Genomic DNA, 60,948 nt, shown 5'->3' with positions numbered 1-60,948 from the left:
TAGCCGTACAGAATGTACGAAACATTCTATCTATCTACTGCCGTGTCGCGACAAAACGCTGTAACTAGAGTTACATTGTTTTATCGCTATAAGCATTTTTGAATTTCCCGCCACCGATATTAATGTTCACCAGACCCAGCATTGAGCTGAGTCAAATACTTTTGAAAATATACCAAAGAGAATTTCAATGTAAGTAGGAAATTAGCCGGTCTGTGGCGACTTTACGGTTCTTTTTCTCAAAACTGCTCCGCCAAAGTTACAGCGTTTTGTCGCGACAGGGCAGTCTACCTACCCAAATCAGCACCCCTCTCTATACTCTGGCGACGCTATAGCAAACACTTTAAATTCTTCCCCACGGCGAAAAATGAATAACGTCTGGCGCGTGTGATCCGTGAATGAGTACCATCTGCCATCAATTTCCCCATGCATGGCAGGGATGTGGTGACGCTCTTGAGAAAAATCTATGTATTTTAGATCTTTGCTACACACTTGTCGTACTTTTGAATTAAAACCTGAACGAGCAATGCATTTGCATGTATTTAACTTATGCCGCCTGCTGTTAGCTTCTGTATTAAGCAGGGTTGGAAAAAATAGTTAAAAAAAAAAAGTGCTTAAAACACGAAAAAGGTGTTTAAAATGTTTCAAACATGTTTTAAAACACACACGAAAAAGAAGAAAATGTTTTAAACATTTTGAACAGTTTAAAACATGATTTTAAACATATATTTCAAAATCGGGTAACAACTTATTTGTTAAGATTTCTTGCTCTTTACTAGCAATCAGTGATGTTATTCTAATTCCTTAACAACCGATTCTGTATATATACATACATATTATACACACACACACACACACACATATATATATATATATATATATATATATATATATATATATATATATATATATATATATATATAGAGAGAGAGAGAGAGAGAGAGAGAGAGAGTAGATGGATAGGTAGGTAAATAGATATAACTCTCTTAGGAAACAAACCGTACAAGGTAGACAAAAGCAGTTTTTTACTGGATATCACAAATGACAAGAAGAGACCTACACAGCATTCTAATACAAGGTGGTGTGACGAAATCAGATACTACTGCAGATATCTAGGAAACAAATTACCCAACATAGATGGTTGTCAATAAGTATTGGAAAGACTTATTCCAGTAATGGATCGGCAAGTGTTGATAATGTGTATGCGTTTCAAATACACGTAGACCTAAATAACCCTCATCCCTACACTCATGTGATCCCAGTTTTCATTCTTGATATCTGAGCATTTGAGATTACGAAATAAATCGCTTATACTTTGTTTCTCGGAATCATATGTTTAACCCTTTAGCTGTGAGAATTTCTAAAAACAAAGATAGCTAAATTAAAATTTACTGTTCCTGAGTATAACTGGGTAAAAGTTACTGTTATGTCTGGTTATAACAAACGGTTCTGCGAACTCGGAATATTTAACAACCGGTTCTAGCGAATCGATCGGAACCGGCTAAATAGCACCACTGCTTGTAACCGATCTCTTCATTTATTTTATCCCTGTTAAGACTACAATGTGTTGGGTACAGAATATTTCAGTATAGATTAATAATTCTCAACTTTTTTCATATCACGATTTCCTTTTATTACACCCTCTTCCCAGTAACTCTCATAAGTACTTCCTTGGTTAAAATAAGCTTCTTAAGTAGATTTTAAAATCTACCTACTATGGCGAGGTGTTGAAATAAAAGTCCTCACCACCCTCTACACATGGTGAAATAGAAGTCCTCACCACCCTTGTCTGTAGAGAACGGGTTGAGGAAGAATGATGAAACTTGAAAGTGATCTGACACATCAGATGGTGCTATCAAGCATCATGGCGGCCATCTTTGATTGCAATTCGAAATTTCAAAAGCAAAGGGAGTCATTTTACATGTTTTAAGGTTAGAATTTTACCAGAAATACGCTTGTGCGGTTATTTTAGCCCTAAGACAAGTCATTTCAAAGTTACTGTTTCTGCATGTTTCCTATTATGTTTTTAGGGACTAAACTCACGTATGGTGAGGCGGGTGAGATTTTAGTTGCAAAATTTGATTACTATTTCAGAATACTGATGCTAATAAAATTATTTTAAAATAATAAATTTTAGAAAAGTAATATTTGGAGCACATTTCGCGTTGTGTTAACTTTAGAATATTTTCTGCAAGCCTATGTAATTGGTTCCTTTTTTTCAAGCCAATAATTTATTGAAGAAAAGTAATGTTTCGGGCATTCAGAGCACAATGGATCCAAGTCCATTTTCAATAAGGTTCAGTTTTACTCAGGAAATGAATTCTATTTCAAAACGTAATATCTTCACAGTCAAGAGTCCGAAATAAATGTAACTAAAACCACGTAAAATGGCGTAGGATAGTTTCATATGACAGCCGCTAGACAGGGGCATCAGTGGGGCAGGAGGCAGCCGCCTCCAACCCCACCCTGAATCTCAGATTTTGGGGACAGTAAGAGTTTTAGAAACCTTTTGATAAGCAAAGTCTAACAGAACAAGTTTGAGGTCCTTACCAGGGTTACCAACCGTCCCGATTCTGTCGGGACTGTACCAATTTGACTTTATTTGTCCCGACCGGACATTCGTCGGGACGCATATTGTCCCGTTTTATCGATTTTCAAAGTTAATTAATATTTTACTGGGCCATTTTTACAAAGAAATTACATTCTTTTACATGCAGTTTTATGTACAGAATCACTTGTAACAAATGTGTGTTTTAATTTGGCTAATAAAAAAATAGCAGCTCGTCTTTAATTTATAGTTATTCCCTAATTGTTTGAGTTGATAATCCAGCCGATTATGATGATAGTATATTCCATGCAGTACTAAAAATGTTGTTTTTGCAACCTCTTTCAACATTGCTTACGTTAAATAAATTACAGTTACTTTGATTTGAATTTTTTTGCATGATAATAGCCAAAGAATAAGACTTGATTTCAGTAATACTTTTTGTCAAAAATTCCTTAACAATGTTATGCACTCATTTGTGATCAAAAAAATCTATACAGTTTTCTCTCTAAACTTTATTTATATTAAATAAATTACAGTGGTTTTGAATTTGTTACATATATTGCTTATACTTACTGATGAGCAGTGGGTGGGAAAATCAAAAAATAAGGTGACGCATTCATTTAGGCTTGTGTTATTCAGCTGATTATTTACATTGTTTTCAACGACTCGCCGTATGTGGTTTTCTCGGGGGATGGGGGGAAGCGGGTTCCAACACCGATTGTTCCGTCCCGATTTTTTCTTAAGAGAAGTTGGCAACCCTGGTCCTTACACCGAATAAATACGGAGGAAATAATAATGATCAAAACTGGAACGTTGCTTAGGCCCAATTTCCAGAATTTTAAGCAGACCGAAACTCAAAAATAGATCCACCTTTGAAATCCTAGGCCAAAAAGTAAACAAGAGAGCAATTTAGGCCTATAGTTCCTTACGGTCAATAGAAATGATCGGTATTTATTCGGTATAAGGACTTCATTTATTTTTCTGTGGATTTTGCTCAGCAAAGGGTTTCTAAATCTGCATTACTTCTCACAGCATCTGAAATTGAGGCTAGGGGGCGGATGACTTCTAAACGGCTTAAAGTCAAAGGCTTTTTAAGGATACTACATTTTCTTCTAAGCTTAATGAAGTGGAAAGTGAGGCTTGGGAGGCCTTTCGAGAAGTGTGCAGTAACTTTCTAGGGAATCATAAGTCACCTGATTACAAAGACATTATGGGCAGGTTAATTACTTCATTTCGTAACATGGGATGTAATATGTCCCTAAAGTTACACTTCCTGCATTGCCACCTGGACTTCTTCCCTGAAATGTACAGCTTGGGGGAGGTCTCTGACGAACAGGGGAAAACGTTTCACCAGCAAATAGCTACCATGGAGAGGCGCTATAGTGGTAAATGGAGTGTGAATATGTTGACAGACTTCTGTTGCAATGTGACACGCGAGATATCCTGTAGTAATTACAAGAGGAGTAGGAAAACCAAGTGAAACGTAAGTGTTTAACTTTTTATGCAATTTTATCTGCATAATTTATATTGATATTTAAATTATACCGTGCAAATTATTATGGGTGGAGAATAGCATCTTTGGGCGGATATTGAAACACCTCCCCCCTCCTCCCTGAAAACTGGTACGTCCTGGAGAAAAACAGGTTACGGATTCGAACTCAGGAGCTTCAAACCTATAGGAATCACCTATTTTCGTTCGTGGGAGCGAAAAAAAGTTTCATTTTGCCGACCAGTGCTATAGGTATTGACCAAAGTGGTATTCCTGAGATTTGGGTTGAAAGTGAAATATATATAGCGAAAATGTTGTCAAGAGAATGTTAGAAGGGAAACCTGTACGGCGATCAATTCGAGCTCATATACTGACACTTCATGCATTGTTTGGTCAGCAAGTGGAATGGCACTCCAGGCACGAAAAAGACCTTTCCACATGCAACAAATCTATGGGAAGCGTGGCATAAAGGAGACAGTGAAGAAGTATCCTTAAAGAATAATCAATTCAACACTGCCTTGGTTGAAGAAAACACGCTTGAAAAGCTTGATGAATTCTGTGAAAAAGGATGTTCAGGGAATCAACGTCCAACTTTAAAGTTTGTGAAGAACTACATGTGCATGGTACTTACAATGCTGGCTTTTTAAAGAGCAATTCGAAGTCGTGACTGGGATCTAAGGCTAGTGGCTTTGGAGGAGTTCACAGTTTTTTTTTTTTTTTTTTTTTTTTGCCATGAATATGCGAAACTACAGTGCATTATGTGCTTGGCATACGGCTGAAATGAAATTCTTAAAGACGTCAGATAAAAAAAACTAGGTCCAATATTAGGAACGAGTGGGCTGCAAATAAATCTGAAGTCCCATTTTGTAATCTTCCGTCTGATGAAGCTCTTGAACAGGAAATCCGAAAAATGAAGGTAGCAGGTGGAGTAGTAGGCATAACACAAAGGCATAACTTCTTTTTGGTAACATCTGAACTAGCTAAGATTTGTTCAGAATTAACAGAACGTGTTCCAAGTGTTCAGAAGGAAAGAAAGACTCATCATGAGGTAAGCCGATCGAAGTCATCTCGCTACCAAAAGAATTTGACCAAGATGACTCTGACTCTGTGTGCCCAGAATTTTGTAAACCCTTTCAAACATGAAGGTAATGACCTGATCAATCTTGTAACAATGACTGTCGCACCACCTGAGGTTGTCAATGATATCACTTCCATGCCAGTCCAGGGATTAGCACAGCACAAGTCTTTTGCAGAACACCGGATAATGCTACGGACAAGAAATTTTTGGGATACTCTTCCCCAGAAGAAACTTTAACTGTTTAGTTCGATGCGAAAGAAAGTAAAAGTGCAAACTAAAGAGGGGGCAGTGGAGGTTACGGAGGACAGAAAATTGTTTGCTAGACTTGTCCTTTTGTGTCGAGCACGAACAGATTTAAAATTAGATGACTGTATCGGTATGTATGAGCTGAGTGTCGTTCCAAGATCTATTTTTTGCAGTGATGGGTCCATGCATCGTATACAAGTTAAGAGCAAGCTCCTTCATCATTTAGTAGAGCTTCAAGACAAGGAAACATGAGAAAATCCTGATGAATCACAAGTTGCAGCTTCTGACAGTCCAGTAATGTCAGTTGCAATCGTACATGGAATTGCAGAGCTCAATTCTCTGAAGTTGGACAATAATGCAAAGAATGTGGCAAATCAGTTCTGCAGAAAAATCTTTCGGAAATATGGGCATTACTCTGAAGTTCATGTTGTATTTGACACGTATCTCGAAAATTCATTGAAATATGCTTGTCCTGACCATCGTCAACATGGAAAACCACCTGTTCAATATAAAATTGAGGGTCACACCAGCATCAAATCAGTTCCCATTAAGAAACTGCTTTCACATATAAAGACTAAGGCATCCCTGACGGAGTATTTAAGTAAAGAACTAATCAAAAAGGCTAATGATGACAATAAAAACATCATTGTGTCCTACAAGGATACTGCAGAAGCTTCAAAGTTAGTTGTATCAGATTTGAAAACTACTCAAGAAGAGGCTGACACGAAAATTATCTTGCATACCCTACATGCCACTGGAAGAGGTGCAAAAGACATAAATGTGTTCTCCCATGACACTGATGTATTAGTATTGCTCATTAGTTGGTATCCACAGCTCCCAACGAAAACATTATTTTTTCTCATTTGACCTAAACTTCGGAAAGTTGAGGTAGAGAAAATGTATGCGAAACTGGGACCACAGCGAGCAAATGCACTGACTGGAACGCATGCTATATCTGGTACTGACGTCACTGGTCCTTTCTCTGGAAAAACAAAAACTGCTTTTTGGAACCGCTTCATGGAAGCAAATGAATGAGTGCTTCACGCACTTTCATCTCTTGGCAGAACTTTGCATGTTCCAGATGAAATCTACAATGGTTTGGAAGAGTATATTTGTTCAATGTTCTTACAAGACCCGAAGCTTCAAAAGTTAAGTGAAGTAAGATGGTGGTTATTTAAAAAAAAAAAAAAAAAAAAAAAAAAAAAAAAAAAAAAAAAAAAGTTGAAGGGTCCAGTCTTCCTCCAACTTTAGCTTCATTTCGTCCTGCAGTTAGAAGAGCACATTTGCAAGCAATGATTTGGAATACATCAGATATTGATACACCTTGCCTCCCATCTCCATTAGAATGTGGTTGGAAGTTGGAAAATGGTCAGTTTGTTCCAGAGATGATTCAGCTTCCCTGTGGATCTCTAAAAATTCTCTCATCCACACGATGTTCGCGTGTACAATCACGTTGTGCGCCCCCCTGTAAGTGTTTCAAGAATGGAATTCCATGTACAAAGATTGCAGCTGTTCTGGAAATGAACAAAATTGTGACAATCCTTCAAATGAGGAATGTGAACAATTTGATGACAGTGATGAAGAGTTTGACGAAAATGACAATGAGTAAAGGACACAGAAAATGGAAACTATTAGTCTTAAATACTGTATATTATGGTATAATTATTTAGTAGAACAATTAACAATTCATAAATGATTCATTTCAACTTATAACTTAGATATTTTACATATCGTATTGACTCATCAGAATAAAAATTTTTAACGAACACCTGGATTTTTCGAACACAATACAAATTTCCTCATGGATGTACAATTTCTAATTTCACGTTACAGTCAGGTTCATTAACGTGTTCCGTGTGCAGTTTGATGATCAAATATTGCGGGTATTTTCAACTTTTCAAGTACTTCTTGAAGAACACGAAAAGCAATGGTAGAAGTCTGAGGTCCGCGATCTTGATTCCCCGGCATATTAGCCAGTCGCGGACCTCAGACTTCCACCATCGCTTTTCTTATTCTCCAAGAAGTACTTGAAAAGATGAAACCACCCGCAATACTATTTTTTTCTGATAAACAGAAAACAATTTTTTGTTTTAATAAACATAAAACATTTTTTTCAAAAATCGGCTTTTGCGAAATACCTGGAAAACTATTGTATTTAGCGTACAATGTGTAATAACATTAAATATAGCTTTAATATAGACCTACATTTTTTTAAAAAAAGAGCATCAAAATCGGATCAGAGGTAAACGAGATACAGCGGTTCTTAAACTTAGCTTGGTCGCCATCTTGAATTCGCCGCCATATTGGCCAGTCGCGGCCCTCAGACCTTCACCATCGCTTTTCGTGTTCTGCAATATGTGCCCGAAAAGATGAAACCACTCGCAATACTTAACCATCAAACTGCACACGGGACACCATGATTGGCCCCTAAGGAACCTGATTATTTATTATTTTTTAATATCAGTTCTATAAGAAGTCCACGACACTTTCTTGCAAGTTAACTGATAAGCATTTAAACAGCACAACTAACGTTAAAAACACAAGAAAAAAAAAAAAAGAAACAAAAGAAATTGTAGATCACCACACTGACCTGCTGTAGCCACGAGAAATTAAAACATTCACATGGGAAGAAAATAGTCTTTTGAATGAGTAGCACTTTTTGATCATTTTCTTTCTCTGGTAGTTTTTTTTTTTTTTTATAAAAATGAAATAAAATAAAAATAAGTATATGTTTAAAACAAGTCTTAAAAAATACACGTGTTTAAAACAAAATGTTTAAAACGTATATGAAATTTGTTTAAAACAAAATCAATTGTTTAAAGCAAGTTTTAATCATTTGTTTTAAACAAAACAACCCTGGTATTAAGACACTGTATGTTAATTGTATCGAAAAGTTTTTCCTGTAGTCCTCAAATGCCATATTGCTACAGTATTCACCAGCTGTAGGATAATTGACATTATTTATGAAATTAACCTCAATATATATATTACAAATCTAATGAATGACTTTTATATGTTTTTTAAGGTTCCAACTCTTTGCGAATTTTTTATCACAATGTTCACATTTATATGGCCTCTCTCCCGTATGCTTTCTTATGTGAACTTTAAGGTGACTAGCCTCATAAAATGATTTATGACAAGTAACACAAACGAATGGTTTTTCTGCATTGTGACTTTTCATGTGCCTTCTTAAAGCCTTATTTAATGAAAAACCTTTGCTACAAACCAAACAAATAAAATTCTTTTCCTTTCTCTCGGTATGGGTGTCTATATGCACTTTCAAATTTGATGATTTCCTAAATGACTTCTTACATATTTTACAAGCATATGGTCGTTCATCAGTATGGATTTTTCTGTGGGAAATCAAACTAGATAGTACTGAGAACGCCTTTCCGCAGTCTTGACATGAATAAGGCCTTTCTCCTGTATGAATTCTTATGTGGCAAGTAAGTGATTGTCTTTGAATAAAAGTTTTCCCACAATATTGACAAGCAAAGGACCGTTCTCCGTCATGTACCCTCAAGTGTCTCGTGAGGTAATGGAAAACTGAAAATGTCTTCTCACACACGTCGCACTTGTATGCTTTCTCCCCGTGACGTTTCATATGTTTCTTAAGATACTCTAATTGATTGAATGATTTGCCACAATAATCACACACATAAGGATGAACACTTGTGTGTATTCTTAGGTGTGAATTCAGATGTCCTTTTTGGACGAAGCTTTTAATACAGTGAGGACATTTGTGCAGTTCTTGAATTTTGTCTTTCGTCTTCATATTTCTTGATCTTGACCTTTAGAAAATGATAAACACAAATTAGTTTAAATACTTTATTTTGTAGGCAAAAATGCGTACTCTATTAAAAAATAACGTAAGATAACCTTTTACGTTATATGGGCTTTTTCCATTACACTTTCATTAAAATGCGTATACTGGGGGATTCAAATATTTTTCCGCAAGCCTATTCTCCCCGTGCAAAGAACGAGCACCTAATTTTGAATATAATAAAGACAAAAATTATACCAATACTTCATTTTTATTACTACCTCCGTATCTTTTTAAAGCTGGAACAATGTCATAAAGATATGTGGCTTTCTAGAAGCGTTACGCACCTGCATTTAGAAGCCCTTCTTTCGAAGGTGCATCTGAGTATTTAGCTCACGTCTGTGACATAATGAATACAAGTATAAAAGTACTGAAAAATTTTGAACTAGTAATATAATAATCGTGCTAATATATCGTGCATTAAATTTATCTAAGATATTTATCTTTCAGCTGTAACTAAAGAATTTAGTTAGTTTTAACCCTTGAATCACAAACCAAACTCTAAATCGTGTTATATACTTTTCAATAAAGTAAAAAATATGTATTAGTATTACGAAAAGTTTTACTAAGGAAATTACATTACAAATTTTAATATTGATGAAGTTATAAGCGTTTTCATGCTCAATCAGTTATATGCACTAGGTATTGTAACACTAGGTATTGCAACTATGAAATTGCCTATTTTCATATCAATGAAGAAAAGTAACATTCCGCAAAAAGTTAATTAATTAGCTTAACATCAACTACATAAAACTTTTATTTACATTTGCAATTTGTATTTATTTATTTATTTATTTCTAAACACAACAGGCTACATAACCCAATTACAGTGTCCGTTACATGTATTAAGCAACTATAACACATTCATACATTCATATTATAATATACTTATAGTTATAATGTGGTTTTAATATCATTAATGTTCTTTCATCTACAATTATTTCTTATTATATTACAAAGAACTGCCTTGAATTGACTTACGCTGTTATTATTTATATCCAAATCTATTGCATATTTTGTTAACCTATTGTAGGTTGTACTCAATCTCCACACTAGTGACTTCTTGTTTGCGTTCGTGTGCAATCTGTCGCAGTAAAAGAAATTGAAATTTTCAAGACGAGTTACGCTTGTAGGAGTGCGCATTTTAAATTCTTGAGATAAATCGGTGCAGTCGATTTTATTATTAAATAATTTATACAGAAACAACATATTATGCATTATTCGTCGCTGTTCTAGACTTAATGTATTAAAGTTTAAATTTAAAGATTGACTATTGTATGTCTTCGGATATTCTTGTGCCTTCCCATATGTCAAGTACATTAGATATTTATTCTGAACTTTTTCTATATTATTTATATCTGTTTTCTTTGAGGGTTCCATATAGTGGCTGCGTATTCGAGTTTTGTACGAACGTAGTGCTCATATAGCTTTCGGATAGCGGCAATACTACTAAACTCTTCACTGATCTTGATGATGAATTCAAGGTTTCTGTACACCTGGTCAATCATGTGATTTATCTGATTGTTAAATGTGAAATTTCTGTCATACACCACCCCTAAGTCCCTGACAGTATCTGAGGTTGGTAAAGTGATGCTATTCATCTTATACGAAAATTTCTGAGGGGTTTTGCAATTTGTAAAGGACATTACATTGCATTTGCTAGTGTTCACGTTTATGATGTTCTTTTTGGACCATTCCATCAGCTCATTCAAGTCATTTTGAAGCATTTTACAGTAATTTAATATTTCTATTGGCATGAATATTTTAACATCATCTGCAAATATCAGCGTGTGAGAGTTTTGTATACTTCACGGTAGATCATTGATAAATAGTAGAAACAACAATGGCCCTAAATTTGACCCCTGTGGCACCCCTGATAGTTGTACACTCCTGAAACTTACAACCTTTGTACACGGCGAATTGTTTTCTGTTTTCCAAGTAAGATTTAAATAGATCAATATGTTCGGTGCTGAAGCTAAATTGTTTAAGCTTGCTGAGCAATCTATTATGATTTACGCTGTCGAACGCTTTCGCGAAATCTATGTATATTACATCTACTTGTTCTCCCAAGTCTAGTGTTTTACTTATAAAGGTAGATATTAGACTAAAATTTGTGCCCGTTGACCTGCCTGTAAAAAAGCCATGTTGTGATTCTGATATAGACGGCCGCACGTGTGCTATTATCCGCTGGTATAAGAGAGAGCAAAGGTACTTACGATTGAGATGGGCCTCTAGTTTTTAATTTCTCTCTTATTATTATTCGATTTCGGGGTAGGTGAAACTCTCGTTGTTTTCCACTTACTAGGAAATTTTCCAGATTTAATTGACAGGTTAAATATGATTTTCAACGGTGTTAGGAAGTGATCTACACAACCCTTTACAATATAGCTTGCGATTCCATCGGGACCTGCCGCTCTTTGGAATTTCATCTTTTTTATTATATTAGCTATTTCCTGCATTTCTATTGATGATATACGCAGTGTATTTAGACCATAATCTACCCACACTGACTGTTCCGTTGTATTGTCTTTACTTTTGTTGTATACAGACTGAAAGTATTCCGTCAACAAACTCCTTACCAATTTCGTCATCGTAGTTTATTTCTTTACTATTATTAGATAAGAATTCAGCATTTAAATGCCGTGTCTTACTGTTTACAAAGTTTCATAATTCGGATGGATGTTGTTCTAAGGCTGCCTTGGACATTAATACATGTACAAAATTCTTATACGCATTCCATACCTCATTTTTAATTTCTCTCTGTAATCTGTTCAACTCTTGTAGATGGAAACTTTTATTCCCCTCCCTCTTTTTTATTTTCCTATGATAATATGTTTTCGATTTAATTTTCTTAATTATATCCAAAGTGAACCACGTTGGATAGTTCTGCGGGCGATTTGTTTTCGTTGGAACACAGTGATCAAACATGCTATATATAGTGTCGTAAAAGCATTAACAGCTTCGTCTACATCACTGCATCCTGTAAAGTAGTCCCAGTTTACCCGTCCAAGTTTTTTTGAAATCTTTCTAAAATTATATCCCGTCACATTTCGCTTAGATTTTGCTTGTTTTAAACGACTCAATTTTATTTCAACGTTCAAAATTGGGTGATGTTCATCATCTTTTATAAAGGGATAATGTTCTTTGCTGACTTTTACGTGGTCTAAATTACTTAGAACTAGGTCAGGAGTTTTACCGAACTTATTATTGCATTATTAAATGACTGTAAATTGTTGAATGACATGAAATTTTTAATGCATTGTAGTTTGGCCGGAATTTTGAGATGACTATTGTAGTCATTGAAATTTCCGTCTGATAAATTGAAATCACAAAGTATGAGAAGGGTACAACCTAATGGACATTTTGAATCAATTAGGTCGAACATTTCCTCATATTTTTGAATAGGTGACTCAGGTATAAAGTATACAAACATAATATATATAGCTACTTTTTCGCATAGCATTTTAACCAAGAGAGATTCTACATATTCATTTGATAAGCAATCAATCATTACTACTTTATACTTTTTAAGACCGCTAACAGTAATTCCCCTCCCTCGGTTTTTCTTGTTCTTTTGTTATCTTTATCAGTTCTATATACAGTAGAGCGTCGATTATCCGAAGTAATTGGGGAACATGGGTGTTCGGAAAACTGGTTTGTTCGGATAATCGAACTGTACATGTGTATTTGCCAAAAAGAAGTACTGTACAGTAAATTTATTCATAAAAACAGGTATCTCTTTAAGTATTACAAAGTACTGCGCGGAGCGGAACGCCTCAACTCTAAGCTGGCGCAGCTGTTGCTGTGAACAGCTTTGATACTGCCGCTACTTCTACAGCCAGTGCCAAACCGACAGAAGTGAGCTGATTGTTGAAACACAGCGACTGGCGGCTTAGCCGGTCAGCAGCGCCTTATGAAGGCTCCATTAGAAGCAATGTTCCGCCAGCGGTGGCTCAGTGCGGCGACTACTGTGGGAAACTTGGTTTGGGAGTGAGGGGGATGATGGGCGGTAGGGTGGGAGAGTAACAGGTGCGAGCGAGTACACAGTTCGGTTTAAGTGGTCGTTCGGTTACCGACGTTCGGATAATCGACGCTCTACTGTACATAATAGCGATCGTCAAGAATCATTGAATCATAGTGTTCTTTTTGAAGCCAAGTTTCACAGATTGCAATTAGGTCAAAGTTGAACGATAACACATTACAAAGGAAGGATGACATTTTTGTCCTTAAACCTCTGCAATTTTCCACATAAATGTTTATGCGGGTACACTTCTCCTTCTGTCTGTTATTTCTAAGAACGCTGTCTTTAACACATTAGAAGTTTCAGGAATAGGCAAAATGATTGATCCCCGCCTACATTTAGAAACTGCAGTTAAGAAGTTCCCCCTCTCGTCTGTGGTGTATTCTTTGCAGTTCATTGATTCCAATATTTCACTTGTTAGTAACTTACCTAAAGAGCCAGCTGGCCATCAGATGGTTCTTTCTCTGCCGCGAGGGTGACTGGAGCCAGCACCCCTTTATCCTCTTGTCCGCTGCCCTGGTTCACTTGCCGGAAACTGCTGCAGTGTTGCTATATCACTTTCTTCTTGGTTGTTCGGTGTCCAAAAGGTAACACCTGAAGACGTTTCAGTTTCCATTGCTTGTAAATCACCTAAGGTATATCCTTTGTTGTCAGTGTACAGTTTGTCAAATTGTAGCTTTACTCGTTTGCCACGGGATCTTTCTTCCTTCATATACACTACGAGTTCTTTACGTATCATTCTAACAGCCGGTGAAAAGTCCTTGTGTATTATAACAGGACAACCCCGACATCGATGTGCATTCTTCAGTATTGATGAAACCCATAAGCTAAAAGAGCTCTCACCAGACATGAGCAGTCCTAACGTGATTTAACCCATTTACTCCTTCAAAACTACACTTCACGCACTCGTGGGCACGTTCCCCTAGGAACACATCTCAAATATATTTCAATGAAGAAATACCACGTTCCCAACGAGACGATATTTATTCTGCGGAAATTTTATCGTTGATATACCGATGTCTTAATGCCCACTTTTACTTTTAATTTTACTGCTGCCTTCTGTCACGGAAGAAGAGTGAAATATTTTAAAAATATTTGATATTTTATTCGGGAGTTACTTTTCGGTGTTGAAGCAAATAAAAGTGATATACAAAGATAAGAGCTGAAGTTTTCTTGATGTCGTAAGGAATATAATTGTTGTCGGGTTAACAAGTTATAATCAAAGTATAAAGATATTAGCGCTCCGAAACTGACATAACTTCTCCAGTACGTTGATACTTACCAATGAAGCCAAGTAACCTAAAAATTAGTGCTAATTCTTCAGGATCAATTTCCAGAATCCCTAGAAGTTAAGTAAGTGTTCACTCTTCTATTGCATAAAATATTACTGTAAAAACTTTTGGAATTTACGACGATATACATAGGCACATTGATATTATGTACGTATTTAGTACTACTAAAATCACTGAATACGAATTTAGTAATTTATTAATATTCAAGACCAGTGGATGTTGACATAATATAAGCTTTCTAATTTTGTAAGAAAAAGAAAATAAAATAACAGCCAGAAATAAATAAACAGTAAGGGGGCGCGGTGGCTCAGTGGAAGAGCGTTTACCTCCTGTGCTTGAAGTCCTTGGTTCGATCCCAGCTCCGCCGTGTGGACTTTGTGATGAACAAACACTGTGCTTGTGGATTTTCTCGGGATTCTCCCGTTTCCTCCCATTTTCTTCATTCCACCATTTTCACTCATCTCTCATCATCACCGTCTCCTTTAGCCTAACCGGCATAACCGTGGGATGTAAAACTCAAAGATTTCATTTTCATTTTAGATAAACAGTAATCTAAGAACAGTCCTGATTAGAAACAAAATATCGCAGTCTTTCTTAATGATCATGGAACATGAAAAGTACCCATTAGTCATTCCGTGTTGTAAATAAAAGCGACCTAACAACTTATGAAGTCATCAGTAACCCCTTGGAGTTCTAGTAACTATTTTTAGGTACTAAAGTACTATCTTCATTATTCGATTAAAAAAGAACCAATAAAGCTTTTTACTTATTGTTTTTTTCAAGTCTAGAGGCATTGTAAAACACGTTACGTATAGTTTCACGCCTTTTTGCGCCGAGACATAGGTGATGACGTCATAACGTTAAATTTTTTTTTTTTGTTAGGTCTATTTTTATTATTTTTTGGCGGGCTTACTTTTACACCTAGAAGATTGAAATTTTGCACAAACATTCAGTCCAGCGAGTAGTATTTATCAGATTTTTTTTCACGCCTTTGCGTTAACACAGAGGGGCAAAAAGGTAAAATAAAGAATAATTTTTATAAAAAAATCCCTTTTTTCATGATTTTCACGCCTCAGAAACATGACGGAGACATGTGAATGGTACCGTTTGAAAGGCAGTTCTATTCTGAAGGAAATGATGACCGTACCATGGATAAATAGGATGTCTCAGGATTATTATTATTATTTTACCTGAGATCAGGGTCTTTGCGGTTATCTGGGGCATTGTAGGGATTATTGATAAATATTTTTCCCGCCCTTACTTTTCAAGATAGAAGCTTGAAATTTTGTACACACATTTAATACATCCTTTAGTATTTCTCAGTTGATTTTCATGTCTCTGCTTTAACATGAGGGGGGGGGGGGGGTTAGGGGCTCAAAACTAAAAAAAATCAAAGAAAAATTCTGATTTCTTTCAAAACTTCCCGCCTCGTTGACATGATAGGGAAATGTGAATGGTACCATTAGAAAGGTTGCTCCATTATGAAAAAAACGAAGTATGAACCATGATCCTACCATAAATAGGAATGGTGCTGTAGCCGCTTAACTGAAAGTCTTTAATTTAACTTAAAAAAAGGCGGAATCTAAAAGGGGTAAAATTACCTACCTTCTCTTACTTAATGGCATTTCAGTAAGTTCGGAACAATTTTCTTGGAGATACGGAAGATGTCATTCGTTCTCACTGAAATTGTGCTCGACTACTAAATTGTGCAAACTGGTTTATTTCTAATAAAGCCATAAAATAATTTGTTTAGTAAATGAAACAAGGAAAGAACTTTTCCTTTAAAAAATTCTACCTCTACCTCCGTACAATAAAGGATTTATAAATATATACAAACCTTTCAGTTTGTTCTATGCTGACTTCACGATTTACAGGTGATGTATCTGTCCTCTCTCCTTCACACAGGTTCACACTATGATTAGAAGCCACATCTTGTTCCTCCCCATTTTTTGCAATATAATCCTCACAGTCAACTAATTCAGTTTCTAGTATAAGATGATCATATTTCAATGCAATGTTTTGCACTTCCAAATGGGACATTTCTTCGTAAATCACATCTTCAGGAGGCCCTTCTTTCTTAATATCTTGGTTGTTCGTTATTAATTTTGAAGAATCCATATTGAATTAAGCTGCATTCCCTAACCAATTTGAGTTTAAATAAACCAAATATTTAGATCTTTGAAGGAAGCGTATCTGCAAATTAAAAATTGGTTCTTTAATACAACTTAACAATATTACACTTCTAAATTATTACCAGAACATGATGTAGAATGCACGATAGTATATTAAGCGTTAGTTTTCGTTCTTTCCTTTATCTCTAACTGAAAAGTAGACACTGAAGTTCATTACACGTGTTCTTCCAATTCAATTTTGTAATGCAAAGTAAAGTCTTGAATGTGAACACTCCTCTTGTTGCTTTTCGTTGTAGCTGAGGAACCTCTTGCATAGATCATTACCAAAGACGAACTCTACTACATTGGACATAGTATATTTTAAATGCCCTTCGAAAGAACCATAGGTTCTGATTTAAGAGGGTTTTTCTGCATTATGTTTTTATAAAATTCTATTTTTATGTAATACTTTTTCTGGGAATTTAAATATATGGGACTTCATTAAATTATTATTTTATCAATATTCTTTAACACCAAAATTAATGAGTAATATTTGCCCACGCACACAATATATCAAGAATTTATTGTTCCATCTTGTATACAAAGTACTTGCGTCTGAGTATTCCAGACAAAAGGTTGTTAATTTCTTAATATTGTATAGTAACTGAAGCAAATGAGTATCCCAGGTCATGCAAATTCTCTTCCTGTGAGATTTCTTGCTATTAAAATAAAAGAATAAAGAACAATCATCGTGAGTTTCCTATTCGATTGGTAGGTCTTTCAGCTAACTTCCACTAGAGTCAGAGTTTAATCTTAGTAATTATTTTTATATAGGTTACTCTACTTACTTGCTGAAACCTTCAGATTTTCTTTCTTTAAAGCATAATTTCATCCTACATCAAAATCAAGATGATTAATACGCATCTAGATCTGGCATTATAAATACATTCCTCTGTATGATAGACGTTTATATTCCACCTGAATAATATGGTTTATCAGAATATTATAATTTGTAGTTATATTGATATAAGAGCTGAAGGAGTAGAGTGAACAGAACCCCAATGGCGAAATACTAGAAGCCAAGTTCGAAATGAAAATGAAATGAAATCTTTGAGTTTTACGTCCCAAGGTTATGCCGGCTAGGCTAAAGGAGACGGTGATGATGAGAAATGAATGAAATGGTGGAATGAAGAAAGTGGGAGGAAACGGGAGAACCCCGAGGAAACCCACGCACACGGTGTTTAGCCAAGTTCGAGTACGAACCTCGTCATCCATTTTCACTCATTGCAATCCTATGTAATTTAGACAAATAGTGAATAAAAAAAGAATTAGGAAATACATATAATTGAACGTTGAATTATGCATTCAAAATTATACAGTTTATCAGAGCACAATCTAGGTTTAATGTAGTGGTGTATAGTACAACCCACATGGTTTAGCTTGTAGAGAAGCAGGGACAGAGAAGATATCACAAATCTCTCAATGCTCTTGTACGTCAAGAATTTTCTTTCTGTGATTGTGCTTAGTGAAATGATTTGAAATGCCTGAGATGGATGAAATTTCTTTGAATTCCTTACATTAAGTGCTTTATTTTTAATTTCTTTCTAATTTACCGTCCCACGATTACCGGTATGCACCGGAGCTAAAGGAGACCTTGATGACGATAGTCAACAGAATGGCGAAATGGACGTGGGAGAAGGAAATTAGGAAATCCACGCACGTGTAAAGCCTACTTCTTGGTAGCTGGAATTGATCCGAGTTTCCACGAAGCCATCAAAGTATTTTTCATACATTGCGTTCGGTCATGCCAGTGTAAGTACACGAAATGTATTACACTGAATAGGTTACAGATTGCTGTGAAATACAGACAATAGGGATCAAATTTTCTCCACAGGTGTAGAGTCACTTTATGCCGATGTACTTTATACCGATGTTTTGAGCAACATCTCAGAGCATTGAGGGCGTAGCAAGGCAACGTGAAAATTGCCAACATGCTGGAACGTACATTAAAGAAGCTGCGGGCAATAGTGCGCTTTGGTGTTTCTGCCAACGAAATGTTATCCATTCTCGAGATAAGCAGCGTCGTGAAGTTGAGTGGGCAGAAAATGGGTCAAGCTCGTGACAACCACCGATCTGGATGTCCAGTTGAGATTGTGTCAGAGAAAACACTGCTGATGGGTGAAGAATATTGATCATGAGGACATTCGTACATGGATTGACTGCAATGTACCTGAAGTTGGATGTTACTATGGATCAGTCTACAACGTGGTAAGCAAGTAATTGAAATTCCGGAAAAAGTGAACATACACTTAATTAAAACCCCGATATTCATTTAGAAACATCGTATTTATCTCCACGTAGTGTACAACTACGAAATATGACACTGTAGAAACGAATAATGATAATTTTTATGAGTATCAAATGCGGCCACATACGGAATTTTCCAAATGTTTGTACTTAAACCTTGTATATAAATATCTCTAATAGGTAAAATGCGAAAATTCTAAAACATACACTACACCAGCTTCAGTTCATATTGTATTGATAATGTAAAATTGAAGTTTTAGAGTTTCCAAGTATACAAACTGTAACGCTGGAAATATATAAAATGATGTGAAGATAAGTACAACTGCATCTATTTTCACGAAAGTTAGCTGAAGTGTAGGTGGTGAAGAAGTGTTATATATTATGTACAATCCGCGGCAAAAACTCTGCAACATGAGGATGTAAGTTTATTGTGAAACTACGCCTAACAGCACAGGGAATAAACATAACGTCTAAGTGGAACGAATCACGCCAGGATAAACCTCGGCCTCCTCCTGTGCACACTTATTTTGGAGCAAAAGACTTCGTCATTTCACAATAAACTTATATGCTCATATTGCAGGTTTTTTTTTTTTTTTTTTTTTTTTTTTTTTTTTTTTTTTTTTACTATTATTTTTCCGCGGATTGTACCAACTCAAAGTCTAAGATACAGAACGAAATTTGTGCTTCTACTCAGTATTGGGTACCAAGTCTCATTCATCTTAATGCCAAGATATATTTACATCTACAAAGTGGTAGTTAAACAGTAATATACATTAAGAAGAAACAATCAAGTAACGTGTTTTCTTCCATATTCTTACTATCAGCGGATAGCCTCCAGAATTACAGACATTAAATGATTTTCTGTTCTAAGTTGTTACATAAGCATTCACAATGCCATGATGAAAATTTGATGCATTTCATTTTCGCTCTTGGAACTCGTAATCGTACGTATTCCAGAATTACTGTTTGGAAAATTAACTGAGAGATACTTATTTATACTTTGTTCCGATACATCACGTATTTTATACTGCATTTTAAACACATTCCTTTTATAATAAAACTCGACTAAGGGAGTTCTTATCGCAACAGTAATAAGAAGACAATATCAATAATGATTTATAAATTTCTTCCATTTTTATATACTGTCTACCATGATTACTTGTCCTTATTTATTCTCAATTGAATCCTCATTAAATAATATATCGGGTGATCCCTTTCAACAATGTGATATTCTTTTCTTGAGGGTTTCCAGTGAATATAAATATAAGTGACCATGCCGTTTATATAAATTATTGATATCAAGAATATTCTTTATGTTAATTGAGGAACCTATATGTGGCCCTCTGGGAAGGACTGAGAACAGGTAGATCTCCTGTTCATACTCGCTACACTTTGTCTTACGTTATAATATTGTGTACTCTTTATATATTGAGTAACCTATTGATATAATATGGAGAGTTATGTACCAAATTTCACAGAAGTAAACCCCACGTTAAGCGGGTTTGCATATCCAGGCTCCTAACTATGAAAACATTTACGATCACTCCAACCCCAATCATTTCACAGATTCAACCTGTTGTATATAAGTTATTAGGACGTAAAATTGAATGTAGTTTATACGAAAAAGACTTTTATGCATTGCAAGACCTGTAACGCATAAATATTCACCACAAACTTATAGTCGTTTCGACATAAACAAAAAAGTGTCGAAGTTTCTAATCAGGCGATGCAGTATTTACGTAAACTAAATGAAAATTTATTTGATAATATTCACTAGCCCACTATACATTTCCGAGGTTTTGCTTTGGGAAATGAAGTATATACGACATTGAATAGTAAAAATATTACAATAAAAATATATTATTAAAATTATTGATTAAGTAATTGGAGTTAAACATGCTCTCCAGTAAGAATTACATATAGAGAGGATTTACTTTAAAGTGCGATGCAAACGAATATTCTAGTTTTAATGCGAAAACTTACACAATAATATTTACTTCATTAGTTCTATAAATCTTTATGCTTATCGTATTATAATTCTCTTTAAAATTACGATTTTGCCACTTTGTAACGTAGAACGAGAAATACATGTAATATTCTACCTAGGTATTTGTTAAGGAAACCTTTCGGTGATGATTTCAGGGCATAACCTGTGGGAGAATTTGAGACCCTGTCGACATAAATTTCCCCCTTCGTGGCCATATCTTCGGTCATGCTCAAAGTGGACTAATAATGTTTTATCAGTTTTCTCTCATTCATATATTGACCATTACCCGGGGAAAATCTTCTGAAATCATCAATGCTTATAATTAGTTTTTCATTACAAATCAAAGAATAATAATGAAATATTGAACATACTTAATATTTTGTTTTCAGCTGTGAATTTTAGATTTGCAATTCATATAATGTTCCCTTCTAATCGAATTTGAGAGAAAAGTAGTTGCCAAAGATTTATTTAAAGAAATGTTCTCAGTCCTCTGATGAAAATAAGAACACACTTTTAAGAAAACAAAACAAAACGAATACTACCTACAGGGTTTGAACACACAAACTTCTGATTGATAGACTATTGACCCAAACCGATAGACCAGTTCGTACGTCTTCACTGAGCTTCATTAGACTTTTGTGTAAAGTGGTTTCCATCTCCACTCTTTTATTTTTTATTTTATTTTATTTATTTATTTTTTTGTTTATGTCGAAACGACTATAATTTTGTGGTGAATATTTGGGCGTTACAGGTCTTGAAATGCATAAGTCCTTTTCGTATAAACTACATCAATTTTACGTCCTAATAACTTATATACAACAGGTTGAATCTGTGAAATGATTGGGGTTGGAGTGATCGTAAATGTTTTCATAGTTAGGAGCCTGGATATGCAAACCCGCTTAACGTGGGGATTTACTTTGTGAAATTTGGTACGTAATAAGGATTTCGCTGTGGAATCCCCTTCGTATCCATGTCATCTCTCGTCACCGTCATTGTAGAATTTATTTTCGCACCATGGCGGTAAACTTTGCAATCTAAATTTATAATTCTTCTTGCTTTGAGTTCTACCGGCCTTCGTTAATTTAACCACTGATTAGAAATACATGCTATTACGCTATACTCTTTTGTGCAACCACCAGCTGTAAGAGTGCTGGATGGACGTAATACAATTTGTCTTCTTGTTTGAAAATCAACTATAATATTGAATCGAATTGACATTCATTCGGAAACGAAACTGAAGTATCTTTGTCATTACGTGCGAAATTGGGTTCCTGTCATCACAACATGGCGCGTCCTCAGGTTGCGGATCGAGAAGGCCGCTAGATATAAACGTTAGCTACGAATATACTGAAAAAGCAGTCGCGGACAGACAAGGAGTGGTCCTTCAGCTTGGGGGGTTTGGGTAAGGCTAACAATTTCATCCTGTAAAAAAGGCACTTGTTCAGAAAAATTCACAGAAGCCTCGGACCAGGACTGGTAACTTGGCATGACCTCAGCAAACGAAAATGGACATGAGATTTGGAACATGGAATATTAGAAGTCTTTAGAGGGCAGGCGCGTCAAAATCACTAACGAATGAGTTAGAGAAATACAGGATGGACCTAGTAGGAGTTCAGGAAGTTATGTTGGAAGGAAATGGAACTGTGAATTCCGGAAATTTTAAGTTCTTTTACGGGGAAGGAAATAAAAATAATCAATTAGGAACAGGATTTTTCGTTCAGAAACGAATAATATCAGCAATTAAGTTGATTGAATTTTTCAATAATAGACTTTCTTTTATTACTCTTAAGGGTCGGTGGTGTGATACTATTGTTTTAAATGTACATGCCCCAACAGAAGATAAGAATGACGATATAAAAGACAGTTTTTACGAAGAAGTGGAACGGATATTAAGCAACTCCCGCGATACCATATGAAAATTCTATTAGGGGATTTCAATGCGAAAATAGGACGAGAGGATATTTTCAAACCGATTATTTGGAACGAAAGTCTGCATAAGGAGAGTAATAACAACAGCGTGAGACTCGCGAACTTTGCAACATCCAAAAACCTTATCCTGAAAAGTACAAAATTTCCACATCGCGACGTTCATAAATATACTTGGACCACACCAGATGGAAAAACACACAATCAAATCATCATGTTTTAGTAGATAGAAGACAATTTAGCATAATTGATGTTCGGTCGTTTAGAGGAGCTGATCGTGACACCGATCACTACCTGGTAGCAGCGATAATAAGAGAGAGATTATCGTTGAATAAACACGGTGTCTACTAAAATTTCAAAATGAAATATCGTGATTGTTTCGTGACCTTTTCTTTACCAATCATAAAAATTTCGTAACATTCTCAAGAGCGAGTTAGGCCGAATTTTCATACATGCGATGGAAGCATACTTCGGTTGCGATTTGGTAGCGTCTGAAGCCGACCTTATACATTTTTGGTGGTGAATTTTGACGTTTTATAGAATAAAATTTTCCTGTCTGCACTTATATTTGTACAAATAAAACAATTTGTGACCTAAAAGCTAAATTTCGTGTCTTTTTCTTGACTTTCATGACCGTTTTCTGGTTTCATGACTTTTGTAAGCGATAGACGCCCTGATAAAGGAAATATTCATTGTATGAAAACGGAGAGATTTAATTTAAAGAAATTAGAAGAGAGCCAGGTACGAGAGGAATACAAAATTGAAGTTTCGAATAGATTCTCGGTTTTAGAAAATTTGGAGTGCACTAGTGTTGAGGATACTTGGATTGAAATTAGAGATAGCATTCAAATTTCAGGAAAAAAATGGACACACGGAAATACGTAGGAACAAACCATGGCTCGACCAGAAATGCATTGAACTAGCGGAAAAGAGAAAACAGGCAAAATTACGTTGGCTATAAAATCCGAATGAAATAATTACACAAAATTTCGTAGATATCAGGTAGGAAACTTCTGAAACTTCCAAAACTTTTAGAATAAAGAAACGCGACTTTTTGAAAACTAAAGTTAAGAAACTTGAAGATAATAGTAAACATAAAAACATTCGGGATATATATAAGGGAATCAACGAATTTAAGAAAGGCTATCAACCTCGTGCTTACATATTAGAGAAAGCTGACGGAACAGTTCTCACTGATGAAGATAGCATCTTAAATATATGGAAACATTTCTTTGACGAATTGCTGAACACGCAGCCAAAAACTAATGTGCGTGGAGAAAAGGAGATACACACCGCAGAACAGTATATTCCAGAACCTAACCGAATAGAAGTAGAAATCTTCATAAAGAAATTAAAGAAACACAAATCTCCGGGTGTAGACGAAATTCCGGCTGAATTAATTTTAGCTGGAGGCGAAAACTTGTGGAATAAGATACACAAACTCATTCTCCTTATCTGGAACAACGAAGAACTGCCGTAAGAATGGAAAGAATTAATCATAGTTCCAATTCACAAGGCGACAAAATTGATTGTAATAATTATTGAGGCATTTCTCTTCTGTCAACGTCCTATAAAATCCTTTCAAACATTCTATTAGCAAGATTGACCACATACGCAGATGAAATTATTGGAGATTATCAGTGCAGATTTAGATGAAATCGATCAACTATCGACCAAATATTTACCATTCGCCAAATACTCGAAAAGAAGTGGGAATACATTACTCCGGTACATCAACTATTTATTGATTTTAGAAAGACTTACGACTCGGTTAGGAAAGACACATTGTACAACATTCTTACAGAATTTGGAATACCGAAAATGCTAATTAGTTTAATTAAGATATGTTTAAATGAATCCCAAAATAAAATCCGGGCAGGAATTTTTTTATCCACAAGCTTTCACGTCGAGAATGGCCTGAAACAAGGAGATGCGTTGTCGCCATTATTATTATTTTTTTTTTTTCTGGAATACTCTAAAAGGGAAATGAAAGATAGCAACCAGGGTCTAGAGCTGAATTGTGTTTACCAGGTTATGGCATATGTTGATGATGTAAATTTAATAGGGGATGATAGGAGACCAATAGAAAGAAATGGAGAGGTCTTATTAAACGATTGCAGGGACATGGGTTTAAAAGTAAATGCAGAGAAAGCTAAATACATGGAAGTTCGTCGTGACGGTAATACGGCAAATTATGGATGCGTTAAATTATCGAATAATACTTTTGGTAAGTGGATACTTTCAAATATCTAGGATTAGTATTAACAGACGAAAATCGTATTCACGAAGAAATTAAATGTCGACTAAAACGAGGGAATTCCTGTTATTATTCAGTTCAAAATATCTTGTCGCCGCGAATTCAGTTGAGAAATTTGAAGCCTAAAATATATAAAATGATAATCATGCCTGTTGTTCTGTATGGTTGCGAAACATAGTCACTTACTCTGAGGGAAGAACATACTAGACTGAAAGTATTTGAGAACAAGATCCTGCGACGAATATTCGGACCCAAGAGAAAGAAGAATGGGAATGGCTGAAACTTCATAACGAGGAACTATGTAATTTATACGGTTTACCAAGCATTGTTAGCGTCATGAAGTCTAGGAGGCTCAGGTGGGCAGGTCATGTAGCTAGGATGGAAGAAAGTATGAACGCTTTCAGTCTTAACTGGAAGACCAACCGGAAAACGGCCATTACGAAGGCGCAGATGGGAGGACAATATTAAGATGGATCTCGCAGAAATAGGAATACAAAGTAGAAGCTGGATGCAGTTAGCTAAGGATAGAAGTCAGTGAGAGCTTTCGTGAACGTGGCATTGAACCTTCGGGTTTCATAGGCCATTGAGTTAGTTAGTTTCGTACGTAAGTTCAGATAGTATTTTGTAATTTAAACTAAATTAGTATCTGAACAATTTTTACTATGTTATCTGCCGTATATATTTGCTTAATATGAAACGTCAATACTTGGAAGAGACACACGTTTGCTTGTCTATCACTAAGAGCAATGAAGTTTGACATATTGATTTAATGTTGTAATTTATTTAAAATTATTAATAGAAGTAATAGTTTGTAAGTTAAGATTTGGAGAATTATAAATACACTGACATTATAATATACGTGAGCGAGTAAATGGAGTACTGGTGGACCATGAACACGATTGTATATTGATAGAAAGAACCCGAATATAGATAGTATGTTGACTTTAAAGTATTTTCTATCTCCTGAGATCCTTAATCTGTATCTTCGGCTGTTACCCTCCCGCTTTTCTGAGTCGGTTGTACGGGTAGCTTTTTGTTTTATTTTCGTTCAGTTATTGGTAATTTTACCACGTTATAGTCAATCGCACGAAGAGTTCGGTTTGGTACTTTGATGTTAATTTATTCTGCATACATTTATTTTATTTTTTATTTTATTTTTTTTTTTTTTAAATATCGTATCCATCTACTTAGATGCTTCTGCTTTTCTTTTTCTGTTTGCATGTTATGTATGGTACAAAATTTCACTTTTGTTTCATTCATTTTTAGCACGCGCACAATCAGCCTTAAGCATTGTAAGGAACAATGTTCTTCACGGAATTCTGTCTTCCATCCATGATCATACTTTGAAGGAACAATTGCTCAGATTATCTCTGTAATCTATTTATTGTTCTTTTACATTTCTTACGTACTGTATCCTTCGGTTTTTCAGCAATAAGTATTCTTAGTTGAGACTGTTAACATAATTACTGTCCTCCTGATACTTCATCTACTTTTTTTGGGTTAGATTGTGCAGGTACATACTATTGATTCCATCTTCATTTATACAAAAAAATGTTACTTTGTAGCATGTTGCACACAGACTGTGCAGAGTTAAGTTGCACTGCTTGCTTTTTCTTCCTTTTCAGATGATCACAAAGTCAAGTTAATTGTTCGGATTTGCAATGACGCCTATGTTATTTTTATAAGCTTTCCTCCTATTTCTTGCGAATATGATATTCAAGAGGATCCAACACATTTGTCCTAAAATACGATGATGATAGACTATAAACTTCCTCTTCGTGATCTGTGCTCACATTTCATTTCTTTTCTTCGTATCCTTAAGTGCATTTCTACGATGTCAGTCGGTTAGCAGCACATTATGTGGACAAAATCCAGTGTGCGAATTAGACCATTTATATTGGGGGGGGGGGGGGGAATAAAATTAGGCCAACTTGACGTAGAGTCTGAAGGTACAATAATTCAAAATGAGACAATACGCTGCTGAAGTCGTCTGCTGTGAATTTTACTGGGTGCATTCATATTGGTTACAAACTGTTGCTAAGGTGGTAGCTAAGGCAGTTTCAATGGCATCGTATGTAGCACCTGGGAGTCTTGTGAAATAAAATTATGAAAAAAAAAGCAATTTTTTCACGAATAGCAATGAATATATTTACTTTATGCATATAGGAAGTCTATATTTATCATACTATGAAAGAAAATTGCTCTACATTTTAATTAGTGCAATTGCCAATACCTTGCTGGCGTGAATGACAATCCCAAGCATGTACATGAGGGCATCATAATAATCATTTTAGATTAATTAAAATTATGGAAAATTTTTATGCTATACATTTGTCATATTGTTTGTTTATCTTCAGTGAAAACGTTTAGTATGAAAGGAACTCGATTTTTTTTAAAATTAATGATCAGATGTTCGGAGTAAAGGAGTAATTACAACGCTAGAATAACCAATGCATTTTAAAACATACAATTACAAATACTTGATGTCAGAAACTTAGCATCTCTTTATGGAAATAATTTCCTAATTTATCCATCCTTTCCTTAGCGAGTGCCCATTCCCTGCTTTGCACTGGTAAAGTTGAAAGACGCCACCAGAAATAATTATTTAAAAGGTATAATTCTCTAACTATTTTATCTAATGTCCTATTGTTAACTGAATCATTTTCTTTGCGTCTGCTACGAACTGCGTACAGATTTCTAACATGCCAGATACACATGTATTAAAACTCATAAGGACAACACGTATCAACTTACGCTGGGAGGTCACTTTACGTAACACTACATCTATGATGAGTCAGGGCAGTTGAAGCTCGACCGCATGTAAGGATGCATCTGTAGTGAGCAGGCGGAGCAGTGAAGTTGGGTATGCGTGGAAGGAAAGACAGGTACGAAAAGCGTACACCAGCCTGGATTTGTATTTCAATTTCTTAGTAACCATGACACTTTTAACGCTGTTTCTGTGTTCTCCCTCTACAGAAATACTTTTGTTGCACAGAACTATTTTTGTAGATTAATTTTCGAAAAAATAATTCCGTACTCTTCATGCCTACTTAGTGTAGATCGATAGGATGGTACAATTATAGTTTATGTCAAATGAAATCAGACAAATTAACAAGTCCGATTTAAAGTTTACCATATTGCCTGTATTATATTCTTACCAACATTCATATGCGGTAAGCTATGGTTAGGTTAGCTTGTACTTATTTAAATGCGGTTGTCTTACATATATGTGTAACGCCGATTTACCAATTTTAAAATCATTCATTGCCTGCAAATCTCAATTGTTTTAAGAGTTTCAAATTTTTATACCTTATGTTACCACAAGGGTAAAATTGTTATCAAATTTGCGCTATTGACGTATCACACTCCAAGCTGGGGCAGGCACTGTTCGAAGATTATAGTATGTTTTTTTTTAAAACGTGTGATTCAATTATCAGCACTAAGAAACGATATTACAGTGTTCTGAGTATTAATATATATGAAACAGTTAGTGAAATTAGCCCAAAAATGTCACAAACAAACAAACAAACAAGAAAAGGCAGAGCAAGAGTGCTTTACGTATAAAAAAAAGAAAAAAAAGTGTTTTAATTTATTTGTGGCAGAATATGCAAGGAGAGAAAGTGTCCTTCAAAAAGATTGAGATATTCATCTGTTCGCCCAATCGTTTTTGTATACTGTGACTTTGTTATTGTTCCTCTTTAATACATTATATAGTACAATATTTCTAATTTCATTCTTGGTAAAACGAAAAAATTGCATGTATCTCAAACTATTATGGTTATATCCGAAAGCGAACCAAATTATTTTCAGAGGCAAGTGCGTAAACTTCTTTATATAGCCCGCACAAAGTTGGTTTGTTTGTAACCAGCTAGTTAAACAGGAAGCGGAAATGACGTTTTCTTCAACAGCGTATAATGCTTCACCCCCCCCCCCAAACACACACACACAAATATGATGTGACATCTGTAATAAATAAGGGATTTATTAATTGAATAAACCTACTGACAATAACTATTAATATATTGTTTGACATGCACACATCACATCTAACCTTCCTGGGAGCCGCGCTGGCTCAGTGATAGAGCGTTCACCTTTGGTGCTTGGAGTCCCGGGTTTGATCTCAGCTCCCGCCAAGTGAACTTTGTGGTCAACAAAAACCCTGTGCGTAGGTTTCCTCGGGGTTCTCCCGTTTCCTCCCACTTTCTTCATTCCATCATTTCATTCATTACTCATCACCGATTTCTGGTATCAACGTCAAATCGAAGGCCAAATATTTAAGAACTCTCAATTGAAATTTCGAGCTCGCGCTTCTACTTCTCGCTAATGCTGCGCTGCCTTTTTTAATATCGATTCTATGATGGAGTCTAGGAAATCAACACTTATAATTACTTTACTGTTAGGTCACAGCTGAGTTGATTCATTACGTTCTGTGTTATCAAATGAAGTATAAACATCACATTGAAATTTTCCAGATAGGATTTTCGGCGTGGACAGCAAACTGTAGAGCGGAAAGAAAGAAAGAAAATAAAGGGCTAACTTTAAACAGCCCGCTCCAGCTGAAGTGCTTATACAGACACTGACAATGAATGACACGGAGAATCAGTCGTATTAGCAAATGCTAAAACAAATCCTATGCTCTTACGGCAGGGGCGGCGATTCGGAGAACAAGAGGGGGCAGTTGCCCCCCCCCCACTTTTCTGAAGTGACCCCGTAATGTATAGATCTATAGTTTCATTTGGAAATGTAAAGTTTTTGTTTACTGGTTCATAGAAAAAATGGTGCCATATAATATGTGTCGTTGCGTGAGTACACATTGGTTATTTGTCTTCCCGTAGAGTTAAGAAAGCTACACGAACATATAATGCGTTGCCCCCCACTTTCAACGTCCAATCGCCGCCACTGCTTTTACTCTCCTTCATTAACGTGTCTGCTCACTACGGACGCATCGTAAGCATATACGTTAACATAGAGCTACGAGAAAATATATAACTCAGATTTTGAGTAGTTTCAAAAGTTCATTTCCGTAAACTGTAAAAGGCAGTGATGCTCAAGCAACAATAGTCCACTTTTGTTCTTTTTATTGGATATTAAAAATATTATTCAAACTTCCAAACTAAAATGAAATATAACAAAAATTAAAACAGACGATAGTCGATATAAATGTAGAAAATGGATATGACATGCCCGAGTATGATGGAAGAAGCTATTTGTTTCTTGGCCAACCACTAAGAGATTTATAAATCCATATCCTACTTTGTTATTCGCAATTAGTACATTCAATTTTCACGAACGACAACGAACTGAAGGGCATGAGGATACCGTTGGAAGTAACAACTGTAGTCATAATAATATAGTTAAACTAAGCAACGGTGAAAATAGTGGGGAAATTAGAAATGACCAAAACTAAACAGTTTACCTCGCTCATTTGGAAATACTTACAAGAAATGACAAAAATCAGTGAAATTTACGAATGTGAACTTAGCAGGACCACTTTTGAAAATTATAAATATTTGCATACCATACGTTTGTACCAGTTTGTACCGAAAAAAATTTCGTTTGTACCGTTCTCAAATTCGAAAAATAAAGTGGTCCTTCTAAGTTCACGTGAACATAGCAGGACCACTGATGAATATCTACAAATCTAAAGATTTTTCTGTACAAATCGTTTGTACTGCGTTTGTACCGGATTGCACCGTGAAGATTTTCGTTTCTACCAGTCTCAAATTCGAAAAATAAAGTGGTCCTGCTAAGTGAGAGATAAGAGATATTAGAGATAAGATATATCCTAAAATTTCGATAACAATGCTTATAATTGTTGCAATACTCAACAATTATTGGCATTAAAACGTGCGATCTGAAAATTATCGGTGCCGTACAAATGAGAGAACTGCAAGTTATTGTTTCTATCCAGGATGGAAAGTAATAAAAGATTCGTTTTAATATATTCAAAACAGTACTTTTACAATTGATAAGGCAAATGCCGCCTTGTAAAGTTTCCGTATGTTTTATAATAGAAACCGAATTTGTATCTGGAGTTACACTGTCAACTCGTTCCATGAACTTCTCACTGTCACAATACAGAGCACTAAATACATGCAATAGAAATGAAATGAAATGAAAATTTTTGGAGTTTTAGATCCCACGGTTATGCCGGTTAGGCTAAAAGAAACAATGATGATGAGTAATGAATGAAATGGTGGAATGAAGGAAGTGGGAGGAAACGGGGAACCCCGAGAAAACCCACGCACACGGTGTCTGTCCACCACAAAGTTCACTTGGCAGGGGCTGGGATCGAACCCGGGACCCCAAGCACCAGAGGTGAACGCTCTACCACTGAGCCACCGCGGCCCCTGCATGCAATAGAGAATCAGTAGCACATATATTTTTGGTGCGTATAGGACGACATCCCATACAGTTCCCTAAAGAATCTAAGTGTTTATTATCTCGCTACTTATATCGAGTATTAGATGTGAATTTATTTGTTCTATTTATTGTGTATAAATCCTTCAGTTTAGTTTATGGATATTGTTTGCACTTTAAGTAAGACACCCTATTAAGCATATTCGATGTAAAAACAGGTATTACTTTTACAATATAAATAAAGTTTGTTTTATGTTCTGTATCCATTGACTTTTTGTTTAATTATTATTGGAATATTTATATTTTCGAAATTTGAGGAAATTAGTCAACAGTCCTGCTATCCTCAAGTAAACTTAGCAGGACCACATTATTTTCCGATTTTCCCCAATTTGAAAACGGGACAAACGAAAATTTCTACGGTACAATGCGGTACAAACGATTCGTACAGAAAAATCTTCAGATTTGTAAAAATATGTACTCTGGTTATGCTATGTTCACGTGAACTTAGCAGGACCACTTTATTTCTCGATTTTTACGAACTTGAGACCGGTACAAAAGAAAATTTTTACGGTACAATCCGGAACAAACGCAGAAGAAACGATTCGTACAGAAAAATCGGCCTATGTTTAGCAGAAGGGGTCCAGTTCTTTTCTCTGAAAAATGTTACAATTTTGGTAATCTCTTCTCACATTTGGTTAGTTTAGTTTATAATATATTAGTGTAGGGGTCCCGTATGATTTTCCAAAAAATGATAGAATTTCGCTTATTTCTGCTAATATTAGGTCAGTTCAGGTTAGCTTAGATTACTCTGTTAGGTTAGGTTAGATTGGGTTAGGTTATGTTACGTCTAAGTACTTGCATCATTCATTTCTCCTGTAAAATTTGTTTTTTACGTGCTTCTGGACCCCTTGTACTAAACATACTCCGAAAAATCTTCAGATTTGTAGAAATTAGTATTCTGGTCTTGCTAGATTCACCTGAACTTAGCAGGACCACTTAATTTTTCGAATTTCAGACCGGTTAAAACGAACATTTTTACGGTACAAACGCAGAACAAGCGATTCATACAGAAAAATCTTCATATTTGTAGATATTTGTATTCTGGTCCTGGTAAGTTCACGTGAACTTAGCAGGATCACTTTGTTTCTAGATGTTTCGAATCTGAGACCGGTACAAACGAAAATATTTACGGTACAAACATATGGTAGCAAATATTTATAAATTTCAAAAGTGGTCATGCTAAGTTCACACTCGTGTGCAATTTTTTCGGGGGGGGGGGGGGGGGGGGCAAAATGTGACTAAAGAGGGATAATCCTCATCCCCCAGGTAATTCGCAGCCTGACAAAATCTATGTACGACATACTTCGCTCAAATCCTTTTCAGACGTTTCATGGCTTAAAAATGGTATTTCCGCTTATGCTCATTCATTAATTAGTGACATTTGGAACAAAGATGGCAAGTAGTTTATAGCACTGTACTAAAGGATATTTCAACTTTTTCAATTATATTTGTCTCATATCTATGCTATTTTTGAGCTACTGTGTTTGGCGTGTATCCTAACGACCTTGGTTTTGGTATATGCCTTGTTGGAGATACGGTGGCCGCTGGCATACAAAATGTAATCCCATATTTTTAATCACAGCATTGGTTAAGAAAGGCAAGGTTTCCCTTCCCATTGAGCAGTAATAAAAACAGAAAACAACGTGCCCTGCGGAGCTCTGACCCGCCTTCATTCGCTAACGCTCGCTCGGCAATACTGTGTAAATTAAATGTATAAACTTTAGTACAGAAAGAAACCAACCTAGCTACTAACCTACATGGGGAACCAGTATTCTAAAACCTTCCCGTTAAGAAACACGCGTCGGTGTGCTAATTAACATAATTTTTGAAAAAATGATTGTGCAACCAAGCTGTGGTAAAAATCGTACAATTTTCGGTAGAAAGGCAAACAAAATAAAGCAGGCCTTCCAAAAATGGGTAAAACGAAAATATGACTTGGTGAAGAAAGTATATCTATACCCTTTTTGAGTCTAAACCGGAAATATACTAACCTCTCAAATTATAGCATACTAATTCTTGTCTTGTCGTAGACCATTATCGGTCAAATAGGTAGGTGCAACCGGCTCACTAGGCATATGTGCTACTAATGCAAAAATGGTCAAATGTGTACCTCAAACAGAGGATTTATGATTCAAAAGCAAATTAGAATAAAATACAGGACACAATTGGGAAAAGGACAGAAGTCGGGAAAAAAGTCAAAACCAGGAAAAGGTCAAAATCGGGAAGGGAGTTCAGACAGGGAAAGAGGACGAAAAACCAAGGTGAACAGAGCAAAATGTGAGAAGTATAAAATGAAAATAGAAATAGAAAGAGTGTAAAAAAAAAAGGAATGTATGTACGTGTAAATGGAACAGAAAGTGTAAGTGTAGTGTAGGTGTATCACAGGGCCCACTTAATATCCTTCCTCACGGAGCACCATCAGTCACGAGGCACTCACTAGCACAGTCTCTGTCGTACTCTCTACTAATTCCCCATACTTCATTCAGGTTCAGGTTCAAAGTATTTTCCTTCCTTCTCTTCGGAAGTTTGGATCCTGAATAAAAGAAAAAATATAGTAAGTATACTGCTTTTTTTTTCATTTAACGTTTTCCATTTTCTTTTTCCACCAAAATTCAAGAAGTTCTTTGGTTTTTTCTATTTCTTTCTCACTTAGTTCCCTTCCATTTACATTAAAGCCTAGCCTCCAAGCTAATTTAATCAAATTTTCTTCCTCTTTCATTTCATCGATCCATTTCCATTTTTCCCTGATTTTTTGGGTTTCTTCACATTTTAACAATAAGTGTTCTAATGTTTCATCTTCTTTAAAACATAATTGAAATTTTTCGTTCACTTCTTTAAATTTTTTCAATCTTACCCCGGTTTCAAGGCTCCCTGACCTGGCTTTGAAAAGTAAAATGCTTCGTAAATCATTGTTCATATAATTTATATTCCCATAACTCTTTTTGTGTGTATATATTCCTTTCAAACTGCTCTTCTTAAGAACTTCTTCATACCACTTTTCCTGCGCTTTCTCTTTAAATGTTTTTTCTGTGATTTTTTCCCAATTTTTATAATTTTCTTCTCTATGCCAGCGGGTAGTTTGATCATACTTTCTTTCTAATTTCCTATCTCTCCTAAACCATTTCGTGTTCTCCCCTTTTTTTATATGTTTAGTGGCCTCATGCACCACTTTTACTAATCTTGTTTCTTCCATCTTCCAAGATATTTTACTTTACTCACACCTATCCTCCTCAGTGTTGCCAACAGGCTAGCTAGCTAAATAGAACTTCAAAAATGGCTAACCAGTGGCTTATTTAGGAGGGATCACCCGGCTCGAGGTCATTTTCCTGGAATGGGATGACTATGTGTACTACTTTGGGTTTCAATTAAGACCGGACAATATTACAAAAAGTTAAACAAAACCAATCACGCATTCATACATACATGTAGTCAGGGATTTATTTCTAAGGAGAAAAGATAGGGAACTTCCTTTTTTCTAGACTTTTCTTTTCCTGACCCTATGCATAATCCTATCTCACTGATTAACAAAGGTCGCAGAGGCGCATGGTGGCTTAGTACTAGAGTGCATACCTATGGTATAAGGGGTGTCTGGTGCAATCCGAAGCCATGTGGATAGTATTATGCCAGCCGGTTTTCTCAGGTTTTTACCCATTTCTCTAAAGTTCTTATCCCACAGATCTTGCCATGATCAGGGCCGCGTTGGCTCAGTGGTAGAGCGTTCATCTCTGGCGCATGGGATCCCGGGTTCAAACCCTGGTATCGCCAAGTGAACTTTGTGGTAGACAAACACCGTGTGCGTGGGTTTTATCGTGGTTCTTCCGTTTCCTCCCACTTTCAACATTCCACCTTTTCATTCATTTCTCATCATCACCGTCTCCTTTAGCCTAGCCGGCATAAGCGTGGAAGATTTCATTTCATTTTTTTGTTCATGATGAGGATACACACAATACAAATCTAAATGCATCTTCAGAGTTTAAGGAAAAGGAAGACGAATATTTGTATCTATACACGTACCTACTAAATTTGTGTCAAAACTTGAATTTAATCAAGAACATTTTAAATCCAGTACGTGCTGCTGAGGAAGAATGTTATTGGAGCTCGGAGCTCCTGTTGCCCACGAGACAAGAAATAAAATTTTTCATTACGTCTTGTAAGTAAATTTTTGTAAATTTCACGTTCCAGCCATATTCTTAAGAATTCTTTCACGTCTCGTCTCAATTGTTGGATAAATTTTCTGATTTGGTCTTGTCTGGTCTCGTCTCGTTTGAAAATCTATGTATAAACGACTTCAAAAGTGCATTACCACCTGCAATTCTCCTTTTCCTGCAATAGCAGGCAACCCAAAAATCTCGGCGGTTGGGTTGGTTGTGAATTCGAAAGGCGTTGAACTAAACCTCAATTTTGTAACAAATATATCACTGTGGCAAACTGCAAATAAGACAATCAAACAAATTGATAAGAATGACAATTTTATTATCGTGACGGATTGGATGACATCAAATGTTACAAAATGATCTTAGTTAAGCAGTTCAAACAATATGAATGCCAAGAAACAGATATTAGAGGAAACCATTCTCTCCCTCACCCCGAAAAAACGGTTTAGTTAGTTTCTGCGGAAAAACGGTTTTATGGGGCGTTTACACTTAGTCGATTTGCGTTCGATTCAGTTGAATTGACGTCATTTTCAACTTAATCGACCGTATAAACGGGACTTCAACTTAATCGCTTGTTGATCGAAGGCGACTAATCGACTGGCAACTGAATTGAAAGACGTTCTATTTTCTGTGGTCGATTCGATGAGATTGCCTAGCGAATACGACTAGATTGTCTAATGTAAACACCTGATTCCAAAACATTTTCAGGAGAAAGGAAAAGTGTCCGGCATGTGATTATGTTTACTTTACATTAGATTACTTTTATAATTATTTGAGAAAAATGAATGTTTATGGAATACAAAAAATACTCTTTACAGAAATATTGCTACTAGATGAACAGCACTAGATTTATTCATCAAATGAATTTAAAAATCACAACTGCTGATCTACGTAATAAAATTCAAAATATTAAAATGCTTCGAAAAGGTCAGGTGCAGGTGTGGAAGATATATTTCAACAAAAGATAGCTTGGTTCATGAAGCCGATCGCTTTTTATGCTAGATTATATAAGCTTCATTAGAACATACAGGTCTACTTTTGACGCACCACTAAAAAGAATTGTTGAAAAATTATAAATCTCTCACTAATATCCTTCTTACTATAACCTAAAAAGTTTGCACTGGGAACCATGAAAATACCTTACTTGGCATAAATCCAAAGGGGCCACAAGAAAGAAATTGCTGAAAAACTATAATTTTTTACGACTTTCGTATAAATACGGCTTTCTGGTGCGTAGAATAAAACATACAGTTAAGAAACGCAAACCAACCTTTGCTAGGTGGCCATTGAAAGAAAAATACTATTTAACGGAGTTAGACAGAACGAAGCTGGTGGGTCCACGTTGTAGCGCGGGAGGGGGAAGTCCGAAGAGAGCAGGAGCTCCAGCGATGGTACGTGTGCGCGCAATCGAAGGTAGTGGGAAAAAGTTGATTTTGTCAATGATACGAGTTTCAATAGCACTTGTTATGGTTTCATACTAGTAACGCTGCACTTGTAAACATAAAATAAAGGTGCTGTACACTGTGCAGAAATATGCCACAGGTGGAAAATAGTATCTAACAGAGCCATCTTTCATACGCACTCACTTATTTTATCCATCGTAAAGCACTTGTAATTATTTTACAGTTGTAAACCTAAAATATAGGTGTATTACTTTGTTATTAATACTGATGCCTGCAGAAATTTGCTCTTTATAAACATTTTTTTTATGCAAGTTGAGTTTTGTCTGTAAATCTTCCAAAATAGAATGTACCAAAACAAAACCTGCACCCGTTAGTAACGTGGTAAGAGTTATGATTTGACCTGTTAAAAATAATCTATTATTTTGTGATAAGCAAAGGTTTTGCTGCTCCTAGTCTGTGCGCTTTAAATACCATTGTTGCTTTACTTTCAGTGTGAGCGGTCCCGGGTTCGATTCACGGTGGGGGCACTTAATCGAAAAACTATACAAAGCTTTTAATGCGAACCATCCTGAATGAGGTTTCCTTATTCACACTAGGCAAACGCCGGGGTGGTACCTAACATAGATCCTAGGCCTCTTTCTTCCTTCCTCAATTCTTTCTTTCTACCCTTTCAGTGTGCTCGCCGAGGGACGTCATCCCTCAAGAACGTGACGAGTTAACATGCCCTTTGATGCCGAAAGCCCAGAAATCCAAATTATCGCTTTTAGTAGCTACCTAACACAAGTTGGTTAGTACTTATTGTAGCTATTTACTGTTAGCTTTTATGGTACTTCGCTATACTTGTACCGATAACAGCTAAGCATTTTTAAAGTAAATCTGCATCCAGTAATGCAAGTCCGCCCTTCTACAAGAGTAAAACTGCCTTTGAAAGACATGGATACATTACTAATAAAACTCCAACTGACCAAAACAGTATATATATTTTAAAATTATATGTTTGTGATATAGTTTCGGCTATGTAACATAACCTTCCTCATTATAATAGATACTTAAATAATATAGATAATGGTTACATTATGATTCTAAGTATGTGTACCTAAACTGGGACTGCAGGGTTTCCACTTACTAATGACTATCCTACTAAAGAACTTGTCAATTTTGCAAGATAATGTTAATTAAAAAATCATATCATTTTCTCATTATTTAATGATTTTTTAATACATTGTATAGTGCAAGTTTATAATAGACCGTCATAAAAATGGCAATTTTATTGTAAAAAAAGAGTTGGCTATAGATGAAAGTAGATTAATATGATATTGATTTCCACTGGTGGAACATTTTTGCAAAATGAAGGTAAGCAGTATTTTATGTTAACAAGTGGTATACTGCGGTTATGATGAGTGACTCCATATGAAAGCCGATTGTGTAATATATTAATTTCACCGGCGGAGTCTTTCTCTATAATATAAGAAAGTAAATTTTATGTTTACAAGTTTAGACTTATTACTGTGGAACCATGACAAGTGCTTAAACCTACACAAGGATTCTCTACTGAAAATTCTTTTACCAAATACACGTATACAATGCTTCTAAATACTGTTTTCTTAATATAAATTCCCTTATCCAACACCATGTTCTTTTTCTTTTTTATTGTTCTGCTATTTAATTTTGTCCCTTAATTCTTCTGCTATAACACCGCAAATTGTACCAATTATTTTTTGCTTGGACGTCTTTAAAATTGCCAGTCGATTTCGAATCGACCAGAGGGGAGCGAGTCGACAAGCAGTATTCAATTTCGGTTGAAACAATTGAAACATCCATCGATCTGATTTGGCCTAGTTGCTTCGATTTAGTCGCAAATGCAACGAGTCGATTTAGCCATGCGACTAAATCGACCAAGTGTAAACGCCCCATTAGGGGGCAAAATCCTCCACCCAAAATTTTCAAAATTGACTCCGAAAAGGCTAAAAGAAGTGAACCGAAATAAATGATATTGTGCAAAGATATTGTAGACGTAATATGAGGAAATCGGGTTTCGTATTTTTCTGGAAAAAAGGGTTGGGTGGGGCACAGATCCCCCCAAACTTTTGATCACGAATAATCAAAAGTGCTAGTAACAGTATGTCAAATGTGTGTAAAGGACATGAGGAATTGCAGCATAACTTATGGACAATACGCAAAAAGGAAACCGAATACGGGTTTTTATGATCTCCAGAAATACCTTTTAGGGTTCAAAAGCCCTCAGCCAAAAATTTGAAATTTGACGCCGCTAAGGCAAGAAGAAGTAAACCGAAGTGAATGAAATTGTGCACAGATATTTCAGACAAGATGAGGATACGGGTTTCGTATTTTCGTGGAGGAAACGGTTGGGTGGGGTACGCACCCCTCCAAATATTTGATCACGAAATATGAAAAGTTCTAGTAAGAATATCAGATGTGTGTAAAGGACATGAAGAATTGCAACGAAACATTTTGTATTTACAATAGGCTTTTGCAATAGGTTTTTACAATAAAGGAATAAGGGTTTTTATTTTCAGGGGAAAAATGGTTTTAGGTTCAAAAGAATCCACCCCAACATTTTGACAGTTGACGCCCGAAAGGAGAGAAGAAGTGATCCGCAATTAATGGAATTTTGCAGATATTGTAGACATACAATGAAGGAATACGGGTTTCGTACTTTCCTGGAAAAAATGGTTACGTGGGGCACAGGCCACTCGAAACATTTGATCACGAAATATCAAAAGTGCTAGTAACAGTATGTCAGATGTGTGTAAAGGACATGAAGAATTGCAACATAACTTTTTGTTTTGACAATACGTAAAAAATAAACGAAAACTGTTTCTTTTATTTTCTGCGCAAAAGCGGTTTTAGGGGGCAAAATCCCCCATCCAAAATTTTGAAATTTGACACCCGAAAGCAAAAAGAAGTGAACGGAAGTGAACAAAATTGTGCACAGATATTGTAGACATCAAATGAGGGAATACTGGTTTCGTATATTTTTGGTAAAAGGGATGGGTGGGGCACCGACCCCTCCAAACCTTTGATTACGAATTGTCAAAAATGCTAGTAACAGTATGCAGATGTGTGTAAAGGACATGAAGAATTGCAACGAAACTTTGTGTACGAACAATAGGCAAAAAATAAACGAATACGTTTTTTTTTAAATTTTCGGGGAACACGATTTTGTGGGCAAGAGTCCCCGTCCAAAATTTTGGAATTTGACCCAAAAGGCAAGAAGAAGTGGACCAAAGTGAATATAATTTGCACAAATATTGTAGAAGTAAGATAACGGAATGTGTGTTTCGTATTTTCTGAAAGAAAAAAAACCGTTGAGTGGACGGAGTCGTTGAGTGCTGGGATGTGTGGATCGAGTCGAATGAAATGGTATATAGGTATAGAATATGTAAAATATGGCCTTTCGTGTTTAACAAGTGTTATGTCTCCATCCGATTTTTTTTCTAATTTGGCAGATCGCCTACAAGCACAAACAGTATAGCGTATTTTATAGTATTTCAGGAGGCATCTTTAACCCTTACAAAGTGTTTGCGCTTAAACAAGAACACGTGTCGATTTATGTCCAGTTTGCTGTTGATCTGTCAAATTTGAAGCAAAACGGATAGGGACACTTGAGAAACACGAAATGCCTTATTTTACATAGGGACTATATAATATCTACATTCAATTTCATTTGCTTAGGTCCAATCATTCCTACGCTATTACGGTAATGTTTACTTTTTCTGATGGGGCCTAGGCCTCAACACTGTTTTTCCGCAAATATTAAAACAAGTTTAATTTATTGTTTTGCAAATTGTCCCTATACGTAGTTTCGTTGCAATTCTCCATATTCTTTACGAACTTTTGACGTATCCTTACTTGCACTTTTGATATTTCTTAATCAACGGTTTAAAAGGTCCGTGACTCACTGAACCGTTTTTTTTTTCAGGAAAATACGAAACCTAATTATCTCATTTTACGTCTATAATATCTGTGCATAATGTCATTCAATTCGGTGCACTTCTTGCCTTTTGGGCCTCAAATTTCAAAATTTTTGGGTGGGGCTTTTGCCCCCTAAAATTGTTTTTCCGCAGAAAATAAAAAAAACATATTCTTTTATTTTTGCGTATTGACTCTACACAAGGTGTCGTTCCAATTCTTCATGCCCTTCAAGCACTTCTGACATACTGTTATTAGCACTTTTGATATTCCACGATCAAAGTTTTGGAAAATAATAAACCCGTATTCCCCAAGGTGGCGACGAAGAAAAATTCGCTTCTAGAGGGATAAATGGCTGGGGTCTTTTTAATTTGGCTAATCAGAGCTCCTTTAATCGTGTATATTCGACGATTACAGCTTTGGATTAGATAAAATGCACTCGCCATGTAATTTTATTACAAAATGACGTGTGTCTGTTTACTTTATTTCATAGTTCTCCCATATTAACTTTCTAATGATCGGCGACAATTTCCACTTAAGAGGACTGAATACCGCTGCCATTTTAAAAATGTTCCCCATTGTTTTATATGGGAAACTATTCCACTTTTTGAGCCGAAACGAAACGGAATTTCAAGATTATGATTGTACTGATTTCTTCTGTGCGATTATTGGGTTGTCTGTATCTTAGTTAAATTAATTTATTTGTTACGCAAATTTAATATTATTTAAAATAGAAAGAAAAATGCGGTAGTAAAGATCAAAAGCATTTGGTCTATTTCTGCTTGGAAAATGAGAGAAACGAAAAAGCTAAGGACAAATTACATTATCTTAGGAAAACATGATGCAGTACCAACGCAATAGGTTAACATTTGTAAGTTAAATTAGTGGAATTCAAATCGTTAATTGTTTGTTTTCCGTAACAGTATTTTATATTGCCATCTGGTGGCGAGCAACAGAACTCAGTGATGAGTGGATGTTGGAGTCGCTGAAGAATATCAAGCTCGTATGTTGCTGCTACTCTCAACCGCTAAATTAAAAGTTCAGAACCTGTGTGGGGAAAAAGTCATGCCACGAATAAGTAAAAAAGGTCGTTAGTTTTTATCAACGAAGAGAAAGAAGAGGTTGAACTTAAAATCTTGGAGAGAAGAACAAAATACTGTAAGCGAAGTTCAACGGAAAATATACAATATAATTTTTGTCATCATAAAGAAACCTTGAATGTAGGTTGAAAGAATCACTCAGAAGTTTCAGCTTGTATTTGTTTCAGGCGGGCTCGCGTGTGGCGTTGTCAATTCTCCTTTTCGTGTTCTGAGTGCGGCACAGTCACTATTAGATCAGCTATGGGGAAAAAGAGAATAACAGTTCGCACAATCAGTGAGTTGTTATTATTCGTACTATATTTACGTTTTAGTTTCTTACTATATTATTGTTTATAACTAAACCATGACCTTCTGTCCAGATTGCAGTCATCTCCAATAATCATTGCCAGATCTAGAGGCAAGGGACAAGCGCTTCGAGCGGCAGTTTAGGGGATGACAAGCTGCCAAAAGTAAAAAGTAAAAGCTCCTAAAAAGGAAATACAATCACTTATTGAATTTAATTTGGCCTAAACGTCTTTCAAATTTCAATACCAGTATGGTCATACATTTGTAATGTTAATGCATACAACTTACCTTCCTCTGCACTTTAAAATACATACGCAGGTCTCCATTGAAAATTAAAAAAATGGACTACGTGATGCGAGTCCATGGTGACCGTCACATCGGCTAGTGTTGTGTAGCTTAAAAAAGATGACTCTTCTCTTCCCTGCCCGATCCGGCCCTTCAAACTTTTTTCTTCTATCGAAGCTAGTACTGCCTATTTGGGAAAAGTCTGAATGTAGAGGATTGCTAGTGGTAAAGGCAATGCACCCGGCGTTCTGCTGGAAAGGGGGGGCTGGTGGAAAGTGCCGTAAAATTTTACGTTGCCCCCATAGAAAATATCTAGTTTCGACACTAGATTTGACGTAGCAACGTGGGGGAGGAGAAGGAAGATATATATATATATATATATATATATATATATATATATATATATATATATATATATATATATATAGAGAGAGAGAGAGAGAGAGAGAGAAAGAGATCAGTTTATATAAGACTGAAAGTGACTATTTTTGTAACTTAATAACTCTTGAACTATCTGACCGATCGCAATCAAATTTTCAAGATATATGAGGCTTGGATCTGGAAACAGTTTTGTAATTTCACTTTAACGGTACATCCTAGGGAGGAAGGGGGCACGTATAAATAATAACTAATAAATCCTAATAACTTTTGAACCACCCAACCAATCTCGATTAAATTTTCAACATATATGAGGGTCGGGCCTTGGGTGTTCTTTGTTGTTTCACTTTGGCGAGCTACGTAGGGGAGATATATGTAAAAAAATTTAAAAAATGACTGCGTTTGTGACTTCATCACCCTTGAACCAGCGAACCAATCTAAATCAAATTTTCAATGTACATGAGTTTAGGGGCAGAAATTGCTTTAGGCTATTCACTTTGACGATCCAGCGTAGGGGAGGGGGAGGGGGAGAGAAATTTAAAAATGATCAAAAATGACTGATATTAGTGTTGAATACATAGTTTTCGCGCCCGTTGAGACAAACAGTGACACTTCTGATGCTGTTTCAATCCAAATTGAGCCCTAATAGTTGGGGAGGGGAGATTACAATTGAGGAGGAAAGGGGATTAACATTTAAAAATGATCAAAAATGACTAATATTAGTGTCGAATCCTTCGTAATATTCACTTCGGATCACTTCTTAATGCCTTTCGGGTCTCAAATTTCAAAATTTTGGTTGGGAGATTTTGCCCCCTAAAACCGTTCTTCCGCAGAAAATAAAATACCGTATTCATTTATTTTTTGCGTATTGTCCACACACAAAGTTTCGTTGCAATTATTTATGTCCTTTACACACATCTGACATACTGTTATTAGCACGTGATCAAAGTTTGAAGGGCTCCGTGCCCCACCCAACCATTTCCCCAGGAAAATACGAAACCCGTATTCTTCCATTTTATATCTACAATATCTGTTCACAATTTTATTCATTTCGGTTAACTTCTTTTAGCCTATCGGGCGTAAACTTTCAAAATTTTGGGTGGGAGGTTTTGCCCCCTAAAACCATTTTTTCGCAGAAAATAAAAACCCGTATTCATTTACTTTTTGCGTGTTGTCCATACGTAAAGTTTCGTTGCAATTATTCATGTCCTTTACACACATTTGACATAGTGTTACTAACACTTTTCATATTTCGTGATGGAACGTTTCGAGCGGTCCGTGCCCCACCCAATCCTTTTTTCCAAGAAACTACGAAACCCATATCCTCATTTTCGTCTGCAATATCCGTTCACAATTTCATTCACTTCGGTTCAATTCTTTTTGCCTTTCGGGCGTCAACTTTCAAAATTTTGGGCGGGAGCTTTTGCCCGCTAAAACCGTTTTTCCGCAGAAAATAAAAACCCGTATTCATTCACTTTTTGCGTATTGTCCACACGTAAAATTTCGTTGCAATTATTCATGTCCTTTACACACACATTTGCCATAGTGTTACGAGCACTTTTCATATTTCGTGATCAAAGGTTTCGAGGGGTCAGTGCCCCACCCAACCTTTTTTCCAGGAAAATACGAAACCCGTATCCTCATTTTATGTTTACAATATCTGCGCACAATTTCATTCACTTCTGTTCACTTCTTTTCGCCTTAAGGGCGTCGACTTTCAAAATTTTGAGTCGGAGCTTTTGCTCCCTAAAACCGTTTTTCCGCAGAAAATAAACACCCGTATTCAATCACTTTTTGCGTATTGTCCATATACAAATTTTCCTTGCATTTATACACACATTTGACATAGTGTTACTAGCACTTTTCATATTTCGGGATCGAAGGTTTGGAGGGGTCGGTGACCCACCCAACCCTTTTTTCCAGGAAAATACGAAACACTTATTTTCTCGTTTTATGTCTGCAATATCTGTGCACAAATTCATTCATTTCGGTTCACTTCTTCTAGCCTTTCGGGCGTCAACTTTCAAAATTTTGGGTGGGAGCTTTTGCTCCCTAAAACCGTTTTTCCCCAGAAAATGAAAACCCGTATTCATTTATTTTTTGAGAAGTGTTCATACACAAAGTTTCGTTGCAGTTCTTCATGTCCTTTACATACATCTGATATACTGTTGCTATAAATTTTGATATTTCCTGATCAAAGGTTTGGAGGGATCGGTGCCCCACCAAACCGTTTTCTGCAGGGAAATATGAAACCCGTATCTTTATTTTACGTCTGCAATATCTGTTCACAATTTCTTTCACTTCGGTTCACTTCTTCTTGCCTTTCCGGTGTCAACTTTCAAAATTTTGATTGGGACTTTTATATTAAATCTTTGCATTATGTATTTTTCTTCTTTTTTATGAGATTCTTTTTGTTTGGGGGAAGGAGAGAAATGCTTTTCTTTGATATGTGTTGTTTGAATTCTTAAGTAAGAACATTTTGTAACTTTTGATGTTATCCAACTCCGTCACGATAATAAAATTGTCATTCTTAACAATTTGTTTTATTCTCTTTTTTGCAGTTTGCCACACTGATATATTTGTTTCAAAATTGAGGTTTGTTCCAACGCCTTTCGAATTCGCAACCATCCCAACCGCCGAGCTTTTTGGGTTGCCAGCTATTGCAGGAAAAGAAGAATTGCAGGTGGTAATGCACTTTTGGAGTTGTGTATACAAAACGTATGTCCTGATTTTTTCTTAATTTCATTTAGAAGTTATTAAAGTCTTTCCCTATCAGAAGAAGTCAGTAAAGAGTGTGATATAATAACATTTACATCACATTTATTATTGAAGTATAATGTGTAATGAATTGCGTGTATTTAGACGTTGACAAATGCCCACAATTATTCTATCAATTCATAGGCTAAGATATTGAGCAATGAGACTTGAGTGTAATGTTGCCCATGAGACTCGAGTACACTAGTATTGCCCACAGGACTCGAGAAATCTCTCGTCTCGTCTCGAAAATGAGAATGATAACGAACAACAATTGTCATGTTTCTCGTTTCGTCTCAAATTTGAAAATTTACTTCTCGACTTTATTTCCAGACGAGGTTAGAGATGAGATATTTCTCGTCTTGTAAGGATCACTACATAGAACCATTGAGAAAGTTTTAAGGCAAATGTTCCTATTGAGGGAAACATAACATGAGAACTTATGGGTGGCGCTTCATATGAACCTTGGGGGGCAGAAGGCACTCTTGACATAATCATCCACTTTTATTAAATATTAGGAGAAATACCCATTCTTCGCATGGGGTCTGTATTTGGAAGTCAGCGCCTGTAGAAGTATTATCATTCATCTCAGCGACCGCGAAAACTATGGATTTGACATTACTATCGGTCATTTTGGATTATTTTTACATGTCTCGGTAAATCCCAGACCCACCCCACACCCGCAGGTGAACCCCGGCTCACGTACAATGTCGTATCTCCAGTGCTTGATTCACTGGCCGCATACACTGGCGCTCTCTGTTACCCTCATCGGGAAACGACGACTCGCTACCGATGAAGACTGTTTTTTCCACCAGAGACGTTTCAAATATGCACTAGAGGCAGAGGGAAAGCAAGGCACGCCTTCTATTTGTGTTTTACCAGGAATCGAAGTAACTTCACATATCTTTTATTGTAGAGGGACCTGCAATTATTTGGATAATTATCGGATAACAAAATACGCGTTTTGTTTCAGATATTCTGTGAACTATATTTACCAACTAGCTGAATATGGCCATTCTCCACATGGGGGCTGTATTTGGAAGTCAACACCTGTGGAAGTATCACCATTCATTTCAACGACCGCGAAAACTATGGATTTGACACTAATATTGGTCATTTGGGCTATTTTCACATGTTTCGTTATCTTCCCCTCCCGCTGACCCCCGCCCACATGCAATAGTAGCTGAATTTGCAAATCAACGCTAATGGAAATGTCACCATTGATGTCAACGACCGCGAAAACTATTAGTTTTACACTAGTATAGGTCATTTTGGATTACTTTTACATGTCTCGGTATCCCCCCTCCGGTAACCCCGGGCCGCAACCAAATAGGGTAAATTTGGAAGTTAATGCGATCGGAGTTTCACCCTTGATCTCACAATGGAAGAGAGGGAGATTCTATATCGAAGTGGAAGGTGGTTTATACACCAATCGATAGCACTAATGACACCTATTACGAAACTGTAATAAAAAAATTTCCGAATGCATATACTGTGCGAGATATATTAATATACAGGGTGTCTAGAAAATCCGTTGCATGCCCCTAGAAATCGCAAACGGTACGACAGATGCCAAAACAGGAAAACACGTGTTTTATCATTTTAAAAGTACAACGTATCAAAGCAAAAATTGTTGTCTCAGGGCCACCCGCAGGGTTCCAGGCGGGGTCCAACTCAAAATTTACAAATGGTGACGAGATCAAGTAGCGTATCATTGGAAAGCTGCTGGGAAATGAACGAAGACGAAATAAGTCTCTACTCTCTAAAATTACCATGGGCAAAATGGCGGCCGGTCAAAATGTCAGCAAAGCAACCACTGTAAAGTTTATGGCCACTCTCATAAATCTGAAATGGTGCGACAGATGTCAAAACAGGAAAACACGTGAGTCGTCATTTCGAAAGTAGAATGATTGAAAGTAAAAATATATGCCCCAGGGTCCTCCACAGGATTCCAGACGGGGTCCTACTCAAAGTTTTCAAATTTCAAGGGGAATTAAATAGGATATTCTTTGAAAGCTGTTGTTAAATGAAACAACTACATGTATATGGAAGTAGTTATTCACTGTGCATTTAAAATGAACTACGATTTAGCACTTTTGTCAAATGTCTAGAAAATTAGTTTCAGACTTTATTCAAACCATTTCCGATGCTATCTGATACAATATTCGGTGAAAATGGGAAAACTTATAATTAAACATACATATAACTCGCACCGTACATTCGGACCAATAATAATATTACAGTTTCTTAATAAGCATAGTTAGTGCTTTCGATTAGTGTATAAGCCATCTTCCACTTCAATATACTAATCTCCGTCCCTTTTCGTTTTTTGTTCTTGTTTCTTTTCTTATTCTTTCTTTCGTTCTTTCTTTCTTTACACATTAATGGGCCCGAAGAGCAGAATCTCATAGTAAGCGCATTTCCTTTCTTTACGTTACGTACACGAATTAAAGTGAAAACAAACGAACACCCGACTACAGAAAAAACAACTAAAACGCAAGATGTTTGCACAGAGATATCGTAGAATGTCCAGACTTCTTCCATCTACTTTCATTTAACAACAGTTTTCAAACAATATGCTACTTGATCCCCCTTGAAATTTAAAAGTTTTCAGTTGGGAGTCCCCGTCTGGGACCCTGTGGAGGACCCTGGGACAAATATTTTTACTTTCAATCATTCTAATTTCGAAATGATGACTCACTTGTTTTCATGTTTTGACATCTGTCGCACCATTTCAGATTTATGAGAGTGGCCATAGACTTTACAATGACGTTTTTGCTGACATTTTGACCGGCCACTATTTTGCACATGGAAATTTTAGAGAGTAGAGACTTATTTCGTCTTCGTTCATTTTCCAGCAGCTTTCCAACGATACGCTACTTGATCCCATCACCATTTGGAAATTTTGAGTTGGACCGAGCCTGGGACCCGGCGGGTGGCCCTGGGACAACAATTTTTGCTTTGATACATTGTACTTTTAAAATGATAAAATATGTGTTTTCCTGTTTTGGTATCTGTGGTATCGTTTGCGATTTCTAGTTGCTTGCAACGGATTTTCTAGACATCCTGTATAGTAATATATCTCGCACAGTATATGCATTCGGAAATTTTTATTACAGTTTCGTAATAGGTGTCATTAATGCTTTCGATTGGTGTATAAACCATCTTCCACTTTGATATATGATCTCCCTCTCTTCCCTTGTCTGCGACGGCAAAAACTATGAATTCGACACTAATATTCGTAATTTTCTACTACTTTTACATGTCCCGGTAAGCGCCTCCCTGAGACCCCCCTGGCTCGAATTTTGACAAAAACGCTTCACCTTGGTCTGGGGCCTGAACCAAAGTATCCGTGAGCAAAACTTGGTAGCTCTCGGTCAACTTGTCTGGTCCCCATGCCGGTTCCGGTAAACGCCCTCCTTAGACTCCCTGGTTCGAAATTTTAAAAAAAAAATGCTTCGTCTTGATCTGGGGCCTGGACCAAGGTAACCATGACTAGATTTTGGTAACTCTCGGTCCACTCGTCTGGTCCCTAGGCCGAACACAGACAGACAAACACACAAACAAACTCTATTTTATTTATAATAGATTTACTTTCTTAGTTTTTTTCTTTGATGATGTAAGCTGTATTTCGTTCCTGTTTCGTTTCTTCATTTATAAGTTTGTACACCTTATTCCAGAAAGGTTGAGTGCACTGATTATGACTGGTTTGAGGCAAAATTTTCTCAGTCCAATTTATTGTATCTTCGGAAACAGTTAACCAAGCTGCTAGGTTCTAGATTCCAATCCAACCTTCACAATCGAGAAAATTTGTACAAGATGTGTTTTTTTCTTAATTTTAATTATAATAAGATATGTTGAAATGTTATTAAGTGTAGGAGAAAGTAACATTGATTGAAATACTTAACGATACAATATTTCTAAAATATTTATACATGTGAGCACATGCTGGTTTTGTCATTTACAGATCTCGAGGCGTCCGCAATGGTCATGTGTCCAGTTTGGAGTTGCCGTTTCGACTTGGATGTCATCTCATAGGATGGACTTTCATCTTATTAGACTTCTTTCATCTCTTCGTGGATCTATTTTGCTGATTTCGCCTGAAGATGGAGGAATGTAGTGACACTCCGTGCCTCAAGCTTGTCTATCATCGCACCTTCAGTGATTTACTTCCAAAAAAAAGAAAAAGAAAAAGTTGTTCTAACGAGTCCAGAATTTGCATGGTTAGCATACAAGGATCAGCTATAAAACGTATGTCCGAGGGGGTTCGTAGTTCGTCACTTTCTAGGTAACTGCATGAACTTTTTGATATCTTCTCGTATTTTACTTATTATGTCTATTCAAGTAAAAATTATTTAAAAGATTATTGAGTAACTTATTGTAGTTTGACGTTTAACTTATGATTAGTTTCAATTTTCTCCGTTTTGATTCTTGCTAATGTCAAAGACTGGTTCCACATTGTATGGTAAATTTGAGTTATTATACTCAGAAACAGAGATACCAAAACAGTAAGTGATGCTGCAACTTTGTATTGTTTCATTTGAGAACAATGGTCTTGAGCTATTAACACTTGTAATATTTTGTAAATAACTACGATGTATGTGTAATTATTTACAAAATGGTGTATGTAAATAATTACGATGCTTCTTCTATACTATTTTACAAGTATTTTAAGTATTCACGTAAACATAATATTATGACTGTCATTTTCGCTTAAAGATGTTTCAAAGATATGTTAGAATGAAACTAAAATAATTGTTAAATCTATCTGATTTGGACATGAAGGCAGTGGATTCCTTTTCTCAGGTAATAACTATCATATTAGTCAAAAATAAATTTTCATATGATTCTCACGATTAATATTTGTTATGTTTACTTTGCAGAATGATTAAAATTAAACGTGAAGTTAACATAGAGATAAAGAATAATTAATGCAATATTTACATTACTTGCGTAATTTTGGATTCTGGCAAATAAAATTAAAACTCTTGTAAAGAAATAAAAATAACGTTAACGTTTAGGTATCTTATCATTCAAGGTATGGTCCCAGGATTATTTTAAGTTAGTAAGATAATATAAAATTAATGATATAGTAATTTGAAACTAATAGCGTTCTCATTTTCGTAACAGGGGCCGCGGTGGCTCAGTGGTAGAGCGTTCACCTCTGGTGCTTGGGGTCCCTGGTTCGATACCAGCCCCCGCCAAGTGAACTTTGTGGTGGACAAACATCGCGTGCATGGGTTTTCTCGGGGTTCTCCCGTTTCCTCCCACTTTCTTCATTCCACCATTTCCTTCATTACTAACAATCACCGTCTCTTTTAGCCAAACCGGCATAACCGTGGGACGTAAAACTCAAAGATTTCATTTCATTTTTCATTTTCGTAACATAGATGATAGAATTTTGTTCTCTTCTCAAATTATGTAAGGTTGCTACTAGAGGAACACCAAGCTTTCCTTAAAAGCCACCTATATTGGAAAACATTTTACATAAGCTGATGTTGGTGAAAATTACACTACCAGGAAAGATACATGAGAGTGGATTAAAAATTTATGCCACAGATTCCTACCTAGGTAAGTGCATGTATCATTGTGACTGCAATTTCAGATCTATACAACACATCTAACTTTTATAACGCAGTGAGACGTATAGTCTCCACGTGTTGCAACTATAACCTCTATATGTCGTGCTATAGAGTACAAAATGTGTTAGATATGTTTCTGAAAGATATTCTGCCATGGTGCTTGTATGCAAGTATAGAGGACGTTGAAAGTCTGTTAGAGGACTATGATGTTAACCAACATCCCAAAACATGCACGAGGACAACTTGCCACGCTCTCTTGTCTTGACGAAGATAGATTCCAAGATACATGTAGCCAGACGTTGTCCAGCTCAAATATTTCGTACAAAGTTATATGAAAAAGTGGCATGATCTTGGTCTCTAGACCTTCCCTGATGTAGAGGTCACTCGTGAAATGAAGCCGAGATCGTGTGTTATAGATAGTGGAGCTCAATCCCATCACCCTTGCTTATTGGTCTCTAAAACGTTCGACAATCCATGCTTCCAGATTGCGCTTATAACGTTAGTATTAATACGTGTGAACCAGTAACTTGAGGACAGATTGAAACAGAACTCGTCCCTAAGCACAAGCGTCTGCCACTAAACAAGCGAAACAGTGGTGTTATTCATGCGCCCATCGTATCGTCTGTAGTCTCATGTGAATAGGAAGAAAATTCATGTACGTCTACAGTCCGGCAGACGATGTCAACACTGATAAGTTCACATCCGTTACTATGCTCCAGCATTGATCTAATACTACGAGCGACTCTATACGTTCTGTCAAGGCTATGCGGACAAGATGACTTATCATGTAGCATGGTCATGTTGTGTGAATAACTGGAAGATCATCTCTGCGTAAGGTTTTCTTTTGATAACTGTTGTAGCAGTATCCCTTTAACTCACACCAACGTTACATACGAGTATCTTTCTTCCTGTCGCCTCGTTCGAACACAGTACTCTGATTCTTTTGCACCCTTTAACATTTGCAAAACATAATGACACTTGGTTACATGGTTCCTGTTTGTTTGTCCACTCTTTACTATCTGAGTCTTGCGTAAACTTCTCTCTCGCAGTATTATGCCTACGGATGCACTATTCCGTTGAAATTGTGGTTTTTTATACATCATATTCGTCCGTACAAACCAAGTGACTTTGGATGTATTCATTTTTAGTGTTACACATTTTATACACATCAATATGTATTTAAACATCTGACTCGAGAAACTTGTTAACGAGAATTTTTAGAGTTTGGAATTTTCCTAATTTTAAAGTCGCCTTTACACACGGTTTGACTGCGAATCCTTCTTACTGGTACAAGATTGCACTGAAACCTTGTGAGCTAATGTGTGAAGGCGTTCTTATTTAGTTCACTAAACTATTGTATTTATGATGTAAATGATCATTGTAGCTCCATTATAGCCTGTCCTATTATTGGTGGTTATCTTATGTATTTCGTGCATTGTACTGATTTAAACCTTGAAGTACCAAGCACATATCTGCAACGTGCATAACCAAGTAGGTGTCAATTTGTTCTCACTGTTTTGAAGTGATTGTTACACTATATTTATTGAATTTAACATTTTAAATTAACAGAAACCTTTGAAGTAGTTCTACTTGGCATTTATCATAATTCGTTACATTTATTGTTATTGTAATAAACAATATGTGTAACTAACTATATATAATCGTAAAAATTGCTATTGTGAGTTAATACACGTACCTTGTGTGATTTTACGAGATCTATTGATCAATGTAAGAATCATAGATGACGGAGTTTACATTTCTGAGGTGTCGAGTTGATGAAAAGATGGATCTGAAGACGAAATCAGGCTTGGTGCATTACCGAAAGATGTTAAGTTGAGATAATGGTTTGGTCCTTTGAATTTTTATGACATATCCCATTGTCACCGTTAGACTTAAGAATCTTCCTTCTTAACCCTGGAATACACAGACAAAAAAAGCTTAAGTGAATACACAGGTGGGGTGCCAGCGCACTCCATATAATTAAACGCTACTAAAATTATAATACACGAACTTAAATATATTTATTTTATTTTATCAGTTACAGGAAGACACGATAAAAGTCTGTATGTATTTTTGAACAGACACGGCTATTCCTTACTGCATGAAATGCAGACTTCCTTTCTGTGCTCGGCACAAAAAGCCTCTTTGCATCTGAAACAAGGAGATTTAGTTTTTCTGTCCTTATTCCTAGGGCACATTCGACATTGTGCTTGCTCTGGAAGACTAGATGTTGAATGAATTACAGGTGACAGTTCTTTTTGTATTCCAAGAATATTTTTGATACCAATAGACAAATTAGTCGGAAGATTCTCCTTGAGGCACTCCAGCATACAGGGTCTAGCTGTCTGCAACCCAAGTTTTTTTAGACACTCCGAACGGATGGTTGAGAATTCTATTTATGACCGTTTCTTCCTAATATAGATGCTCCCCTTATAGCTGGATCATGTTCGATGTTACCCTCAGTGTCACTCGTGTCACTTCCACTAATTTCATCATCGACTTCCAATTATACTTCAATATTGTCATCGGACTCATTGAAATTACCTTCAGAATCATAATCTTCTTCTAATATGATCAACACAAAGTCTGTAAACTTGGTTGAACCTGCATACACTTTCGCCATCATGCATTAAACAAATATGCAATCAAAATATCTAAAACGAATTTCGTCAAAAATTGAATTTCACATACGTAAATACACAGAACCCCACCCCTTGAATATATTCTCTTCTAAAACAAGACAATTTGCTTCACACATACCATCGTGAATGTCATTCTTCAAAATGAGAATACACGGAAGCACCAACCAATGTGCCTGAGAACAGAGCCACAATGGCGATAAGTATAACATCTGGGGTGCTTCAGCACCCCCTGTGTATTCCAGGGTTAATATTTGATCCCTGAAGTTTCGGCTGTGTTTATGTTCTTCAAAAATGTTAGTTGTATTATTAACTACCGGTAACAGTAGTTCATTCTTTGTATTCAAAGTTTTGTTGTGTTCATGGCTTTTATCATTTTTTGAACCTTTTGTCTTAACAATAATCTATGCACTAATACCAAGAATTGCAAAATTCGCTTTATATTTGTTGTTTTTGATCTTTCTACTAGTTGTTTTTCTTTCACTTTGTTCTTTCTGCTAGTTGCTACTTCGTTATTCGCTTTTTCTCTACTAATTTTTTGTGCATATTATAGTATACACACGTACACGTTAAGTACGAAGTATTTGTTGATTTTGTATCTGCATATTAAATTTAACCAATTTCACTAGTCAATATATACAGAGAAACATTGACTTCAAACACGTGGATAATCTCTCGGCTAACTTATATTTTAATAAAAAAAAAACATGAAATTCTGTTTCATTTAAAAACAATCTAGATCTAATTAAAAGGAAGGTGGTACAGGAAAAATTCAGTCCCGGGTTAATGATGCTTCGGAGACTAAAAGATTTCGTAAAAGGAAGAGTCAGAGAGATGTTAAACCAAAGAAGAAAACTGGAAAGCGAGCAGAGGTTTTATGATGTCACTTTAGGCTTCCAATCTATGCTACACATAAGTGTTGGAAGTATTACAGAACTACTATGTTCCTCCTTCAGACTATCTGTCAACAAATATCACAGGAAAACAGTATGATATATCAAGAAGCTTTTTCCTCCAATCGATTCTACGTCCCAAGAATAGGTTCCATCACCTCCATTAACCTTATATTCAAACCGAAAGTAGTACAAATCAATTGTATTACCAATTTCAACGTTGAAAGTCATAGAATAAAAACTGTAATAGATAACGACAAGCTTTTTGTGCAGTCGATTCAACGTCTGAAGAAAGAATACCATCTCTACTCGTATTATCCTACTGATACTGGAAGTAGTTGAAATTTACTAGTACTTCCGGTTTCAATATTGATTAATATATAGCAGAAACGGTAAGATATATATATGTGGAGAAATGGTTTGGTGTAATCAATTCAGCGTCTTAGGAAAAGACTCCGTCTTGCCCTGTATTTCTCTACTAAGACAGGAAATGGTGGAAATTTACTACCTGGATACTTAACAGGTTTCACCTCTTACTGTCCCTTTATTGCAGTAGGAAATTGTAAATGTTTCAATATTGAATTAGAATAGTTCGGAAGTCTACCGTATTTCACAAGTGTGAAACGAAGGAAACTTTTTTTTAAGTTTTTAAGATCTTGAGTATATAAAGTAATTGTAATGTTCAGAGAAGGTAAAATGTGCTTTAAGAAATTAACATACAGAAGTTAGAAGTGAGCCAACTAGTAACACTATTGGAGTTGTTCGCGGTTACTAGTAAAAATATGTCAGAGTAAATACTGGGGAAACTAAAGAAAATGGCTACTAGACAAGTATCAGAGATTTGAACTCACCTTTAATATCTTTGATACACTTTGAACTATAGACAATTTATAATATTAAGTGAACTTCTAAAATATGTAGATCGTATGGAACATACGGTATCAGTAATCAAAGTATTGAATAATTTGACTCAATTTAGACTTTAGCATTGGCTGCTTGGACTTACGTCTCCACTTTTATGGTCACAGCTGATGTGTATCTAATAAATAAACATAAGAAACAATGTATTAAGTGGTTTGTAATAGGAGAAAATTTATATATTTGTTACTCAATGAGCTTGGTAGAGATATCTATTATCTATGTGTGGTGACACTATAAGTAGTGGCCAACCTAAGTTTTCAGTGACGTAATTTCAGTAGCTCCAAATCACTAACCATAAGTAATTCCAAGTAATGTTGGAACTGCACCATTATGAAAGATTTTCCTACTACAGAACATAATTTTTTAGATTTACTTGCACATGGTTAAAATTATTAGAGTTTTGAAGTAACAAATAATTAATATATATACAATGTATGTACACAAACACGCAATGATCTGAAGTTATAGAAACGAACACAGGGCTGCAACATTTTCTGTAACAATCAATGCGGTTTGTCGATACGTCCAAACAAATAATCCCACATTTTAAACAAGATTACCCTTTATATAGGACAAATTGTGCAGTTATGATTTGATTGTAAAAAAAAACTACAATATGTCTGTGAAGTACAATAATCCATACACAAGTATAAAATAGCTTATTTTCTGATGTACAGATGAATATGGCGTCTTGTGCAAGATAAATTTAGTGTGTCTGTTCACCTGCGTGTTATTTTCGAGGTGGCAAACCATTAAACAGCCAAGCAAGGCAAATTGTTTGAAACGTGTATTCATATATACGACGTGCCGATCCCTGTAAGAGTGTGAGTGATGTTGTTAGCCTTACCACTACTGATATGACAAATTATTTTTTTCGTTTAAATAGGAATTCTTGGAAGAGAGAAATGTGTAAACACCCGTAAAGACAAGACACGGGGTGAAAAATAAAGGTACACGATTGGAAAAATGGATAATTTTACAATGCATATCATCTGTTAGAAAGTGCATAAATTTTGGTGCAATGGAAACAACAAGGTTCCCACAATGAAGGAAATTTCGGCTGAAATCAAGTGATTCTGATTTACAAAAGAAAAAATTAAACTTTAGAATACAATTTGTATTGCCTCCCTCTACAAACTTCAATGTCAATGACAGAAATAATATAAAACCTACGCAAGCTCTTGAGCTTCCTTGGTTATATGATTAGCATATGCTCTTTCAGTGTGGGGACCCATTTATTCTCTTTGGGAACTTACGTTAAGCTGTAGGTGCACGCATCATTTACCCCCAGTGTTTTAAGGAACACAGATCCAACCAAACAACTACGTATTTTTAAATAGACTCAGAGACGTACAAGGTATAACACAATGTACTTTATTGATAATATTAATTTTCTATTATAATTCGCATCTTTAAAATGTCCCTATTTACCACGAGGTTTCCCATAATGTATTAAGGGCAGAGGCTTTCATCGTACAATTTGCTGATGCAACGCAACATGAAAAACAATGAGATCTGATACAGATAGTAATCAGAAAAATGGAAACACCTGTAGTTTTCAACACGTCAGATGTATGGGTTGGCAGTGGTGTCGTGGCGCCCGCAGCGCCGGACCGCTGGTGGTGGTGTGTTAGGTCGGTCTCCATACTACGTCAGGCGCAGTGGAATAGCAGTGTTCAGTGGCTGCAGCAGACGGAAGTTGTGTAAAATGGGAGACCTCTCAGATTTTCAAAGAGGGCAAATTGTTGGTGCGCGGTTATGTGCAATGAGTGTGACGGCAGTGGCTACTGTGTTAGGTGTGTCGCGTGGGATAGTGTCGAAGGTGATGACGGCCTACACAACACACGGGAAAACCACATCGGGGAAGCGGAACAGTGGGCGGAAGAAAATCATGAGTGACATGTCACGCCGGGTATTAAAGTGCATTGTCACGTAGAACCGTCGTGTCACTGCGGAGCAAGTGACGGAGGATCTCAATCAGCACCTCCCCCACCCTGTTTTGGACAATCACAGTCCGGCGCGAATTACATGACATGAACTTACGGGGTCGTGTTGCACGGGCCAAACCGCTCATTAGGAACCATAACGCTTTCGCACGCCGCAAATGATGCCGCGACCATGCAACTTGGACCGTTGAGGACTGGAAACGTGTGATATGGTCAGATGAGTCATCCTTCACCCTATTTCCAACCACGGGCCGTGTTTATGTGTGGAGAACGCCCAAAGAAGCTTATGATCTGCAGTGTCTCCGCCGAACTGTGAAACATGGCGGCGGCTCGGTGATGCTGTGGGCCGCCATATCATGGTTTTCATTGGATCCAGTGGTCACACTTAGCGGACGAATTACTGCCAACGATTATGTCGCAATTTTAAGAGACCACTTGCATCCTATGGTCCGGATGTTGTTTCTGGACAATGACGCCATCTTGCAGGATGATAATGCACCCATTCACACAGCTGGCGTTGTTGCAGCGTGGTTTGAAGAACATTGGGATGAAGTTCAACACCTCCCCTGGCCCGCCCAATCCCCAGATCTCAACATAATTGAACATCTGTGGTCCGTCTTGGAAACACGACTCCGGCGACGATTTCCACCTTCTTCCTCTCTCACAGAACTGGCCGATGCCCTGCACGAAGAATGGTGTAAAATTCCACTTGCTAGCATTCACGACCTCTATGCCTCCATCCCACGTCGCATCAAGGCTGTTCTGAAGGCGAAAGGTGGTCCGACACCATATTAATCTGGTAGGTTGCAATTTCGTTCAGGTGTTTCCATTTTTCTTATCACCATCTGTAACTGCTAAGCTTATTTTCGCAAATTAAGATGTCATTGTTGGGTTGCGTTGACGAAAACTCTACTGAATAAGGCCTAGAGAGGCAACGAAAGATTCCCCCCCTTTTTTTGAAAGATAGATTTATAAAGCACTTTCATTTCTTCCATTTTATATGAGGGCACGGTGGCTCAGTGGTAGAGCGCTTATTTCTGATTGGGGTTAGAAAGTGTGTAAATTTTGATGCAATGGAAGGAACAAGGAACCCACGGATAAAGAAATATCGGATGTTTCTTCTGTACTGTTTGTTAACTAATCCTAGAACGTGACTGACTGCTATCATTTCCTCAATCGGAAGCTTTGTCTCGATTCCTACGCATCGTTTCACACACTGGTTGTCAGTTGTAGAAAACTCTCCTATTCGCGCGCATGAATACAATACTTTCCTTCTGATTGTGAGTGGGCCAGTGCTTATGTCACTGCAAGCTTAGATTGGCCACGATTTTAGAAGGTTTATTAACTACAATTACAGTAGGACGTCGATAATCTGAACGTTAAAAATCCGAACGCAGTCCCTAGAAGTTTTTTACATTTTGCCTTAGTGCTAGCGATAAACAAACAATATTTTTGTCCGTCGGCGTTGTGTGAAGTCAGTGTGTTTACAAAAGCGCATTCATATGTAATTGTTTGTCATACATATCTTTATTTTTATTTTCCTTAGGCCTATACAAGTTGTTTTAAGTGTGTGTTACAAGAACAGTGTAATTTAAACGGCGTGACAAACATCTTGGCATTTGAAGGCGACACTCCAAGTTCCTTTTAAATGCTGCTAGCAAATGCGAGGCTAGCGGTATTGTCATGTTTATTTTGTACACATCCACGTCTATCCCCTGTCACCTTATCACGCTATAGTTTGTCTGCTTAGCCATAGTCACACCCCTTTACCACTTGGCAACGTCGCGCCAGAGCTTGCGTTTTATTCGTTTAGCTGACATGTCAAGATGTTTGTCACAGGGTTTAGTATACGAGCAGGTTCTTCAGAAACATTAAATGTAAGTAGCTTTACATACGGTATTGTAATTACTGTATGTACTGTATAACCATTGTATTTATAAAAGAGCATACCGTACAATATACTGTATTTAATCCTAAATGACATTTTCGAAAATCCGTACTACCTGTGGTCCCAATTATTTCGGATTTTCGACTTCCTACGTATTTGGTACACATAAAAGGCAGATTATTATTGAATTTAGATTAAACTTAACTTGGAGTCAGTATCCTGTATATGAATTTATTACATGTAGCTAATTTAATCCACAGATTGAAAATACAAAACAAATAGGTAATAGGGTATGGAATATTTTTTATTTTTATTTTAACAAGAAATATTACATTAATCCAACAATATATGTGTATAATGTTTATTTACTTAGTGTAGTAACATCTGCAAACTTTGAATTAATGTTTTTTCTTTTTATTTATTTTATTTTTTGGTCATTTCAGGATTCACATTTATCGAAGATGCCCATGTACATAACAGTTTTTGGATTCCGATAACAATGCAGAATTGAAAACTGATCATTTAATGAAGTGAATACTATGTTTAAATCATTGAGGAGGAAACTGCGTGTGAGGTCCATAATTCGCATCTTTAGCCTTAGTTTGGTTATTGTATTTTTTGTGCTGTTCTCAAAGGGCAATTATAATATCTTTATGAACCATTACTTCATTAAACTAACAATGAAAACACATAATTTCAATATGACTGACTATAGGAAGCTCATAAATATAAAAAACTTCACATTTACAATGAACAATTTTTCTTGTAGTGAAGATTCAAGTGATCTGCTTTTCCTAATTTTTATCCATTCAGCACCAAACCATTATCAGAATCGGTTAACGATAAGAAAAACGTGGGGTGCATGGTCCAGGGATTCAAAATGGCGAACTGTTTTCCTCCTTGGTGAAGTAGATGAACCTCAAGTTCAAAGGGATCTGGAAGATGAAAATGCAAAATATCGTGATCTCATTCAGGGAACATTTATTGATACGTATAGAAACTTAACGTATAAACATGTAATGGGGTTAAAATGGGCTATTTACCACTGTAGAAATGCCAAATACGTTGTGAAAACTAATGATAATGTATTTGTTAACACACCAAGTCTTGCTGAAGGACTTGAAAGAAAATTTTCCATGCATGACGATATCAATATTATATATTGTAATGTGTTTAAAAATTCAAGTGTTGTACATTATGTAACACGTGATGAATACCCAAATGATACATATCCAACGTACTGTTTTGGTGATTTTATTGTATATCCTTTTAGTATTGTTGAATT

At 36.2% G+C, this 60,948-nt stretch overlaps 1 protein-coding gene across 2 annotated transcripts; it reads right to left on the bottom strand.

Moving 5' to 3' along the window:
- Nucleotides 1-7,894: 7,894 nt before the first annotated feature.
- On the bottom strand, nt 7,895-33,958 carry LOC145693022 (uncharacterized). 2 transcript variants are annotated; one of them, XM_081768685.1, is made up of 3 exons: nt 33,494-33,958; nt 16,332-16,687; nt 7,895-9,149 (listed from the first exon to the last, which is right to left on the bottom strand). In XM_081768685.1, the coding sequence occupies exons 2-3, from the start codon at nt 16,610-16,612 to the stop codon at nt 8,354-8,356; spliced, it is 1,077 nt and encodes a 358-aa protein (XP_081624811.1). In that variant the 5' UTR covers nt 16,613-16,687; nt 33,494-33,958; the 3' UTR covers nt 7,895-8,353. The 2 variants fall into 2 exon arrangements, with proteins under 2 accessions (XP_081624811.1, XP_081624812.1); XM_081768686.1 differs by lacking the exon at nt 33,494-33,958 and adding an exon at nt 33,256-33,456.
- Between the last annotated feature and the right edge of the window lie 26,990 nt (nt 33,959-60,948).

Source organism: Thermobia domestica, chromosome 8 (genome assembly GCF_964235325.1).
Source record: "Thermobia domestica chromosome 8, izTheDome1.hap1.1, whole genome shotgun sequence".
NCBI classification, from domain to species: Eukaryota; Metazoa; Arthropoda; class Insecta; order Zygentoma; family Lepismatidae; genus Thermobia; species Thermobia domestica.
Note: the sequence above shows the minus strand (reverse complement) of the source record. Positions and strands in the feature narration are given on the sequence as shown.

Coding starts and splice junctions, on each gene's coding strand:
- LOC145693022 (XM_081768685.1), bottom strand. CDS start 16,612: ATGGATTCTTCAAAATTAATAACGAACAACCAAGATATTAAGAAAGAA. Junction 9,150..16,331: donor AGCATAGAACAAACTGAAAG/GTTTGTATATAT, acceptor CATTTTCTAAAG/GTCAAGATCAAGAAATATGA.